The sequence below is a fragment of the Triturus cristatus genome, chromosome 11 (assembly GCF_964204655.1).
Source record: "Triturus cristatus chromosome 11, aTriCri1.1, whole genome shotgun sequence".
NCBI lineage: Eukaryota > Metazoa > Chordata > Amphibia > Caudata > Salamandridae > Triturus > Triturus cristatus.
Genome location: NC_140594.1, coordinates 631,112,092 through 631,184,180, shown reverse-complemented (window position 1 = coordinate 631,184,180; position 72,089 = coordinate 631,112,092).

Below are 72,089 nucleotides of genomic sequence, written 5' to 3'. Positions count from 1 at the left end.
ATAGTTTTTCTCATTACTAATAACTGTAGCATAAACCTTCCTCCATAAACCTATCAGATCACTTAATGGTTATTGGTGTACCATAAGCTCAAAGAATTGCAGTGAGCAGGGTACGCTGTTACTTGGCTAGCAATGAGATATTTTTATATACATTCTAATATAGGTGCTAGAGTTGTGTAGAGATTGGTAGCAAAGGAGGCTTCGGATTGAGAGAAGTATGCAAGGTTGAAAATAAAATTGAGATTTAAATTCTTTTTGAGCTGTGGATTTTCACAATATCACAGACGTCAAAGTACTGATTATTAACCCTTTATCAAAATCTGTTTGTTGTTGTGTTGCATTAGTTTGGAATAGACTAACAGTGAACTTTTCCATTTGCAGAATATATTCAATGACCAGCAGGGGCAGTGCTGCAGACGAAAACTTCTCGGAGTTGCTGAGAACAAAAAAAAAAAAATTCAGCAGCCGTCTGCTTGATTTACCAATTTACATGGTGAGTCAAACTCTCAATTTATCATTTTGCTTGTCCATAAAAGAAGTTAATAGCATCTGACTGCTCTCAGCACCTTTTATTGGGGTCTTTTGCATGAATTTTATTTGTCAAGACTGAAGCGATCAGGATGACGCTATGAGCATCATGAAAGCTTCTCAAAGATGCTGACTGTCTACAAGGCTGACAATCCTACTTTAGATACTTGTGCTAGCAATATAACATCAGAGGAAGTTTGTGTCTTTGAGGCTGGAATGAGGTGTCTCATGTTAGAGCAAATGACTTACTTTCACATGGAGAGAAGCTAATTTAACCTTCCTCCCTTCACTCTGAACGTGGGACTCTTATACTCAAGAAGGATTGCTCTTTAGGATAACCTTGTTCTTGTACCTCCTGCCCCCTTTCAAAAGGGGAGCACAATGCCTTCAATGTTGCAGAGTCCTTTCCCACTACACCTTCTACTTGCCATGCAGATATAATTACAGATTGTTACCTAGTGCTGAATTTCTAATGCCCCATTCTTCTGTGTAATTGTCACCCATGGCAATTGGTCACGTGGTGCCCTGACATCATAAAGCTACAGCAGGATGTCATCTGACATGAGTGCAAGCAATAGGATACATTTATCGTGGTATTGAAATGGGTAGCAGGCTAGACAAGACTCCCAGCTGATGGCAAAGATAGTGAGATAAAAGAAACAAGGGCATTATTTGAGACTTATTCATTTGTTTAAAGGTGTTGGTGATCATAATATTCTCAGGTTCTCTATAGGTTAACTGATAGTGATGTGCAAGAATGAAGATGTCAGAATCTGTTGTTCATAGTTTTTCTCATTACCAATAACTGTAGCATAAACCTTCCTCCATAAACCTATCAGATCACTTAATGGTTATTGGTGTACCACAAGCTCAAAGAATTGCAGTGAGCAGGGTACGCTGTTACTTGGCTAGCAATGAGATCTTTTTATATACATTCTAGTATAGGTGCTAGAGTTGTGTAGAGATTGGTAGCAAAGGAGGCTTCGGATTGAGAGAAGTATGCAAGGTTGAAAATAAAATTGAGATTTAAATTCTTTTTGAGCTGTGGATTTTCACAATATCACAGACGTCAAAGTACTGATTATTAACCCTTTATCAAAATCTGTTTGTTGTTGTGTTGCATTAGTTTGGAATAGACTAACAGTGGACTTTTCCATTTGCAGAAAATATTCAATGACCAGCAGGGGCAGTGCTGCAGACGAAAACTTCTCGGAGTTGCTGAGAACAAAAAAAACAAATTCAGCAGCCGTCGGCTTGATTTACCAATTTACATGGTGAGTCAAACTCTCAATTTATCATTTTGCTTGTCCATAAAAGAAGTTAATAGCATCTGACTGCTCTCAGCACCTTTTATTGGGGTCTTTCGCATGAATTTTATTTGTCAAGACTGAAGCGATCAGGATGACGCTATGAGCATCATGAAAGCTTCTCAAAGATGCTGACTGTCTACAAGGCTGACAATCCTACTTTAGATACTTGTGCTAGCAATATAACATCAGAGGAAGTTTGTGTCTTTGAGGCTGGAATGAGGTGTCTCATGTTAGAGCAAATTACTTACTTTCACATGGAGAGAAGCTAATTTAACCTTCCTCCCTTCACTCTGAACGTGGGACTCTTATACTCGAGAAGGATTGCTCTTTAGGATAACCTTGTTCTTGTACCTCCTGCCCCCTTTCAAAAGGGGAGCACAATGCCTTCAATGTTGCAGAGTCCTTTCCCACTACACCTTCTACTTGCCATGCAGATATAATTACAGATTGTTACCTAGTGCGGAATTTCTAATGCCTCATTCTTCTGTGTAATTGTCACCCATGGCAATTGGTCAAGTGGTGCCCTGACATCATAAAGCTACAGCAGGATGTCATCTGACATGAGTGCAAGCAATAGGATACATTTATCGTGGTATTGAAATGGGTAGCAGGCTAGACAAGACTCCCAGCTGATGGCAAAGATAGTGAGATAAAAGAAACAAGGGCATTATTTGAGACTTATTCATTTGTTTAAAGGTGTTGGTGATCATAATATTCTCAGGTTCTCTATAGGTTAACTGATAGTGATGTGCAAGAATGAAGATGTCAGAATCTGTTGTTCATAGTTTTTCTCATTACCAATAACTGTAGCATAAACCTTCCTCCATAAACCTATCAGATCACTTAATGGTTATTGGTGTACCATAAGCTCAAAGAATTGCAGTGAGCAGGGTACGCTGTTACTTGGCTAGCAATGAGATATTTTTATATACATTCTAATATAGGTGCTAGAGTTGTGTAGAGATTGGTAGCAAAGGAGGCTTCGGATTGAGAGAAGTATGCAAGGTTGAAAATAAAATTGAGATTTAAATTCTTTTTGAGCTGTGGATTTTCAAAATATCACAGACGTCAAAGTACTGATTATTAACCCTTTATCAAAATCTGTTTGTTGTTGTGTTGCATTAGTTTGGAATAGACTAACAGTGGACTTTTCCATTTGCAGAATATATTCAATGACCAGCAGGGGCAGTGCTGCAGACGAAAACTTCTCGGAGTTGCTGAGAACAAAAAAAAAAAGTTCAGCAGCCGTCGGCTTGATTTACCAATTTACATGGTGAGTCAAACTCTCAATTGATCATTTTGCTTGTCCATAAACGAAGTTAATAGCATCTGACTGCTCTCAGCACCTTTTATTGGGGTCTTTCGCATGAATTTTATTTGTAAAGACTGAAGCGATCAGGATGACGCTATGAGCATCATGAAAGCTTCTCAAAGATTCTGACTGTCTACAAGGCTGACAATCCTACTTTAGATACTTGTGCTAGCAATATAACATCAGAGGAAGTTTGTGTCTTTAAGGCTGGAATGAGGTGCCTCATGTTAGAGCAAATGACTTACTTTCACATGGAGGGAAGCTAATTTAACCTTCCTCCCTTCACTCTGAACGTGGGACTCTTATAGTCAAGAAGGATTGCTCTTTAGGATAACCTTGTTCTTGTACCTCCTGCCCCCTTTCAAAAGGGGAGCACAATGCCTTCAATGTTGCAGAGTCCTTTCCCACTACACCTTCTACTTGCCATGCAGATATAATTACAGATTGTTACCTAGTGCGGAATTTCTAATGCCTCATTCTTCTGTGTAATTGTCACCCATGGCAATTGGTCAAGTGGTGCCCTGACATCATAAAGCTACAGCAGGATGTCATCTGACAAGAGTGCAAGCAATACGATACATTTATCGTGGTATTGAAATGGATAGCAGGCTAGACAAGACTCCCAGCTGATGGCAAAGATAGTGAGATAAAAGAAACGAGGGCATTATTTGAGACTTATTCATTTGTTTAAAGGTGTTGGTGATCATAATATTCTCAGGTTCTCTATAGGTTAACTGATAGGGATGTGCAAGAATGAAGATGTCAGAATCTGTTGTTCATAGTTTTTCTCATTACTAATAACTGTAGCATAAACCTTCCTCCATAAACCTATCAGATCACTTAATGGTTATTGGTGTACCATAAGCTCAAAGAATTGCAGTGAGTAGGGTACGCTGTTACTTGGCTAGCAATGAGATATTTTTATATACATTCTAATATAGGTGCTAGAGTTGTGTAGAGATTGGTAGCAAAGGAGGCTTCGGATTGAGAGAAGTATGCAAGGTTGAAAATAAAATTGAGATTTAAATTCTTTTTGAGCTGTGGATTTTCACAATATCACAGACGTCAAAGTACTGATTATTAACCCTTTATCAAAATCTGTTTGTTGTGTTGCATTAGTTTGGAATAGACTAACAGTGGACTTTTCCATTTGCAGAAAATATTCAATGACCAGCAGGGGCAGTGCTGCAGACGAAAACTTCTCGGAGTTGCTGAGAACAAAAAAAAAAAAATTCAGCAGCCGTCGGCTTGATTTACCAATTTACATGGTGAGTCAAACTCTCAATTTATCATTTTGCTTGTCCATAAAAGAAGTTAATAGCATCTGACTGCTCTCAGCACCTTTTATCTGAAAGAAACACGTTAGTTAGATTCCTCACCTTAGAATATCCCCAGGCGTCAGACTGGATCCGGAAGATTTTTCGTCAGCAATACCCCTTGCGCGTCGCTAGGCGTCGTCTGCCGCTCCGCGTCCGTCGTCGGCGTCGTGCGCCGGGATGACGTCGTCGGAGTACTTAGACGCCGCCCTCGCGCGCTGACGTCAGTTCTTCTTTTTTCCGCGCCAGTAAGCGCAGATCCGGGAGAGCTACCCCTTTTAGTCTTTTTTGACTAAATCTTTTTGATCATTTTTGATCCTTGTCTGTCGACATCTGGTGCCGGTAGGATGCCTGGGTTCAAGGCTTGTGAAGATTGTCATCGACTGATGTCGGTGACCGATCACCACCGCCGGTGCCTCTACTGCTTAGGCCTCGACCACGACGCGGAGTCGTGCAACGACTGTCAGGCCCTGACTTCAAAGGCTAGGCGGGAGCGGTCCCGCAAGCTTCTCGAGCTTCGCCACTCGGCTCCGCGTCGTGCGCGATCCCGGTCCAGGAGGAGGTCCAAGGATCGCTCGCGGAGCCCTAGCCGACGCCACCATCGCTCGTCGGGCTCCTAGTCGTCGGGTAAGTCCAAACACTCTAAGAAGTCCAAGCGGCGACATCGCTCTTCGGACTCCCCTCGCCGGTCGCGCGACTCGGCCGAGGGTCCAAGTGGTTCCACCCCCGCGGCTCCGGCGGAGCCGCAGGTGCCGCGTCCGCCCCCATACCTTCCGGTCCCTGGGGCTGACGCGGCGCCGGCGGAGATCAGTGCCTTCCTCTCGGCCATGAGGAGCCTGGCCCCGCCGTCGACGCCCGCTGGCGCGCCTTCGGGCCCCGCGGACTCGACTGGGCGACCTCGCGTGCCGGCGGCTCCGGCCCCGGCGCCGTCGACGACTCCGGTCTCGACGCCGCAGGTCCCCGCGGGGCCCTTGCCTGGGCCCCAGTCGACGCCGGTTGACCTTGTCACTCCTCCACCGGCGCCGACGCCTGAACCACCGACGCCGTCACCGGCGCCACCGACGCCGACGCCTGTGACGCCGACGCCCCGGTTTAGCCCTCATCCGGACCCGACGCCGGCACGGCGTCCGCCGACGCCGCATCCGACGCCGCTTGAGTCCTACCATCTCTACAGTCCGGTTCCGATCATTCCTCCTGTTTATCAGGAATCGGAAGAAGGGGGCGACTGGGAGGGGTTCGAGGACCCTCTGGCTGTTCAGTCACAGCTTTCTCAGGACTGGGCAGATGACCTGGGGGAGGCCAGCGGGCTGGACACCTCGCCAGATGCTGGATTCCCTTCTCCTCCGACCGTGGCTTCGGAGGAGGGTGCAGCATTTTCTGTGGTGCTGCGCAAGGCGGCTGAGGCCCTTGGGCTCGAGTTGCCTGCCGTGGCTGTGAGGACCAACATCCTCACTGAGGTGCTTCAAACCTCAGCAAGCTCCACTGAGCCTCTGCTGCCGTTCAACGAGGCCCTCACTGACGTTCTGCAGGGCACCTGGTCCAAGCCCTCCACAGTTCCTCCTGTGGATAGGAACGTTGCCAGGCGCCACCGCCCTGCTCCGGGCGACCCCAGTTTCCTGTCCCAACACCCCACCCCCGAGAGTCTGGTTATCCAGGCCTCTACTTCCCAATCCTCCTTCCCGACCGCTCCGCCGGACCGGGATTCCAAGAGACTCGAGCAGTTTGGCAAGAAACTGTTCTCGTCCCTTAGTTTGGGCCTGCGGTCCTTAAATACCGCCTGTCTCTTGGACCGTTATTCCCATTCCCTGTGGGATACGGTGGAGGACGTGCTGCCCCTGTTTCCGGAGGAGGTCCGGACGCGTCTTACCCAGGCTTTGGCCGATGGGAGGGATGCAGCACGGCACGCCATAAGATGTGGGCTTGACACCACGGACTCGCTAGGTCGGGCGATTTCCACCACGGTGGCGCTCCGCCGCCACGCCTGGATGCGGTCCACGTCATTTTCCGGGGATGTCCAGAACACCCTCATGGACATGCCCTTTGATGGCACTCGCCTGTTTGGTGAGAAGGCGGACAGTGTGCTGAACCGTTTTAAGGACTCCCGGGCTACGGCCAAGTCCTTGGGCCTCTCGGCTCCGCGGGCGCACACCTCCGCTTTTCGCCCCTTTCGTGGCCAAGGAAGGGGCGCCTCCTCACGTCCGCAAAGCCACCAGCCGCAGAACCAACCTGCGCGCGGTCGCGGACGTGGCTTCCGCCGTGGCGGAAATGGAGGCCGACGTGGTCAGCCCACATCCACCCCGGCAGCATCCGCCTCAAAGCCTTCCTAGTCCGAGCTTTCAGGCCCATACCACGCCAGTGGGCGGCAGAGTTCGCCATCACCTGCTCCACTGGCGGTCCATAACATCGGACAGGTGGGTGCTGCAAATCGTCCGAAGGGGCTACTCCCTCCCCTTCGAGACGACCCCTCCAGCCATGCCACCGCAGCACCACCGTATCTCGGGGGATCATTTGGATCTTCTCCGCGAGGAAGTTTCGGCTCTCTTGGCCAAGGGGGCCGTCGAGCGCGTTCCGAGTCCAGAAGTAGGTCGTGGTTGTTATTCCCACTACTTTCTGGTTCCCAAGAAGGGCAAGGGGGGCCTGCGCCCTATCTTGGACCTCCGGAACGTCAATGCCTTCCTCCGAAAGGAAAGGTTCAAGATGCTAACGTTGGCTCAGGTTTTAGCTGCCCTAGACCCTGGAGACTGGATGGTAGCGTTGGACTTGCAGGACGCATATTTCCATATCCCCGTCCTGCCGGCCCACCGGCGTTACCTGCGGTTCACGGTGGGCCAAGAGCACTTTCAGTTTACCGTGCTCCCCTTCGGCCTCACCAGTGCCCCTCGGGTGTTCACGAAAGTGATGGCGGTGGTCGCAGCTCATCTGCGCAGATCAGGGGTTCCAGTCTTCCCCTATCTCGACGACTGGTTGTTGAAGGCGGGCTCGCCCCAGGCAGTCGTCTCCCACCTCCAGACTACGGCGGATCTCCTGCATTTGCTGGGGTTTTCCATCAACGTGCCGAAGTCACACTTGAGTCCCTCTCAGAAGCTCCTCTTCATCGGAGCGGTTCTCGATTCGGCGCAGTTCCGGGTCCATCCTCCGGAACAGCGGGTCCGGGATATACAGGCCCCGATTCCCATCTTTCGGCCTCTATCCCGGGTTTCGGTCAGGCTAATGTTGCGGCTTCTGGGGCTGATGGCCTCCTGCATCCTACTAGTGCATCACGCCAGGCGGCGCATGCGGGCTCTGCAGTGGGACCTGAAGTTTCAGTGGGCCCAGCATCACGGCAACCTGTCCGACCATGTCTTGATCTCGGAGGGTACTGCACAGCAGTTGCAGTGGTGGCTCACGGACCGCGAGTGGGTCAAGGGCAAGAGCCTCTCCCTTCCCCAACCGGAGCATGTCGTAGTGACGGATGCGTCCCTCCTGGGATGGGGTGGCCATATGGGAGAGGCGGAGATCAGAGGCCTCTGGTCTCCGGCGGAGTCTCGTCTCCACATCAACCTGTTGGAGTTGAGAGCGATCCGGCTTGCACTGAAAGCCTTCCTTCCCTCTGTCAGGGGAAGTGTCGTGCAGGTGTTCACGGACAACACCACCGCCATGTGGTACTGCAACAAACAGGGCGGGGTGGGGTCGTGGACCCTTTGTCAGGAGGCTCTGCGCCTCTGGACGTGGCTGGAACACCAGGGCGTCACCCTGGTGGTTCAACATCTGGCGGGCTCTCTGAACGCCAGAGCAGACGAACTCAGCCGCCGGTGCATGATGGATCACGAATGGCGTCTGAACTCCGAAGTGGTGCAAGGCCTCTTTCAGCAGTGGGGAGAGCCTTGGTTAGATCTATTCGCCACCGAAGAGAACGCGCAATGTCAGCAGTTCTGCGCGTTGGAATTTCCAAGGCGGCACTCGCTCGGCGACGCTTTTCGTCACGAGTGGAGTTGCAGTCTGTTGTACGCCTTTCCGCCTATACCACTTCTGCCCAGAGTGCTGAAGAAGATCAGGCGCGACCGGGCCCAAGTCATCTTGGTGGCTCCGGATTGGGCACGAAGATACTGGTATCCCGAGCTACTCAGTCTGTTGACCGATCCCCCGATACGTCTGCCCCTTCGGGAGGATCTTCTGTCGCAGCAGCAGGGGACGGTCCTCCACCCGAACCTGTCCAGCCTCCACCTCCATGCGTGGAGATTGAGCGGCGGCAGTTGATGCCATTTGACTTGCCTCCTGAAGTCTGTGATATCATTCTGGCAGCCAGGCGTCCCTCCACAAAGTCGGTATACGCCTGCCGGTGGAACAAATTTGTGGCATGGTGCACAGCAAAGGCTGTGGATCCCCTTTCCGCCCCTCTTTCTGAGGTTCTCCTCTTCCTTCTTTCTCTGGCCCGGCAGGGCTCTGCCCTGGGCACCCTGAAAGGTTATCTTGCTGCCATCTCCGCCTTCTTGCGGCTTCCTGATCAGCCTTCTCTTTTCAAGTCCCCTGTGGTTACACGCTTTCTCAAAGGCATTACACACACGTTCCCTCCTGTCCCTTTTGTAATGCCTCAGTGGGACTTGAATCTGGTTTTGACATTCCTGATGTGCGCTCCCTTCGAGCCTCTTCACAATTGCCCTCTTCGTCTTCTAACTCTAAAGACTGCTTTTCTGGTAGCCATCACCTCGGCTAGACGGGTGAGTGAGCTCCAGGCTTTATCTTCAAAGCCTCCTTTTCTATCTGTTCATCCGGACAAGGTTGTCCTTCGGCCTCGTCCCTCCTTTCTTCCTAAAGTGGTGACTCCATTTCACCTTGGGCAGTCTGTCACCTTGCCCACCTTCTTTCCGCCTCCGCATCCTTCCAAAGAGGAAGAGAGGCTCCACCGTCTGGACCCAAAACGTGCGCTCTCCTTTTATCTGGCCCGCACAAAACAGTTCCGGGTGGACGACCAGCTTTTTGTTGGGTACGTGGGCGCTAAGAAGGGGAAAGCTGTGCACAAACGAACCATCTCTCGGTGGGTCGTTTTGTGTATAAAAATCTGCTATTCCTTGGCTAAAAAGGACCCTCCTGTTGGGCTGCGCGCCCATTCTACTCGGGCCACGGCGGCTACTACTGCCTTGGGACGGGGAGTCCCTTTGCAGGACATCTGTCAGGCGGCGACGTGGGCTTCGCTACACACGTTTGCCAGGCATTATTGCCTTGACAGCCAAGTCCGGAGGGATGGCTTCTTTGGCCGTTCTGTCCTCCAGGACTTTCTGGTGTGATCTTGGTTCGCAGACCCACCACCGGGGATAGTATTGCTTGGGTATCTATTCTAAGGTGAGGAATCTAACTAACGTGTTTCTTTCAGATGAACAAGTTACTAACCTTCGGTAACGATGTATCTGTAAGAAACATTAGTTAGTTAGATTCCTCACCGACCCACCCATCCTCCCCGTTCTGCGAACTGACATCTAGGGTTAAGAATGTCCTTTCAGGCCCCTAGATTTTATTTTTGGCACCAGTGTCGGTCTTTGCATGGCTCTGCGTTCCTGGCGCGGAAGGCTATGTACAAGAACTGACGTCAGCGCGCGAGGGCGGCGTCTAAGTACTCCGACGACGTCATCCCGGCGCACGACGCCGACGACGGACGCGGAGCCGCAGACGACGCCTAGCGACGCGCAAGGGGTATTGCTGACGAAAAATCTTCCGGATCCAGTCTGACGCCTGGGGATATTCTAAGGTGAGGAATCTAACTAACTAATGTTTCTTACAGATACATCGTTACCGAAGGTTAGTAACTTGTTCATTGGGGTCTTTCGCATGAATTTTATTTGTCAAGACTGAAGCGATCAGGATGACGCTATGAGCATCATGAAAGCTTCTCAAAGATGCTGACTGTCTACAAGGCTGACAATCCTACTTTAGATACTTGTGCTAGCAATATAACATCAGAGGAAGTTTGTGTCTTTGAGGCTGGAATGAGGTGTCTCATGTTAGAGCAAATTACTTACTTTCACATGGAGAGAAGCTAATTTAACCTTCCTCCCTTCACTCTGAACGTGGGACTCTTATACTCAAGAAGGATTGCTCTTTAGGATAACCTTGTTCTTGTACCTCCTGCCCCCTTTCAAAAGGGGAGCACAATGCCTTCAATGTTGCAGAGTCCTTTCCCACTACACCTTCTACTTGCCATGCAGATATAATTACAGATTGTTACCTAGTGCGGAATTTCTAATGCCTCATTCTTCTGTGTAATTGTCACCCATGGCAATTGGTCAAGTGGTGCCCTGACATCATAAAGCTACAGCAGGATGTCATCTGACATGAGTGCAAGCAATAGGATACATTTATCGTGGTATTGAAATGGGTAGCAGGCTAGACAAGACTCCCAGCTGATGGCAAAGATAGTGAGATAAAAGAAACAAGGGCATTATTTGAGACTTATTCATTTGTTTAAAGGTGTTGGTGATCATAATATTCTCAGGTTCTCTATAGGTTAACTGATAGTGATGTGCAAGAATGAAGATCTCAGAATCTGTTGTTCATAGTTTTTCTCATTACCAATAACTGTAGCATAAACCTTCCTCCATAAACCTATCAGATCACTTAATGGTTATTGGTGTACCATAAGCTCAAAGAATTGCAGTGAGCAGGGTACGCTGTTACTTGGCTAGCAATGAGATATTTTTATATACATTCTAATATAGGTGCTAGAGTTGTGTAGAGATTGGTAGCAAAGGAGGCTTCGGATTGAGAGAAGTATGCAAGGTTGAAAATAAAATTGAGATTTAAATTCTTTTTGAGCTGTGGATTTTCAAAATATCACAGACGTCAAAGTACTGATTATTAACCCTTTATCAAAATCTGTTTGTTGTTGTGTTGCATTAGTTTGGAATAGACTAACAGTGGACTTTTCCATTTGCAGAATATATTCAATGACCAGCAGGGGCAGTGCTGCAGACGAAAACTTCTCGGAGTTGCTGAGAACAAAAAAAAAAAGTTCAGCAGCCGTCGGCTTGATTTACCAATTTACATGGTGAGTCAAACTCTCAATTGATCATTTTGCTTGTCCATAAACGAAGTTAATAGCATCTGACTGCTCTCAGCACCTTTTATTGGGGTCTTTCGCATGAATTTTATTTGTCAAGACTGAAGCGATCAGGATGACGCTATGAGCATCATGAAAGCTTCTCAAAGATTCTGACTGTCCACAAGGCTGACAATCCTACTTTAGATACTTGTGCTAGCAATATAACATCAGAGGAAGTTTGTGTCTTTAAGGCTGGAATGAGGTGCCTCATGTTAGAGCAAATGACTTACTTTCACATGGAGGGAAGCTAATTTAACCTTCCTCCCTTCACTCTGAACGTGGGACTCTTATAGTCAAGAAGGATTGCTCTTTAGGATAACCTTGTTCTTGTACCTCCTGCCCCCTTTCAAAAGGGGAGCACAATGCCTTCAATGTTGCAGAGTCCTTTCCCACTACACCTTCTACTTGCCATGCAGATATAATTACAGATTGTTACCTAGTGCGGAATTTCTAATGCCTCATTCTTCTGTGTAATTGTCACCCATGGCAATTGGTCAAGTGGTGCCCTGACATCATAAAGCTACAGCAGGATGTCATCTGACATGAGTGCAAGCAATAGGATACATTTATCGTGGTATTGAAATGGATAGCAGGCTAGACAAGACTCCCAGCTGATGGCAAAGATAGTGAGATAAAAGAAACGAGGGCATTATTTGAGACTTATTCATTTGTTTAAAGGTGTTGGTGATCATAATATTCTCAGGTTCTCTATAGGTTAACTGATAGGGATGTGCAAGAATGAAGATGTCAGAATCTGTTGTTCATAGTTTTTCTCATTACTAATAACTGTAGCATAAACCTTCCTCCATAAACCTATCAGATCACTTAATGGTTATTGGTGTACCATAAGCTCAAAGAATTGCAGTGAGCAGGGTACGCTGTTACTTGGCTAGCAATGAGATATTTTTATATACATTCTAATATAGGTGCTAGAGTTGTGTAGAGATTGGTAGCAAAGGAGGCTTCGGATTGAGAGAAGTATGCAAGGTTGAAAATAAAATTGAGATTTAAATTCTTTTTGAGCTGTGGATTTTCACAATATCACAGACGTCAAAGTACTGATTAATAACCCTTATCAAAATCTGTTTGTTGTTGTGTTGCATTAGTTTGCAATAGACTAACAGTGGACTTTTCCATTTGCAGAATATATTCAATGACCAGCAGGGGCAGTGCTGCAGACGAAAACTTCTCGGAGTTGCTGAGAACAAAAAAAAAAAAGTTCAGCAGCCGTCGGCTTGATTTACCAATTTACATGGTGAGTCAAACTCTCAATTTATCATTTTGCTTGTCCTTAAAAGAAGTTAATAGCATCTGACTGCTCTCTGCACCTTTTATTGGGGTCTTTCGCATGAATATTATTTGTCAAGACTGAAGCGATCAGGATGACGCTATGAGCATCATGAAAGCTTCTCAAAGATTCTGACTGTCTACAAGGCTGACAATCCTACTTTAGATACTTGTGCTAGCAATATAACAGAGGAAGTTTGTGTCTTTAAGGCTGGAATGAGGTGCCTCATGTTAGAGCAAATGCCTTACTTTCACATGGAGGGAAGGTAATTTAACCTTCCTCCCTTCACTCTGAACGTGGGACTCTTATACTCAAGAAGGATTGCTCTTTAGGATAACCTTGTTCTTGTACCTCCTGCCCCCTTTCAAAAGGGGAGCACAATGCCTTCAATGTTGCAGAGTCCTTTCCCACTACACCTTCTACTTGCCATGCAGATATAATTACAGATTGTTACCTAGTGCGGAATTTCTAATGCCTCATTCTTCTGTGTAATTGTCACCCATGGCAATTGGTCAAGTGGTGCCCTGACATCATAAAGCTACAGCAGGATGTCATCTGACATGAGTGCAAGCAATAGGATACATTTATTGTGGTATTGAAATGGATAGCAGGCTAGACAAGACTCCCAGCTGATGGCAAAGATAGTGAGATAAAAGAAACGAGGGCATTATTTGAGACTTATTCATTTGTTCAAAGGTGTTGGTGATCATAATATTCTCAGGTTCTCTATAGGTTAACTGATAAGGATGTGCAAGAATGAAGATGTCAGAATCTGTTGTTCATAGTTTTTCTCATTACCAATAACTGTAGCATAAACCTTCCTCCATAAACCTATCAGATCACTTAATGGTTATTGGTGTACCATAAGCTCAAAGAATTGCAGTGAGCAGGGTACGCTGTTACTTGGCTAGCAATGAGATATTTTTATATACATTCTAATATAGGTGCTAGAGTTGTGTAGAGATTGGTAGCAAAGGAGGCTTCGGATTGAGAGAAGTATGCAAGGTTGAAAATAAAATTGAGATTTAAATTCTTTTTGAGCTGTGGATTTTCACAATATCACAGACGTCAAAGTACTGATTATTAACCCTTTATCAAAATCTGTTTGTTGTTGTGTTGCATTAGTTTGGAATAGACTAACAGTGGACTTTTCCATTTGCAGAATATATTCAATGACCAGCAGGGGCAGTGCTGCAGACGAAAACTTCTCGGAGTTGCTGAGAACAAAAAAAAAAAAGTTCAGCAGCCGTCGGCTTGATTTACCAATTTACATGGTGAGTCAAACTCTCAATTTATCATTTTGCTTGTCCTTAAAAGAAGTTAATAGCATCTGACTGCTCTCTGCACCTTTTATTGGGGTCTTACGCATGAATATTATTTGTCAAGACTGAAGCGATCAGGATGACGCTATGAGCATCATGAAAGCTTCTCAAAGATGCTGACTGTCTACAAGGCTGACAATCCTACTTTAGATACTTGTGCTAGCAATATAACATCAGAGGAAGTTTGTGTCTTTGAGGCTGGAATGAGGTGTCTCATGTTAGAGCAAATGACTTACTTTCACATGGAGGGAAGCTAATTTAACCTTCCTCCCTTCACTCTGAACGTGGGACTCTTATAGTCAAGAAGGATTGCTCTTTAGGATAACCTTGTTCTTGTACCTCCTGCCCCCTTTCAAAAGGGGAGCACAATGCCTTCAATGTTGCAGAGTCCTTTCCCACTACACCTTCTACTTGCCATGCAGATATAATTACAGATTGTTACCTAGTGCGGAATTTCTAATGCCTCATTCTTCTGTGTAATTGTCACCCATGGCAATTGGTCAAGTGGTGCCCTGACATCATAAAGCTACAGCAGGATGTCATCTGACATGAGTGCAAGCAATAGGATACATTTATTGTGGTATTGAAATGGATAGCAGGCTAGACAAGACTCCCAGCTGATGGCAAAGATAGTGAGATAAAAGAAACGAGGGCATTATTTGAGACTTATTCATTTGTTCAAAGGTGTTGGTGATCATAATATTCTCAGGTTCTCTATAGGTTAACTGATAAGGATGTGCAAGAATGAAGATGTCAGAATCTGTTGTTCATAGTTTTTCTCATTACCAATAACTGTAGCATAAACCTTCCTCCATAAACCTATCAGATCACTTAATGGTTATTGGTGTACCATAAGCTCAAAGAATTGCAGTGAGCAGGGTACGCTGTTACTTGGCTAGCAATGAGATATTTTTATATACATTCTAATATAGGTGCTAGAGTTGTGTAGAGATTGGTAGCAAAGGAGGCTTCGGATTGAGAGAAGTATGCAAGGTTGAAAATAAAATTGAGATTTAAATTCTTTTTGAGCTGTGGATTTTCACAATATCACAGACGTCAAAGTACTGATTATTAACCCTTTATCAAAATCTGTTTGTTGTTGTGTTGCATTAGTTTGCAATAGACTAACAGTGGACTTTTCCATTTGCAGGTTATATTCAATGACCAGCAGGGGCAGTGCTGCAGACGAAAACTTCTCGGAGTTGCTGAGAACAAAAAAAAAAAAGTTCAGCAGCCGTCGGCTTGATTTACCAATTTACATGGTGAGTCAAACTCTCAATTTATCATTTTGCTTGTCCTTAAAAGAAGTTAATAGCATCTGACTGCTCTCTGCACCTTTTATTGGGGTCTTTCGCATGAATATTGTTTGTCAAGACTGAAGCGATCAGGATGACGCTATGAGCATCATGAAAGCTTCTCAAAGATTCTGACTGTCTACAAGGCTGACAATCCTACTTTAGATACTTGTGCTAGCAATATAACATCAGAGGAAGTTTGTGTCTTTGAGGCTGGAATGAGGTGTCTCATGTTAGAGCAAATGACTTACTTTCACATGGAGGGAAGCTAATTTAACCTTCCTCCCTTCACTCTGAACGTGGGACTCTTATAGTCAAGAAGGATTGCTCTTTAGGATAACCTTGTTCTTGTACCTCCTGCCCCCTTTCAAAAGGGGAGCACAATGCCTTCAATGTTGCAGAGTCCTTTCCCACTACACCTTCTACTTGCCATGCAGATATAATTACAGATTGTTACCTAGTGCGGAATTTCTAATGCCTCATTCTTCTGTGTAATTGTCACCCATGGCAATTGGTCAAGTGGTGCCCTGACATCATAAAGCTACAGCAGGATGTCATCTGACATGAGTGCAAGCAATAGGATACATTTATCATGGTATTGAAATGGATAGCAGGCTAGACAAGACTCCCAGCTGATGGCAAAGATAGTGAGATAAAAGAAACGAGGCGATTATTTGAGACTTACTCATTTGCTTAAAGGTGTTGGTGATCATAATATTCTCAGGTTCTCTATAGGTTAACTGATAGGGATGTGCAAGAATAATGATGTCAGAATCTGTTTTTCATAGTTTTTCTCATTACCAATAACTGTAGCATAAACCTTCCTCCATACACCTATCAGATCACTTAATGGTTATTGGTGTACCATAAGCTAAAATTATTGCAGTGAGCAGGGTATGCTGTTACTTGGCTAGCAATGGGATCTTTTTATATACATTCTAATATAGGTGCTAGAGTTGTGTAGAGATTGGTAGCAAAGGAGGCTTCGGATTGAGAGAAGTATGCAAGGTTGAAAATAAAATTGAGATTTAAATTCTTTTTGAGCTGTGGATTTTCACAATATCACAGACGTCAAAGTACTGAATATTAACCCTTTATCAAAATCTGTTTGTTGTTGTGTTGCATTAGTTTGGAATAGACTAACAGTGGACTTTTCCATTTGCAGAATATATTCAATGACCAGCAGGGGCAGTGCTGCAGACGAAAACTTCTCGGAGTTGCTGAGAACAAAAAAAAAAAAGTTCAGCAGCCGTCGGCTTGATTTACCAATTTACATGGTGAGTCAAACTCTCAATTTATCATTTTGCTTGTCCTTAAAAGAAGTTAATAGCATCTGACTGCTCTCTGCACCTTTTATTGGGGTCTTTCGCATGAATATTATTTGTCAAGACTGAAGCGATCAGGATGACGCTATGAGCATCATGAAAGCTTCTCAAAGATTCTGACTGTCTACAAGGCTGACAATCCTACTTTAGATACTTGTGCTAGCAATATAACATCAGAGGAAGTTTGTGTCTTTAAGGCTGGAATGAGGTGCCTCATGTTAGAGTAAATGCCTTACTTTCACATGGAGAGAAGCTAATTTAACCTTCCTCCCTTCACTCTGAACGTGGGACTCTTATACTCAAGAAGGATTGCTCTTTAGGATAACCTTGTTCTTGTACCTCCTGCCCCCTTTCAAAAGGGGAGCACAATGCCTTCAATGTTGCAGAGTCCTTTCCCACTACACCTTCTACTTGCCATGCAGATATAATTCCAGATTGTTACCTAGTGCTGAATTCTAATGCGCCATTCTTCTGTGTAATTGTCACCCATGGCAATTGGTCACGTGGTGCCCTGACATCATAAAGCTACAGCAGGATGTCATCTGACATGAGTGCAAGCAATAGGATACATTTATCGTGGTATTGAAATGGGTAGCAGGCTAGACAAGACTCCCAGCTGATGGCAAAGATAGTGAGATAAAAGAAACGAGGGCATTATTTGAGACTTATTCATTTGTTTAAAGGTGTTGGTGATCATAATATTCTCAGGTTCTCTATAGGTTAACTGATAGGGATGTGCAAGAATGAAGATGTCAGAATCTGTTGTTCATAGTTTTTCTCATTACCAATAACTGTAGCATAAACCTTCCTCCATAAACCTATCAGATCACTTAATGGTTATTGGTGTACCATAAGCTAAAAGAATTGGACTGAGCAGGGTATGCTGTTACTTGGCTAGCAATGAGATCTTTTTATATACATTCTAATATAGGTGCTAGAGTTGTGTAGAGATTGGTAGCAAAGGAGGCTTCGGATTGAGAGAAGTATGCAAGGTTGAAAATAAAATTGAGATTTAAATTCTTTTTGAGCTGTGGATTTTCACAATATCACAGACGTCAAAGTACTGATTATTAACCCTTTATCAAAATCTGTTTGTTGTTGTGTTGCATTAGTTTGCAATAGACTAACAGTGGACTTTTCCATTTGCAGGTTATATTCAATGACCAGCAGGGGCACTGCTGCAGACGAAAATTTCTCGGAGTTGCTGAGAACAAAAAAAAAAAGTTCAGCAGCAGTCGGCTTGATTTACCAATTTACATGGTGAGTCAAACTCTCAATTTATCATTTTGCTTGTCCTTAAAAGAAGTTAATAGCATCTGACTGCTCTCTGCACCTTTTATTGGGGTCTTACGCATGAATATTATTTGTCAAGACTGAAGCGATCAGGATGACGCTATGAGCATCATGAAAGCTTCTCAAAGATGCTGACTGTCTACAAGGCTGACAATCCTACTTTAGATACTTGTGCTAGCAATATAACATCAGAGGAAGTTTGTGTCTTTGAGGCTGGAATGAGGTGTCTCATGTTAGAGCAAATGACTTACTTTCACATGGAGGGAAGCTAATTTACCTTCCTCCCTTCACTCTGAACGTGGGACTCTTATAGTCAAGAAGGATTGCTCTTTAGGATAACCTTGTTCTTGTACCTCCTGCCCCCTTTCAAAAGGGGAGCACAATGCCTTCAATGTTGCAGAGTCCTTTCCCACTACACCTTCTACTTGCCATGCAGATATAATTACAGATTGTTACCTAGTGCGGAATTTCTAATGCCTCATTCTTCTGTGTAATTGTCACCCATGGCAATTGGTCAAGTGGTGCCCTGACATCATAAAGCTACAGCAGGATGTCATCTGACATGAGTGCAAGCAATAGGATACATTTATCGTGGTATTGAAATGGGTAGCAGGCTAGACAAGACTCCCAGCTGATGGCAAAGATAGTGAGATAAAAGAAACGAGGGCATTATTTGAGACTTATTCATTTGTTTAAAGGTGTTGGTGATCATAATATTCTCAGGTTCTCTATAGGTTAACTGATAGGGATGTGCAAGAATGAAGATGTCAGAATCTGTTGTTCATAGTTTTTCTCATTACCAATAACTGTAGCATAAACCTTCCTCCATAAACCTATCAGATCACTTAATGGTTATTGGTGTACCATAAGCTAAAAGAATTGGACTGAGCAGGGTATGCTGTTACTTGGCTAGCAATGAGATCTTTTTATATACATTCTAATATAGGTGCTAGAGTTGTGTAGAGATTGGTAGCAAAGGAGGCTTCGGATTGAGAGAAGTATGCAAGGTTGAAAATAAAATTGAGATTTAAATTCTTTTTGAGCTGTGGATTTTCACAATATCACAGACGTCAAAGTACTGATTATTAACCCTTTATCAAAATCTGTTTGTTGTTGTGTTGCATTAGTTTGCAATAGACTAACAGTGGACTTTTCCATTTGCAGGTTATATTCAATGACCAGCAGGGGCACTGCTGCAGACGAAAATTTCTCGGAGTTGCTGAGAACAAAAAAAAAAAAGTTCAGCAGCAGTCGGCTTGATTTACCAATTTACATGGTGAGTCAAACTCTCAATTTATCATTTTGCTTGTCCTTAAAAGAAGTTAATAGCATCTGACTGCTCTCTGCACCTTTTATTGGGGTCTTACGCATGAATATTATTTGTCAAGACTGAAGCGATCAGGATGACGCTATGAGCATCATGAAAGCTTCTCAAAGATGCTGACTGTCTACAAGGCTGACAATCCTACTTTAGATACTTGTGCTAGCAATATAACATCAGAGGAAGTTTGTGTCTTTGAGGCTGGAATGAGGTGTCTCATGTTAGAGCAAATGACTTACTTTCACATGGAGGGAAGCTAATTTACCTTCCTCCCTTCACTCTGAACGTGGGACTCTTATACTCAAGAAGGATTGCTCTTTAGGATAACCTTGTTCTTGTACCTCCTGCCCCCTTTCAAAAGGGGAGCACAATGCCTTCAATGTTGCAGAGTCCTTTCCCACTACACCTTCTACTTGCCATGCAGATATAATTACAGATTGTTACCTAGTGCGGAATTTCTAATGCCTCATTCTTCTGTGTAATTGTCACCCATGGCAATTGGTCAAGTGGTGCCCTGACATCATAAAGCTACAGCAGGATGTCATCTGACATGAGTGCAAGCAATAGGATACATTTATCATGGTATTGAAATGGATAGCAGGCTAGACAAGACTCCCAGCTGATGGCAAAGATAGTGAGATAAAAGAAACGAGGCGATTATTTGAGACTTACTCATTTGCTTAAAGGTGTTGGTGATCATAATATTCTCAGGTTCTCTATAGGTTAACTGATAGGGATGTGCAAGAATAATGATGTCAGAATCAGTTGTTCATAGTTTTTCTCATTACCAATAACTGTAGCATAAACCTTCCTCCATAAACCTATCAGATCACTTAATGGTTATTGGTGTACCATAAGCTAAAAGAATTGGAGTGAGCAGGGTATGCTGTTACTTGGCTAGCAATGAGATCTTTTTATATACATTCTAATATAGGTGCTAGAGTTGTGTAGAGATTGGTAGCAAAGGAGGCTTCGGATTGAGAGAAGTATGCAAGGTTGAAAATAAAATTGAGATTTAAATTCTTTTTGAGCTGTGGATTTTCACAATATCACAGACGTCAAAGTACTGATTATTAACCCTTTATCAAAATCTGTTTGTTGTTGTGTTGCATTAGTTTGCAATAGACTAACAGTGGACTTTTCCATTTGCAGGTTATATTCAATGACCAGCAGGGGCACTGCTGCAGACGAAAATTTCTCGGAGTTGCTGAGAACAAAAAAAAAAGAAATTTCAGCAGCAGTCGGCTTGATTTACCAATTTACATGGTGAGTCAAACTCTCAATTTATCATTTTGCTTGTCCATAAACGAAGTTAATAGCATCTGACTGCTCTCAGCACCTTTTATTGGGGTCTTTCGCATGAATATTATTGGTCAAGACTGAAGCGATCAGGATGACGCTATGAGCATCATGAAAGCTTCTCAAAGATGCTGACTGTCTACAAGGCTGACAATCCTACTTTAGATACTTGTGCTAGCAATATAACATCAGAGGAAGTTTGTGTCTTTAAGGCTGGAATGAGGTGCCTCATGTTAGAGCAAATGACTTACTTTCACATGGAGGGAAGCTAATTTAACCTTCCTCCCTTCACTCTGAACGTGGGACTCTTATACTCAAGAAGGATTGCTCTTTAGGATAACCTTGTTCTTGTACCTCCTGCCCCCTTTCAAAAGGGGAGCACAATGCCTTCAATGTTGCAGAGTCCTTTCCCACTACACCTTCTACTTGCCATGCAGATATAATTACAGATTGTTACCTAGTGCGGAATTTCTAATGCCTCATTCTTCTGTGTAATTGTCACCCATGGCAATTGGTCAAGTGGTGCCCCGACATCATAAAGCTACAGCAGGATGTCATCTGACATGAGTGCAAGCAATAGGATACATTTATCATGGTATTGAAATGGATAGCAGGCTAGACAAGACTCCCAGCTGATGGCAAAGATAGTGAGATAAAAGAAACGAGGGCATTATTTGAGACTTATTCATTTGTTCAAAGGTGTTGGTGATCATAATATTCTCAGGTTCTCTATAGGTTAACTGATAGGGATGTGCAAGAATGAAGATGTCAGAATCTGTTGTTCATAGTTTTTCTCATTACCAATAACTGTAGCATAAACCTTCCTCCATAAACCTATCAGATCACTTAATGGTTATTGGTGTACCATAAGCTCAAAGAATTGCAGTGAGCAGGGTACGCTGTTACTTGGCTAGCAATGAGATCTTTTTATATACATTCTAATATAGGTGCTAGAGTTGTGTAGAGATTGGTAGCAAAGGAGGCTTCGGATTGAGAGAAGTATGCAAGGTTGAAAATAAAATTGAGATTCAAATTCTTTTTGAGCTGTGGATTTTCACAATATCACAGACGTCAAAGTACTGGTTATTAACCCTTTATCAAAATCTGTCTAACAGTGAACTTTTCCATTTGCAGAATATATTCAATGACCAGCAGGGGCAGTGCTGCAGACGAAAACTTCTCGGAGTTGCTGAGAACAACAAAAAAAAAGTTCAGCAGCCGTCGGCTTGATTTACCAATTTACATGGTGAGTCAAACTCTCAATTTATCATTTTGCTTGTCCTTAAAAGAAGTTAATAGCATCTGACTGCTCTCTGCACCTTTTATTGGGGTCTTTCGCATGAATATTATTTGTCAAGACTGAAGCGATCAGGATGACGCTATGAGCATCATGAAAGCTTCTCAAAGATTCTGACTGTCTACAAGGCTGACAATCCTACTTTAGATACTTGTGCTAGCAATATAACATCAGAGGAAGTTTGTGTCTTTAAGGCTGGAATGAGGTGCCTCATGTTAGAGCAAATGCCTTACTTTCACATGGAGGGAAGCTAATTTAACCTTCCTCCCTTCACTCTGAACGTGGGACTCTTATACTCAAGAAGGATTGCTCTTTAGGATAACCTTGTTCTTGTACCTCCTGCCCCCTTTCAAAAGGGGAGCACAATGCCTTCAATGTTGCAGAGTCCTTTCCCACTACACCTTCTACTTGCCATGCAGATATAATTACAGATTGTTACCTAGTGCGGAATTTCTAATGCCTCATTCTTCTGTGTAATTGTCACCCATGGCAATTGGTCAAGTGGTGCCCTGACATCATAAAGCTACAGCAGGATGTCATCTGACATGAGTGCAAGCAATAGGATACATTTATCATGGTATTGAAATGGATAGCACGCTAGACAAGACTCCCAGCTGATGGCAAAGATAGTGAGATAAAAGAAACGAGGGCATTATTTGAGACTTATTCATTTGTTCAAAGGTGTTGGTGATCATAATATTCTCAGGTTCTCTATAGGTTAACTGATAGGGATGTGCAAGAATGAAGATGTCAGAATCTGTTGTTCATAGTTTTTCTCATTACCAATAACTGTAGCATAAACCTTCCTCCATAAACCTATCAGATCACTTAATGGTTATTGGTGTACCATAAGCTCAAAGAATTGCAGTGAGCAGGGTACGCTGTTACTTGGCTAGCAATGAGATCTTTTTATATACATTCTAATATAGGTGCTAGAGTTGTGTAGAGATTGGTAGCAAAGGAGGCTTCGGATTGAGAGAAGTATGCAAGGTTGAAAATAAAATTGAGATTCAAATTCTTTTTGAGCTGTGGATTTTCACAATATCACAGACGTCAAAGTACTGGTTATTAACCCTTTATCAAAATCTGTCTAACAGTGAACTTTTCCATTTGCAGAATATATTCAATGACCAGCAGGGGCAGTGCTGCAGACGAAAACTTCTCGGAGTTGCTGAGAACAAAAAAAAAAAAATTCAGCAGCCGTCTGCTTGATTTACCAATTTACATGGTGAGTCAAACTCTCAATTTATCATTTTGCTTGTCCATAAAAGAAGTTAATAGCATCTGACTGCTCTCAGCACCTTTTATTGGGGTCTTTTGCATGAATTTTATTTGTCAAGACTGAAGCGATCAGGATGACGCTATGAGCATCATGAAAGCTTCTCAAAGATGCTGACTGTCTACAAGGCTGACAATCCTACTTTAGATACTTGTGCTAGCAATATAACATCAGAGGAAGTTTGTGTCTTTGAGGCTGGAATGAGGTGTCTCATGTTAGAGCAAATGACTTACTTTCACATGGAGAGAAGCTAATTTAACCTTCCTCCCTTCACTCTGAACGTGGGACTCTTATACTCAAGAAGGATTGCTCTTTAGGATAACCTTGTTCTTGTACCTCCTGCCCCCTTTCAAAAGGGGAGCACAATGCCTTCAATGTTGCAGAGTCCTTTCCCACTACACCTTCTACTTGCCATGCAGATATAATTACAGATTGTTACCTAGTGCTGAATTTCTAATGCCCCATTCTTCTGTGTAATTGTCACCCATGGCAATTGGTCACGTGGTGCCCTGACATCATAAAGCTACAGCAGGATGTCATCTGACATGAGTGCAAGCAATAGGATACATTTATCGTGGTATTGAAATGGGTAGCAGGCTAGACAAGACTCCCAGCTGATGGCAAAGATAGTGAGATAAAAGAAACAAGGGCATTATTTGAGACTTATTCATTTGTTTAAAGGTGTTGGTGATCATAATATTCTCAGGTTCTCTATAGGTTAACTGATAGTGATGTGCAAGAATGAAGATGTCAGAATCTGTTGTTCATAGTTTTTCTCATTACCAATAACTGTAGCATAAACCTTCCTCCATAAACCTATCAGATCACTTAATGGTTATTGGTGTACCACAAGCTCAAAGAATTGCAGTGAGCAGGGTACGCTGTTACTTGGCTAGCAATGAGATCTTTTTATATACATTCTAGTATAGGTGCTAGAGTTGTGTAGAGATTGGTAGCAAAGGAGGCTTCGGATTGAGAGAAGTATGCAAGGTTGAAAATAAAATTGAGATTTAAATTCTTTTTGAGCTGTGGATTTTCACAATATCACAGACGTCAAAGTACTGATTATTAACCCTTTATCAAAATCTGTTTGTTGTTGTGTTGCATTAGTTTGGAATAGACTAACAGTGGACTTTTCCATTTGCAGAAAATATTCAATGACCAGCAGGGGCAGTGCTGCAGACGAAAACTTCTCGGAGTTGCTGAGAACAAAAAAAACAAATTCAGCAGCCGTCGGCTTGATTTACCAATTTACATGGTGAGTCAAACTCTCAATTTATCATTTTGCTTGTCCATAAAAGAAGTTAATAGCATCTGACTGCTCTCAGCACCTTTTATTGGGGTCTTTCGCATGAATTTTATTTGTCAAGACTGAAGCGATCAGGATGACGCTATGAGCATCATGAAAGCTTCTCAAAGATGCTGACTGTCTACAAGGCTGACAATCCTACTTTAGATACTTGTGCTAGCAATATAACATCAGAGGAAGTTTGTGTCTTTGAGGCTGGAATGAGGTGTCTCATGTTAGAGCAAATTACTTACTTTCACATGGAGAGAAGCTAATTTAACCTTCCTCCCTTCACTCTGAACGTGGGACTCTTATACTCGAGAAGGATTGCTCTTTAGGATAACCTTGTTCTTGTACCTCCTGCCCCCTTTCAAAAGGGGAGCACAATGCCTTCAATGTTGCAGAGTCCTTTCCCACTACACCTTCTACTTGCCATGCAGATATAATTACAGATTGTTACCTAGTGCGGAATTTCTAATGCCTCATTCTTCTGTGTAATTGTCACCCATGGCAATTGGTCAAGTGGTGCCCTGACATCATAAAGCTACAGCAGGATGTCATCTGACATGAGTGCAAGCAATAGGATACATTTATCGTGGTATTGAAATGGGTAGCAGGCTAGACAAGACTCCCAGCTGATGGCAAAGATAGTGAGATAAAAGAAACAAGGGCATTATTTGAGACTTATTCATTTGTTTAAAGGTGTTGGTGATCATAATATTCTCAGGTTCTCTATAGGTTAACTGATAGTGATGTGCAAGAATGAAGATGTCAGAATCTGTTGTTCATAGTTTTTCTCATTACCAATAACTGTAGCATAAACCTTCCTCCATAAACCTATCAGATCACTTAATGGTTATTGGTGTACCATAAGCTCAAAGAATTGCAGTGAGCAGGGTACGCTGTTACTTGGCTAGCAATGAGATATTTTTATATACATTCTAATATAGGTGCTAGAGTTGTGTAGAGATTGGTAGCAAAGGAGGCTTCGGATTGAGAGAAGTATGCAAGGTTGAAAATAAAATTGAGATTTAAATTCTTTTTGAGCTGTGGATTTTCAAAATATCACAGACGTCAAAGTACTGATTATTAACCCTTTATCAAAATCTGTTTGTTGTTGTGTTGCATTAGTTTGGAATAGACTAACAGTGGACTTTTCCATTTGCAGAATATATTCAATGACCAGCAGGGGCAGTGCTGCAGACGAAAACTTCTCGGAGTTGCTGAGAACAAAAAAAAAAAGTTCAGCAGCCGTCGGCTTGATTTACCAATTTACATGGTGAGTCAAACTCTCAATTGATCATTTTGCTTGTCCATAAACGAAGTTAATAGCATCTGACTGCTCTCAGCACCTTTTATTGGGGTCTTTCGCATGAATTTTATTTGTAAAGACTGAAGCGATCAGGATGACGCTATGAGCATCATGAAAGCTTCTCAAAGATTCTGACTGTCTACAAGGCTGACAATCCTACTTTAGATACTTGTGCTAGCAATATAACATCAGAGGAAGTTTGTGTCTTTAAGGCTGGAATGAGGTGCCTCATGTTAGAGCAAATGACTTACTTTCACATGGAGGGAAGCTAATTTAACCTTCCTCCCTTCACTCTGAACGTGGGACTCTTATAGTCAAGAAGGATTGCTCTTTAGGATAACCTTGTTCTTGTACCTCCTGCCCCCTTTCAAAAGGGGAGCACAATGCCTTCAATGTTGCAGAGTCCTTTCCCACTACACCTTCTACTTGCCATGCAGATATAATTACAGATTGTTACCTAGTGCGGAATTTCTAATGCCTCATTCTTCTGTGTAATTGTCACCCATGGCAATTGGTCAAGTGGTGCCCTGACATCATAAAGCTACAGCAGGATGTCATCTGACAAGAGTGCAAGCAATACGATACATTTATCGTGGTATTGAAATGGATAGCAGGCTAGACAAGACTCCCAGCTGATGGCAAAGATAGTGAGATAAAAGAAACGAGGGCATTATTTGAGACTTATTCATTTGTTTAAAGGTGTTGGTGATCATAATATTCTCAGGTTCTCTATAGGTTAACTGATAGGGATGTGCAAGAATGAAGATGTCAGAATCTGTTGTTCATAGTTTTTCTCATTACTAATAACTGTAGCATAAACCTTCCTCCATAAACCTATCAGATCACTTAATGGTTATTGGTGTACCATAAGCTCAAAGAATTGCAGTGAGTAGGGTACGCTGTTACTTGGCTAGCAATGAGATATTTTTATATACATTCTAATATAGGTGCTAGAGTTGTGTAGAGATTGGTAGCAAAGGAGGCTTCGGATTGAGAGAAGTATGCAAGGTTGAAAATAAAATTGAGATTTAAATTCTTTTTGAGCTGTGGATTTTCACAATATCACAGACGTCAAAGTACTGATTATTAACCCTTTATCAAAATCTGTTTGTTGTGTTGCATTAGTTTGGAATAGACTAACAGTGGACTTTTCCATTTGCAGAAAATATTCAATGACCAGCAGGGGCAGTGCTGCAGACGAAAACTTCTCGGAGTTGCTGAGAACAAAAAAAAAAAAATTCAGCAGCCGTCGGCTTGATTTACCAATTTACATGGTGAGTCAAACTCTCAATTTATCATTTTGCTTGTCCATAAAAGAAGTTAATAGCATCTGACTGCTCTCAGCACCTTTTATCTGAAAGAAACACGTTAGTTAGATTCCTCACCTTAGAATATCCCCAGGCGTCAGACTGGATCCGGAAGATTTTTCGTCAGCAATACCCCTTGCGCGTCGCTAGGCGTCGTCTGCCGCTCCGCGTCCGTCGTCGGCGTCGTGCGCCGGGATGACGTCGTCGGAGTACTTAGACGCCGCCCTCGCGCGCTGACGTCAGTTCTTCTTTTTTCCGCGCCAGTAAGCGCAGATCCGGGAGAGCTACCCCTTTTAGTCTTTTTTGACTAAATCTTTTTGATCATTTTTGATCCTTGTCTGTCGACATCTGGTGCCGGTAGGATGCCTGGGTTCAAGGCTTGTGAAGATTGTCATCGACTGATGTCGGTGACCGATCACCACCGCCGGTGCCTCTACTGCTTAGGCCTCGACCACGACGCGGAGTCGTGCAACGACTGTCAGGCCCTGACTTCAAAGGCTAGGCGGGAGCGGTCCCGCAAGCTTCTCGAGCTTCGCCACTCGGCTCCGCGTCGTGCGCGATCCCGGTCCAGGAGGAGGTCCAAGGATCGCTCGCGGAGCCCTAGCCGACGCCACCATCGCTCGTCGGGCTCCTAGTCGTCGGGTAAGTCCAAACACTCTAAGAAGTCCAAGCGGCGACATCGCTCTTCGGACTCCCCTCGCCGGTCGCGCGACTCGGCCGAGGGTCCAAGTGGTTCCACCCCCGCGGCTCCGGCGGAGCCGCAGGTGCCGCGTCCGCCCCCATACCTTCCGGTCCCTGGGGCTGACGCGGCGCCGGCGGAGATCAGTGCCTTCCTCTCGGCCATGAGGAGCCTGGCCCCGCCGTCGACGCCCGCTGGCGCGCCTTCGGGCCCCGCGGACTCGACTGGGCGACCTCGCGTGCCGGCGGCTCCGGCCCCGGCGCCGTCGACGACTCCGGTCTCGACGCCGCAGGTCCCCGCGGGGCCCTTGCCTGGGCCCCAGTCGACGCCGGTTGACCTTGTCACTCCTCCACCGGCGCCGACGCCTGAACCACCGACGCCGTCACCGGCGCCACCGACGCCGACGCCTGTGACGCCGACGCCCCGGTTTAGCCCTCATCCGGACCCGACGCCGGCACGGCGTCCGCCGACGCCGCATCCGACGCCGCTTGAGTCCTACCATCTCTACAGTCCGGTTCCGATCATTCCTCCTGTTTATCAGGAATCGGAAGAAGGGGGCGACTGGGAGGGGTTCGAGGACCCTCTGGCTGTTCAGTCACAGCTTTCTCAGGACTGGGCAGATGACCTGGGGGAGGCCAGCGGGCTGGACACCTCGCCAGATGCTGGATTCCCTTCTCCTCCGACCGTGGCTTCGGAGGAGGGTGCAGCATTTTCTGTGGTGCTGCGCAAGGCGGCTGAGGCCCTTGGGCTCGAGTTGCCTGCCGTGGCTGTGAGGACCAACATCCTCACTGAGGTGCTTCAAACCTCAGCAAGCTCCACTGAGCCTCTGCTGCCGTTCAACGAGGCCCTCACTGACGTTCTGCAGGGCACCTGGTCCAAGCCCTCCACAGTTCCTCCTGTGGATAGGAACGTTGCCAGGCGCCACCGCCCTGCTCCGGGCGACCCCAGTTTCCTGTCCCAACACCCCACCCCCGAGAGTCTGGTTATCCAGGCCTCTACTTCCCAATCCTCCTTCCCGACCGCTCCGCCGGACCGGGATTCCAAGAGACTCGAGCAGTTTGGCAAGAAACTGTTCTCGTCCCTTAGTTTGGGCCTGCGGTCCTTAAATACCGCCTGTCTCTTGGACCGTTATTCCCATTCCCTGTGGGATACGGTGGAGGACGTGCTGCCCCTGTTTCCGGAGGAGGTCCGGACGCGTCTTACCCAGGCTTTGGCCGATGGGAGGGATGCAGCACGGCACGCCATAAGATGTGGGCTTGACACCACGGACTCGCTAGGTCGGGCGATTTCCACCACGGTGGCGCTCCGCCGCCACGCCTGGATGCGGTCCACGTCATTTTCCGGGGATGTCCAGAACACCCTCATGGACATGCCCTTTGATGGCACTCGCCTGTTTGGTGAGAAGGCGGACAGTGTGCTGAACCGTTTTAAGGACTCCCGGGCTACGGCCAAGTCCTTGGGCCTCTCGGCTCCGCGGGCGCACACCTCCGCTTTTCGCCCCTTTCGTGGCCAAGGAAGGGGCGCCTCCTCACGTCCGCAAAGCCACCAGCCGCAGAACCAACCTGCGCGCGGTCGCGGACGTGGCTTCCGCCGTGGCGGAAATGGAGGCCGACGTGGTCAGCCCACATCCACCCCGGCAGCATCCGCCTCAAAGCCTTCCTAGTCCGAGCTTTCAGGCCCATACCACGCCAGTGGGCGGCAGAGTTCGCCATCACCTGCTCCACTGGCGGTCCATAACATCGGACAGGTGGGTGCTGCAAATCGTCCGAAGGGGCTACTCCCTCCCCTTCGAGACGACCCCTCCAGCCATGCCACCGCAGCACCACCGTATCTCGGGGGATCATTTGGATCTTCTCCGCGAGGAAGTTTCGGCTCTCTTGGCCAAGGGGGCCGTCGAGCGCGTTCCGAGTCCAGAAGTAGGTCGTGGTTGTTATTCCCACTACTTTCTGGTTCCCAAGAAGGGCAAGGGGGGCCTGCGCCCTATCTTGGACCTCCGGAACGTCAATGCCTTCCTCCGAAAGGAAAGGTTCAAGATGCTAACGTTGGCTCAGGTTTTAGCTGCCCTAGACCCTGGAGACTGGATGGTAGCGTTGGACTTGCAGGACGCATATTTCCATATCCCCGTCCTGCCGGCCCACCGGCGTTACCTGCGGTTCACGGTGGGCCAAGAGCACTTTCAGTTTACCGTGCTCCCCTTCGGCCTCACCAGTGCCCCTCGGGTGTTCACGAAAGTGATGGCGGTGGTCGCAGCTCATCTGCGCAGATCAGGGGTTCCAGTCTTCCCCTATCTCGACGACTGGTTGTTGAAGGCGGGCTCGCCCCAGGCAGTCGTCTCCCACCTCCAGACTACGGCGGATCTCCTGCATTTGCTGGGGTTTTCCATCAACGTGCCGAAGTCACACTTGAGTCCCTCTCAGAAGCTCCTCTTCATCGGAGCGGTTCTCGATTCGGCGCAGTTCCGGGTCCATCCTCCGGAACAGCGGGTCCGGGATATACAGGCCCCGATTCCCATCTTTCGGCCTCTATCCCGGGTTTCGGTCAGGCTAATGTTGCGGCTTCTGGGGCTGATGGCCTCCTGCATCCTACTAGTGCATCACGCCAGGCGGCGCATGCGGGCTCTGCAGTGGGACCTGAAGTTTCAGTGGGCCCAGCATCACGGCAACCTGTCCGACCATGTCTTGATCTCGGAGGGTACTGCACAGCAGTTGCAGTGGTGGCTCACGGACCGCGAGTGGGTCAAGGGCAAGAGCCTCTCCCTTCCCCAACCGGAGCATGTCGTAGTGACGGATGCGTCCCTCCTGGGATGGGGTGGCCATATGGGAGAGGCGGAGATCAGAGGCCTCTGGTCTCCGGCGGAGTCTCGTCTCCACATCAACCTGTTGGAGTTGAGAGCGATCCGGCTTGCACTGAAAGCCTTCCTTCCCTCTGTCAGGGGAAGTGTCGTGCAGGTGTTCACGGACAACACCACCGCCATGTGGTACTGCAACAAACAGGGCGGGGTGGGGTCGTGGACCCTTTGTCAGGAGGCTCTGCGCCTCTGGACGTGGCTGGAACACCAGGGCGTCACCCTGGTGGTTCAACATCTGGCGGGCTCTCTGAACGCCAGAGCAGACGAACTCAGCCGCCGGTGCATGATGGATCACGAATGGCGTCTGAACTCCGAAGTGGTGCAAGGCCTCTTTCAGCAGTGGGGAGAGCCTTGGTTAGATCTATTCGCCACCGAAGAGAACGCGCAATGTCAGCAGTTCTGCGCGTTGGAATTTCCAAGGCGGCACTCGCTCGGCGACGCTTTTCGTCACGAGTGGAGTTGCAGTCTGTTGTACGCCTTTCCGCCTATACCACTTCTGCCCAGAGTGCTGAAGAAGATCAGGCGCGACCGGGCCCAAGTCATCTTGGTGGCTCCGGATTGGGCACGAAGATACTGGTATCCCGAGCTACTCAGTCTGTTGACCGATCCCCCGATACGTCTGCCCCTTCGGGAGGATCTTCTGTCGCAGCAGCAGGGGACGGTCCTCCACCCGAACCTGTCCAGCCTCCACCTCCATGCGTGGAGATTGAGCGGCGGCAGTTGATGCCATTTGACTTGCCTCCTGAAGTCTGTGATATCATTCTGGCAGCCAGGCGTCCCTCCACAAAGTCGGTATACGCCTGCCGGTGGAACAAATTTGTGGCATGGTGCACAGCAAAGGCTGTGGATCCCCTTTCCGCCCCTCTTTCTGAGGTTCTCCTCTTCCTTCTTTCTCTGGCCCGGCAGGGCTCTGCCCTGGGCACCCTGAAAGGTTATCTTGCTGCCATCTCCGCCTTCTTGCGGCTTCCTGATCAGCCTTCTCTTTTCAAGTCCCCTGTGGTTACACGCTTTCTCAAAGGCATTACACACACGTTCCCTCCTGTCCCTTTTGTAATGCCTCAGTGGGACTTGAATCTGGTTTTGACATTCCTGATGTGCGCTCCCTTCGAGCCTCTTCACAATTGCCCTCTTCGTCTTCTAACTCTAAAGACTGCTTTTCTGGTAGCCATCACCTCGGCTAGACGGGTGAGTGAGCTCCAGGCTTTATCTTCAAAGCCTCCTTTTCTATCTGTTCATCCGGACAAGGTTGTCCTTCGGCCTCGTCCCTCCTTTCTTCCTAAAGTGGTGACTCCATTTCACCTTGGGCAGTCTGTCACCTTGCCCACCTTCTTTCCGCCTCCGCATCCTTCCAAAGAGGAAGAGAGGCTCCACCGTCTGGACCCAAAACGTGCGCTCTCCTTTTATCTGGCCCGCACAAAACAGTTCCGGGTGGACGACCAGCTTTTTGTTGGGTACGTGGGCGCTAAGAAGGGGAAAGCTGTGCACAAACGAACCATCTCTCGGTGGGTCGTTTTGTGTATAAAAATCTGCTATTCCTTGGCTAAAAAGGACCCTCCTGTTGGGCTGCGCGCCCATTCTACTCGGGCCACGGCGGCTACTACTGCCTTGGGACGGGGAGTCCCTTTGCAGGACATCTGTCAGGCGGCGACGTGGGCTTCGCTACACACGTTTGCCAGGCATTATTGCCTTGACAGCCAAGTCCGGAGGGATGGCTTCTTTGGCCGTTCTGTCCTCCAGGACTTTCTGGTGTGATCTTGGTTCGCAGACCCACCACCGGGGATAGTATTGCTTGGGTATCTATTCTAAGGTGAGGAATCTAACTAACGTGTTTCTTTCAGATGAACAAGTTACTAACCTTCGGTAACGATGTATCTGTAAGAAACATTAGTTAGTTAGATTCCTCACCGACCCACCCATCCTCCCCGTTCTGCGAACTGACATCTAGGGTTAAGAATGTCCTTTCAGGCCCCTAGATTTTATTTTTGGCACCAGTGTCGGTCTTTGCATGGCTCTGCGTTCCTGGCGCGGAAGGCTATGTACAAGAACTGACGTCAGCGCGCGAGGGCGGCGTCTAAGTACTCCGACGACGTCATCCCGGCGCACGACGCCGACGACGGACGCGGAGCCGCAGACGACGCCTAGCGACGCGCAAGGGGTATTGCTGACGAAAAATCTTCCGGATCCAGTCTGACGCCTGGGGATATTCTAAGGTGAGGAATCTAACTAACTAATGTTTCTTACAGATACATCGTTACCGAAGGTTAGTAACTTGTTCATTGGGGTCTTTCGCATGAATTTTATTTGTCAAGACTGAAGCGATCAGGATGACGCTATGAGCATCATGAAAGCTTCTCAAAGATGCTGACTGTCTACAAGGCTGACAATCCTACTTTAGATACTTGTGCTAGCAATATAACATCAGAGGAAGTTTGTGTCTTTGAGGCTGGAATGAGGTGTCTCATGTTAGAGCAAATTACTTACTTTCACATGGAGAGAAGCTAATTTAACCTTCCTCCCTTCACTCTGAACGTGGGACTCTTATACTCAAGAAGGATTGCTCTTTAGGATAACCTTGTTCTTGTACCTCCTGCCCCCTTTCAAAAGGGGAGCACAATGCCTTCAATGTTGCAGAGTCCTTTCCCACTACACCTTCTACTTGCCATGCAGATATAATTACAGATTGTTACCTAGTGCGGAATTTCTAATGCCTCATTCTTCTGTGTAATTGTCACCCATGGCAATTGGTCAAGTGGTGCCCTGACATCATAAAGCTACAGCAGGATGTCATCTGACATGAGTGCAAGCAATAGGATACATTTATCGTGGTATTGAAATGGGTAGCAGGCTAGACAAGACTCCCAGCTGATGGCAAAGATAGTGAGATAAAAGAAACAAGGGCATTATTTGAGACTTATTCATTTGTTTAAAGGTGTTGGTGATCATAATATTCTCAGGTTCTCTATAGGTTAACTGATAGTGATGTGCAAGAATGAAGATCTCAGAATCTGTTGTTCATAGTTTTTCTCATTACCAATAACTGTAGCATAAACCTTCCTCCATAAACCTATCAGATCACTTAATGGTTATTGGTGTACCATAAGCTCAAAGAATTGCAGTGAGCAGGGTACGCTGTTACTTGGCTAGCAATGAGATATTTTTATATACATTCTAATATAGGTGCTAGAGTTGTGTAGAGATTGGTAGCAAAGGAGGCTTCGGATTGAGAGAAGTATGCAAGGTTGAAAATAAAATTGAGATTTAAATTCTTTTTGAGCTGTGGATTTTCAAAATATCACAGACGTCAAAGTACTGATTATTAACCCTTTATCAAAATCTGTTTGTTGTTGTGTTGCATTAGTTTGGAATAGACTAACAGTGGACTTTTCCATTTGCAGAATATATTCAATGACCAGCAGGGGCAGTGCTGCAGACGAAAACTTCTCGGAGTTGCTGAGAACAAAAAAAAAAAGTTCAGCAGCCGTCGGCTTGATTTACCAATTTACATGGTGAGTCAAACTCTCAATTGATCATTTTGCTTGTCCATAAACGAAGTTAATAGCATCTGACTGCTCTCAGCACCTTTTATTGGGGTCTTTCGCATGAATTTTATTTGTCAAGACTGAAGCGATCAGGATGACGCTATGAGCATCATGAAAGCTTCTCAAAGATTCTGACTGTCCACAAGGCTGACAATCCTACTTTAGATACTTGTGCTAGCAATATAACATCAGAGGAAGTTTGTGTCTTTAAGGCTGGAATGAGGTGCCTCATGTTAGAGCAAATGACTTACTTTCACATGGAGGGAAGCTAATTTAACCTTCCTCCCTTCACTCTGAACGTGGGACTCTTATAGTCAAGAAGGATTGCTCTTTAGGATAACCTTGTTCTTGTACCTCCTGCCCCCTTTCAAAAGGGGAGCACAATGCCTTCAATGTTGCAGAGTCCTTTCCCACTACACCTTCTACTTGCCATGCAGATATAATTACAGATTGTTACCTAGTGCGGAATTTCTAATGCCTCATTCTTCTGTGTAATTGTCACCCATGGCAATTGGTCAAGTGGTGCCCTGACATCATAAAGCTACAGCAGGATGTCATCTGACATGAGTGCAAGCAATAGGATACATTTATCGTGGTATTGAAATGGATAGCAGGCTAGACAAGACTCCCAGCTGATGGCAAAGATAGTGAGATAAAAGAAACGAGGGCATTATTTGAGACTTATTCATTTGTTTAAAGGTGTTGGTGATCATAATATTCTCAGGTTCTCTATAGGTTAACTGATAGGGATGTGCAAGAATGAAGATGTCAGAATCTGTTGTTCATAGTTTTTCTCATTACTAATAACTGTAGCATAAACCTTCCTCCATAAACCTATCAGATCACTTAATGGTTATTGGTGTACCATAAGCTCAAAGAATTGCAGTGAGCAGGGTACGCTGTTACTTGGCTAGCAATGAGATATTTTTATATACATTCTAATATAGGTGCTAGAGTTGTGTAGAGATTGGTAGCAAAGGAGGCTTCGGATTGAGAGAAGTATGCAAGGTTGAAAATAAAATTGAGATTTAAATTCTTTTTGAGCTGTGGATTTTCACAATATCACAGACGTCAAAGTACTGATTAATAACCCTTATCAAAATCTGTTTGTTGTTGTGTTGCATTAGTTTGCAATAGACTAACAGTGGACTTTTCCATTTGCAGAATATATTCAATGACCAGCAGGGGCAGTGCTGCAGACGAAAACTTCTCGGAGTTGCTGAGAACAAAAAAAAAAAAGTTCAGCAGCCGTCGGCTTGATTTACCAATTTACATGGTGAGTCAAACTCTCAATTTATCATTTTGCTTGTCCTTAAAAGAAGTTAATAGCATCTGACTGCTCTCTGCACCTTTTATTGGGGTCTTTCGCATGAATATTATTTGTCAAGACTGAAGCGATCAGGATGACGCTATGAGCATCATGAAAGCTTCTCAAAGATTCTGACTGTCTACAAGGCTGACAATCCTACTTTAGATACTTGTGCTAGCAATATAACAGAGGAAGTTTGTGTCTTTAAGGCTGGAATGAGGTGCCTCATGTTAGAGCAAATGCCTTACTTTCACATGGAGGGAAGGTAATTTAACCTTCCTCCCTTCACTCTGAACGTGGGACTCTTATACTCAAGAAGGATTGCTCTTTAGGATAACCTTGTTCTTGTACCTCCTGCCCCCTTTCAAAAGGGGAGCACAATGCCTTCAATGTTGCAGAGTCCTTTCCCACTACACCTTCTACTTGCCATGCAGATATAATTACAGATTGTTACCTAGTGCGGAATTTCTAATGCCTCATTCTTCTGTGTAATTGTCACCCATGGCAATTGGTCAAGTGGTGCCCTGACATCATAAAGCTACAGCAGGATGTCATCTGACATGAGTGCAAGCAATAGGATACATTTATTGTGGTATTGAAATGGATAGCAGGCTAGACAAGACTCCCAGCTGATGGCAAAGATAGTGAGATAAAAGAAACGAGGGCATTATTTGAGACTTATTCATTTGTTCAAAGGTGTTGGTGATCATAATATTCTCAGGTTCTCTATAGGTTAACTGATAAGGATGTGCAAGAATGAAGATGTCAGAATCTGTTGTTCATAGTTTTTCTCATTACCAATAACTGTAGCATAAACCTTCCTCCATAAACCTATCAGATCACTTAATGGTTATTGGTGTACCATAAGCTCAAAGAATTGCAGTGAGCAGGGTATGCTGTTACTTGGCTAGCAATGGGATCTTTTTATATACATTCTAATATAGGTGCTAGAGTTGTGTAGAGATTGGTAGCAAAGGAGGCTTCGGATTGAGAGAAGTATGCAAGGTTGAAAATAAAATTGAGATTTAAATTCTTTTTGAGCTGTGGATTTTCACAATATCACAGACGTCAAAGTACTGAATATTAACCCTTTATCAAAATCTGTTTGTTGTTGTGTTGCATTAGTTTGGAATAGACTAACAGTGGACTTTTCCATTTGCAGAATATATTCAATGACCAGCAGGGGCAGTGCTGCAGACGAAAACTTCTCGGAGTTGCTGAGAACAAAAAAAAAAAAGTTCAGCAGCCGTCGGCTTGATTTACCAATTTACATGGTGAGTCAAACTCTCAATTTATCATTTTGCTTGTCCTTAAAAGAAGTTAATAGCATCTGACTGCTCTCTGCACCTTTTATTGGGGTCTTTCGCATGAATATTATTTGTCAAGACTGAAGCGATCAGGATGACGCTATGAGCATCATGAAAGCTTCTCAAAGATTCTGACTGTCTACAAGGCTGACAATCCTACTTTAGATACTTGTGCTAGCAATATAACATCAGAGGAAGTTTGTGTCTTTAAGGCTGGAATGAGGTGCCTCATGTTAGAGTAAATGCCTTACTTTCACATGGAGAGAAGCTAATTTAACCTTCCTCCCTTCACTCTGAACGTGGGACTCTTATACTCAAGAAGGATTGCTCTTTAGGATAACCTTGTTCTTGTACCTCCTGCCCCCTTTCAAAAGGGGAGCACAATGCCTTCAATGTTGCAGAGTCCTTTCCCACTACACCTTCTACTTGCCATGCAGATATAATTCCAGATTGTTACCTAGTGCTGAATTCTAATGCGCCATTCTTCTGTGTAATTGTCACCCATGGCAATTGGTCACGTGGTGCCCTGACATCATAAAGCTACAGCAGGATGTCATCTGACATGAGTGCAAGCAATAGGATACATTTATCGTGGTATTGAAATGGGTAGCAGGCTAGACAAGACTCCCAGCTGATGGCAAAGATAGTGAGATAAAAGAAACGAGGGCATTATTTGAGACTTATTCATTTGTTTAAAGGTGTTGGTGATCATAATATTCTCAGGTTCTCTATAGGTTAACTGATAGGGATGTGCAAGAATGAAGATGTCAGAATCTGTTGTTCATAGTTTTTCTCATTACCAATAACTGTAGCATAAACCTTCCTCCATAAACCTATCAGATCACTTAATGGTTATTGGTGTACCATAAGCTAAAAGAATTGGACTGAGCAGGGTATGCTGTTACTTGGCTAGCAATGAGATCTTTTTATATACATTCTAATATAGGTGCTAGAGTTGTGTAGAGATTGGTAGCAAAGGAGGCTTCGGATTGAGAGAAGTATGCAAGGTTGAAAATAAAATTGAGATTTAAATTCTTTTTGAGCTGTGGATTTTCACAATATCACAGACGTCAAAGTACTGATTATTAACCCTTTATCAAAATCTGTTTGTTGTTGTGTTGCATTAGTTTGCAATAGACTAACAGTGGACTTTTCCATTTGCAGGTTATATTCAATGACCAGCAGGGGCACTGCTGCAGACGAAAATTTCTCGGAGTTGCTGAGAACAAAAAAAAAAAGTTCAGCAGCAGTCGGCTTGATTTACCAATTTACATGGTGAGTCAAACTCTCAATTTATCATTTTGCTTGTCCTTAAAAGAAGTTAATAGCATCTGACTGCTCTCTGCACCTTTTATTGGGGTCTTACGCATGAATATTATTTGTCAAGACTGAAGCGATCAGGATGACGCTATGAGCATCATGAAAGCTTCTCAAAGATGCTGACTGTCTACAAGGCTGACAATCCTACTTTAGATACTTGTGCTAGCAATATAACATCAGAGGAAGTTTGTGTCTTTGAGGCTGGAATGAGGTGTCTCATGTTAGAGCAAATGACTTACTTTCACATGGAGGGAAGCTAATTTACCTTCCTCCCTTCACTCTGAACGTGGGACTCTTATAGTCAAGAAGGATTGCTCTTTAGGATAACCTTGTTCTTGTACCTCCTGCCCCCTTTCAAAAGGGGAGCACAATGCCTTCAATGTTGCAGAGTCCTTTCCCACTACACCTTCTACTTGCCATGCAGATATAATTACAGATTGTTACCTAGTGCGGAATTTCTAATGCCTCATTCTTCTGTGTAATTGTCACCCATGGCAATTGGTCAAGTGGTGCCCTGACATCATAAAGCTACAGCAGGATGTCATCTGACATGAGTGCAAGCAATAGGATACATTTATCATGGTATTGAAATGGATAGCAGGCTAGACAAGACTCCCAGCTGATGGCAAAGATAGTGAGATAAAAGAAACGAGGCGATTATTTGAGACTTACTCATTTGCTTAAAGGTGTTGGTGATCATAATATTCTCAGGTTCTCTATAGGTTAACTGATAGGGATGTGCAAGAATAATGATGTCAGAATCTGTTTTTCATAGTTTTTCTCATTACCAATAACTGTAGCATAAACCTTCCTCCATACACCTATCAGATCACTTAATGGTTATTGGTGTACCATAAGCTAAAATTATTGCAGTGAGCAGGGTATGCTGTTACTTGGCTAGCAATGAGATCTTTTTATATACATTCTAATATAGGTGCTAGAGTTGTGTAGAGATTGGTAGCAAAGGAGGCTTCGGATTGAGAGAAGTATGCAAGGTTGAAAATAAAATTGAGATTTAAATTCTTTTTGAGCTGTGGATTTTCACAATATCACAGACGTCAAAGTACTGAATATTAACCCTTTATCAAAATCTGTTTGTTGTTGTGTTGCATTAGTTTGGAATAGACTAACAGTGGACTTTTCCATTTGCAGAATATATTCAATGACCAGCAGGGGCAGTGCTGCAGACGAAAACTTCTCGGAGTTGCTGAGAACAACAAAAAAAAAAGTTCAGCAGCCGTCGGCTTGATTTACCAATTTACATGGTGAGTCAAACTCTCAATTTATCATTTTGCTTGTCCTTAAAAGAAGTTAATAGCATCTGACTGCTCTCTGCACCTTTTATTGGGGTCTTTCGCATGAATATTATTTGTCAAGACTGAAGCGATCAGGATGACGCTATGAGCATCATGAAAGCTTCTCAAAGATTCTGACTGTCTACAAGGCTGACAATCCTACTTTAGATACTTGTGCTAGCAATATAACATCAGAGGAAGTTTGTGTCTTTAAGGCTGGAATGAGGTGCCTCATGTTAGAGCAAATGCCTTACTTTCACATGGAGGGAAGCTAATTTAACCTTCCTCCCTTCACTCTGAACGTGGGACTCTTATACTCAAGAAGGATTGCTCTTTAGGATAACCTTGTTCTTGTACCTCCTGCCCCCTTTCAAAAGGGGAGCACAATGCCTTCAATGTTGCAGAGTCCTTTCCCACTACACCTTCTACTTGCCATGCAGATATAATTACAGATTGTTACCTAGTGCGGAATTTCTAATGCCTCATTCTTCTGTGTAATTGTCACCCATGGCAATTGGTCAAGTGGTGCCCTGACATCATAAAGCTACAGCAGGATGTCATCTGACATGAGTGCAAGCAATAGGATACATTTATCGTGGTATTGAAATGGGTAGCAGGCTAGACAAGACTCCCAGCTGATGGCAAAGATAGTGAGATAAAAGAAACAAGGGCATTATTTGAGACTTATTCATTTGTTTAAAGGTGTTGGTGATCATAATATTCTCAGGTTCTCTATAGGTTAACTGATAGGGATGTGCAAGAAAGAAGATGTCAGAATCTGTTGTTCATAGTTTTTCTCATTACCAATAACTGTAGCATAAACCTTCCTCCATAAACCTATCAGATCACTTAATGGTTATTGGTGTACCATAAGCTATAAGAATTGGAGTGAGCAGGGTATGCTGTTACTTGGCTAGCAATGAGATCTTTTTATATACATTCTAATATAGGTGCTAGAGTTGTGTAGAGATTGGTAGCAAAGGAGGCTTCGGATTGAGAGAAGTATGCAAGGTTGAAAATAAAATTGAGATTTAAATTCTTTTTGAGCTGTGGATTTTCACAATATCACAGACGTCAAAGTACTGATTATTAACCCTTTATCAAAATCTGTTTGTTGTTGTGTTGCATTAGTTTGCAATAGACTAACAGTGGACTTTTCCATTTGCAGGTTATATTCAATGACCAGCAGGGGCACTGCTGCAGACGAAAATTTCTCGGAGTTGCTGAGAACAAAAAAAAAAGAAATTTCAGCAGCAGTCGGCTTGATTTACCAATTTACATGGTGAGTCAAACTCTCAATTTATCATTTTGCTTGTCCATAAACGAAGTTAATAGCATCTGACTGCTCTCAGCACCTTTTATTGGGGTCTTTCGCATGAATATTTTTGGTCAAGACTGAAGCGATCAGGATGACGCTATGAGCATCATGAAAGCTTCTCAAAGATGCTGACTGTCTACAAGGCTGACAATCCTACTTTAGATACTTGTGCTAGCAATATAACATCAGAGGAAGTTTGTGTCTTTAAGGCTGGAATGAGGTGCCTCATGTTAGAGCAAATGACTTACTTTCACATGGAGGGAAGCTAATTTAACCTTCCTCCCTTCACTCTGAACGTGGGACTCTTATACTCAAGAAGGATTGCTCTTTAGGATAACCTTGTTCTTGTACCTCCTGCCCCCTTTCAAAAGGGGAGCACAATGCCTTCAATGTTGCAGAGTCCTTTCCCACTACACCTTCTACTTGCCATGCAGATATAATTACAGATTGTTACCTAGTGCGGAATTTCTAATGCCTCATTCTTCTGTGTAATTGTCACCCATGGCAATTGGTCAAGTGGTGCCCTGACATCATAAAGCTACAGCAGGATGTCATCTGACATGAGTGCAAGCAATAGGATACATTTATCATGGTATTGAAATGGATAGCAGGCTAGACAAGACTCCCAGCTGATGGCAAAGATAGTGAGATAAAAGAAACGAGGGCATTATTTGAGACTTATTCATTTGTTTAAAGGTGTTGGTGATCATAATATTCTCAGGTTCTCTATAGGTTAACTGATAGGGATGTGCAAGAATGAAGATGTCAGAATCTGTTGTTCATAGTTTTTCTCATTACCAATAACTGTAGCATAAACCTTCCTCCATAAACCTATCAGATCACTTAATGGTTATTGGTGTACCATAAGCTCAAAGAATTGCAGTGAGCAGGGTACGCTGTTACTTGGCTAGCAATGAGATCTTTTTATATACATTCTAATATAGGTGCTAGAGTTGTGTAGAGATTGGTAGCAAAGGAGGCTTCGGATTGAGAGAAGTATGCAAGGTTGAAAATAAAATTGAGATTCAAATTCTTTTTGAGCTGTGGATTTTCACAATATCACAGACGTCAAAGTACTGGTTATTAACCCTTTATCAAAATCTGTCTAACAGTGAACTTTTCCATTTGCAGAATATATTCAATGACCAGCAGGGGCAGTGCTGCAGACGAAAACTTCTCGGAGTTGCTGAGAACAAAAAAAAAAAAGTTCAGCAGCCGTCGGCTTGATTTACCAATTTACATGGTGAGTCAAACTCTCAATTTATCATTTTGCTTGTCCTTAAAAGAAGTTAATAGCATCTGACTGCTCTCTGCACCTTTTATTGGGGTCTTTCGCATGAATATTATTTGTCAAGACTGAAGCGATCAGGATGACGCTATGAGCATCATGAAAGCTTCTCAAAGATTCTGACTGTCTACAAGGCTGACAATCCTACTTTAGATACTTGTGCTAGCAATATAACAGAGGAAGTTTGTGTCTTTAAGGCTGGAATGAGGTGCCTCATGTTAGAGCAAATGCCTTACTTTCACATGGAGGGAAGCTAATTTAACCTTCCTCCCTTCACTCTGAACGTGGGACTCTTATACTCAAGAAGGATTGCTCTTTAGGATAACCTTGTTCTTGTACCTCCTGCCCCCTTTCAAAAGGGGAGCACAATGCCTTCAATGTTGCAGAGTCCTTTCCCACTACACCTTCTACTTGCCATGCAGATATAATTACAGATTGTTACCTAGTGCGGAATTTCTAATGCCTCATTCTTCTGTGTAATTGTCACCCATGGCAATTGGTCTAGTGGTGCCCTGACATCATAAAGCTACAGCAGGATGTCATCTGACATGAGTGCAAGCAATAGGATACATTTATCGTGGTATTGAAATGGGTAGCAGGCTAGACAAGACTCCCAGCTGATGGCAAAGATAGTGAGATAAAAGAAACAAGGGCATTATTTGAGACTTATTCATTTGTTTAAAGGTGTTGGTGATCATAATATTCTCAGGTTCTCTATAGGTTAACTGATAGGGATGTGCAAGAAAGAAGATGTCAGAATCTGTTGTTCATAGTTTTTCTCATTACCAATAACTGTAGCATAAACCTTCCTCCATAAACCTATCAGATCACTTAATGGTTATTGGTGTACCATAAGCTATAAGAATTGGAGTGAGCAGGGTATGCTGTTACTTGGCTAGCAATGAGATCTTTTTATATACATTCTAATATAGGTGCTAGAGTTGTGTAGAGATTGGTAGCAAAGGAGGCTTCGGATTGAGAGAAGTATGCAAGGTTGAAAATAAAATTGAGATTTAAATTCTTTTTGAGCTGTGGATTTTCACAATATCACAGACGTCAAAGTACTGATTATTAACCCTTTATCAAAATCTGTTTGTTGTTGTGTTGCATTAGTTTGCAATAGACTAACCGTGGACTTTTCCATTTGCAGGTTATATTCAATGACCAGCAGGGGCACTGCTGCAGACGAAAATTTCTCGGAGTTGCTGAGAACAAAAAAAAAAGAAATTTCAGCAGCAGTCGGCTTGATTTACCAATTTACATGGTGAGTCAAACTCTCAATTTATCATTTTGCTTGTCCATAAACGAAGTTAATAGCATCTGACTGCTCTCAGCACCTTTTATTGGGGTCTTTCGCATGAATATTTTTGGTCAAGACTGAAGCGATCAGGATGACGCTATGAGCATCATGAAAGCTTCTCAAAGATGCTGACTGTCTACAAGGCTGACAATCCTACTTTAGATACTTGTGCTAGCAATATAACATCAGAGGAAGTTTGTGTCTTTAAGGCTGGAATGAGGTGCCTCATGTTAGAGCAAATGACTTACTTTCACATGGAGGGAAGCTAATTTAACCTTCCTCCCTTCACTCTGAACGTGGGACTCTTATACTCAAGAAGGATTGCTCTTTAGGATAACCTTGTTCTTGTACCTCCTGCCCCCTTTCAAAAGGGGAGCACAATGCCTTCAATGTTGCAGAGTCCTTTCCCACTACACCTTCTACTTGCCATGCAGATATAATTACAGATTGTTACCTAGTGCGGAATTTCTAATGCCTCATTCTTCTGTGTAATTGTCACCCATGGCAATTGGTCAAGTGGTGCCCTGACATCATAAAGCTACAGCAGGATGTCATCTGACATGAGTGCAAGCAATAGGATACATTTATCATGGTATTGAAATGGATAGCAGGCTAGACAAGACTCCCAGCTGATGGCAAAGATAGTGAGATAAAAGAAACGAGGGCATTATTTGAGACTTATTCATTTGTTCAAAGGTGTTGGTGATCATAATATTCTCAGGTTCTCTATAGGTTAACTGATAGGGATGTGCAAGAATGAAGATGTCAGAATCTGTTGTTCATAGTTTTTCTCATTACCAATAACTGTAGCATAAACCTTCCTCCATAAACCTATCAGATCACTTAATGGTTATTGGTGTACCATAAGCTCAAAGAATTGCAGTGAGCAGGGTACGCTGTTACTTGGCTAGCAATGAGATCTTTTTATATACATTCTAATATAGGTGCTAGAGTTGTGTAGAGATTGGTAGCAAAGGAGGCTTCGGATTGAGAGAAGTATGCAAGGTTGAAAATAAAATTGAGATTCAAATTCTTTTTGAGCTGTGGATTTTCACAATATCACAGACGTCAAAGTACTGGTTATTAACCCTTTATCAAAATCTGTCTAACAGTGAACTTTTCCATTTGCAGAATATATTCAATGACCAGCAGGGGCAGTGCTGCAGACGAAAACTTCTCGGAGTTGCTGAGAACAAAAAAAAAAAAGTTCAGCAGCCGTCGGCTTGATTTACCAATTTACATGGTGAGTCAAACTCTCAATTTATCATTTTGCTTGTCCTTAAAAGAAGTTAATAGCATCTGACTGCTCTCTGCACCTTTTATTGGGGTCTTTCGCATGAATATTATTTGTCAAGACTGAAGCGATCAGGATGACGCTATGAGCATCATGAAAGCTTCTCAAAGATTCTGACTGTCTACAAGGCTGACAATCCTACTTTAGATACTTGTGCTAGCAATATAACAGAGGAAGTTTGTGTCTTTAAGGCTGGAATGAGGTGCCTCATGTTAGAGCAAATGCCTTACTTTCACATGGAGGGAAGCTAATTTAACCTTCCTCCCTTCACTCTGAACGTGGGACTCTTATACTCAAGAAGGATTGCTCTTTAGGATAACCTTGTTCTTGTACCTCCTGCCCCCTTTCAAAAGGGGAGCACAATGCCTTCAATGTTGCAGAGTCCTTTCCCACTACACCTTCTACTTGCCATGCAGATATAATTACAGATTGTTACCTAGTGCGGAATTTCTAATGCCTCATTCTTCTGTGTAATTGTCACCCATGGCAATTGGTCAAGTGGTGCCCTGACATCATAAAGCTACAGCAGGATGTCATCTGACATGAGTGCAAGCAATAGGATACATTTATCGTGGTATTGAAATGGGTAGCAGGCTAGACAAGACTCCCAGCTGATGGCAAAGATAGTGAGATAAAAGAAACAAGGGCATTATTTGAGACTTATTCATTTGTTTAAAGGTGTTGGTGATCATAATATTCTCAGGTTCTCTATAGGTTAACTGATAGGGATGTGCAAGAAAGAAGATGTCAGAATCTGTTGTTCATAGTTTTTCTCATTACCAATAACTGTAGCATAAACCTTCCTCCATAAACCTATCAGATCACTTAATGGTTATTGGTGTACCATAAGCTATAAGAATTGGAGTGAGCAGGGTATGCTGTTACTTGGCTAGCAATGAGATCTTTTTATATACATTCTAATATAGGTGCTAGAGTTGTGTAGAGATTGGTAGCAAAGGAGGCTTCGGATTGAGAGAAGTATGCAAGGTTGAAAATAAAATTGAGATTTAAATTCTTTTTGAGCTGTGGATTTTCACAATATCACAGACGTCAAAGTACTGATTATTAACCCTTTATCAAAATCTGTTTGTTGTTGTGTTGCATTAGTTTGCAATAGACTAACAGTGGACTTTTCCATTTGCAGGTTATATTCAATGACCAGCAGGGGCACTGCTGCAGACGAAAATTTCTCGGAGTTGCTGAGAACAAAAAAAAAAAGAAATTTCAGCAGCAGTCGGCTTGATTTACCAATTTACATGGTGAGTCAAACTCTCAATTTATCATTTTGCTTGTCCATAAACGAAGTTAATAGCATCTGACTGCTCTCAGCACCTTTTATTGGGGTCTTTCGCATGAATATTTTTGGTCAAGACTGAAGCGATCAGGATGACGCTATGAGCATCATGAAAGCTTCTCAAAGATGCTGACTGTCTACAAGGCTGACAATCCTACTTTAGATACTTGTGCTAGCAATATAACATCAGAGGAAGTTTGTGTCTTTAAGGCTGGAATGAGGTGCCTCATGTTAGAGCAAATGACTTACTTTCACATGGAGGGAAGCTAATTTAACCTTCCTCCCTTCACTCTGAACGTGGGACTCTTATACTCAAGAAGGATTGCTCTTTAGGATAACCTTGTTCTTGTACCTCCTGTCCCCTTTCAAAAGGGGAGCACAATGCCTTCAATGTTGCAGAGTCCTTTCCCACTACACCTTCTACTTGCCATGCAGATATAATTACAGATTGTTACCTAGTGCGGAATTTCTAATGCCTCATTCTTCTGTGTAATTGTCACCCATGGCAATTGGTCAAGTGGTGCCCTGACATCATAAAGCTACAGCAGGATGTCATCTGACATGAGTGCAAGCAATAGGATACATTTATCATGGTATTGAAATGGATAGCAGGCTAGACAAGACTCCCAGCTGATGGCAAAGATAGTGAGATAAAAGAAACGAGGGCATTATTTGAGACTTATTCATTTGTTCAAAGGTGTTGGTGATCATAATATTCTCAGGTTCTCTATAGGTTAACTGATAGGGATGTGCAAGAAAGAAGATGTCAGAATCTGTTGTTCATAGTTTTTCTCATTACCAATAACTGTAGCATAAACCTTCCTCCATAAACCTATCAGATCACTTAATGGTTATTGGTGTACCATAAGCTATAAGAATTGGAGTGAGCAGGGTATGCTGTTACTTGGCTAGCAATGAGATCTTTTTATATACATTCTAATATAGGTGCTAGAGTTGTGTAGAGATTGGTAGCAAAGGAGGCTTCGGATTGAGAGAAGTATGCAAGGTTGAAAATAAAATTGAGATTTAAATTCTTTTTGAGCTGTGGATTTTCACAATATCACAGACGTCAAAGTACTGATTATTAACCCTTTATCAAAATCTGTTTGTTGTTGTGTTGCATTAGTTTGCAATAGACTAACAGTGGACTTTTCCATTTGCAGGTTATATTCAATGACCAGCAGGGGCACTGCTGCAGACGAAAATTTCTCGGAGTTGCTGAGAACAAAAAAAAAAGAAATTTCAGCAGCAGTCGGCTTGATTTACCAATTTACATGGTGAGTCAAACTCTCAATTTATCATTTTGCTTGTCCATAAACGAAGTTAATAGCATCTGACTGCTCTCAGCACCTTTTATTGGGGTCTTTCGCATGAATATTTTTGGTCAAGACTGAAGCGATCAGGATGACGCTATGAGCATCATGAAAGCTTCTCAAAGATGCTGACTGTCTACAAGGCTGACAATCCTACTTTAGATACTTGTGCTAGCAATATAACATCAGAGGAAGTTTGTGTCTTTAAGGCTGGAATGAGGTGCCTCATGTTAGAGCAAATGACTTACTTTCACATGGAGGGAAGCTAATTTAACCTTCCTCCCTTCACTCTGAACGTGGGACTCTTATACTCAAGAAGGATTGCTCTTTAGGATAACCTTGTTCTTGTACCTCCTGCCCCCTTTCAAAAGGGGAGCACAATGCCTTCAATGTTGCAGAGTCCTTTCCCACTACACCTTCTACTTGCCATGCAGATATAATTACAGATTGTTACCTAGTGCGGAATTTCTAATGCCTCATTCTTCTGTGTAATTGTCACCCATGGCAATTGGTCAAGTGGTGCCCTGACATCATAAAGCTACAGCAGGATGTCATCTGACATGAGTGCAAGCAATAGGATACATTTATCGTGGTATTGAAATGGGTAGCAGGCTAGACAAGACTCCCAGCTGATGGCAAAGATAGTGAGATAAAAGAAACAAGGGCATTATTTGAGACTTATTCATTTGTTTAAAGGTGTTGGTGATCATAATATTCTCAGGTTCTCTATAGGTTAACTGATAGGGATGTGCAAGAAAGAAGATGTCAGAATCTGTTGTTCATAGTTTTTCTCATTACCAATAACTGTAGCATAAACCTTCCTCCATAAACCTATCAGATCACTTAATGGTTATTGGTGTACCATAAGCTAAAAGAATTGGAGTGAGCAGGGTATGCTGTTACTTGGCTAGCAATGAGATCTTTTTATATACATTCTAATATAGGTGCTAGAGTTGTGTAGAGATTGGTAGCAAAGGAGGCTTCGGATTGAGAGAAGTATGCAAGGTTGAAAATAAAATTGAGATTTAAATTCTTTTTGAGCTGTGGATTTTCACAATATCACAGACGTCAAAGTACTGATTATTAACCCTTTATCAAAATCTGTTTGTTGTTGTGTTGCATTAGTTTGCAATAGACTAACAGTGGACTTTTCCATTTGCAGGTTATATTCAATGACCAGCAGGGGCACTGCTGCAGACCAAAATTTCTCGGAGTTGCTGAGAACAAAAAAAAATGAAATTTCAGCAGCAGTCGGCTTGATTTACCAATTTACATGGTTAGTCAAACTCTCAATTTATCATTTTGCTTGTCCTTAAAAGAAGTTAATAGCATCTGACTGCTCTCTGCACCTTTTATTGGGGTCTTTCGCATGAATATTATTTGTCAAGACTGAAGCGATCAGGATGACGCTATGAGCATCATGAAAGCTTCTCAAAGATTCTGACTGTCTACAAGGCTGACAATCCTACTTTAGATACTTGTGCTAGCAATATAACATCAGAGGATGTTTGTGTCTTTAAGGCTGGAATGAGGTGCCTCATGTTAGAGCAAATGACTTACTTTCACATGGAGGGAAGCTAATTTAACCTTCCTCCCTTCACTCTGAACATGGGACTCGTATACTCAAGAAGGATTGCTCTTTAGGATAACCTTGTTCTTGTACCTCCTGTCCCCTTTCAAAAGGGGAGCACAATGCCTTCAATGTTGCAGAGTCCTTTCCCACTACACCTTCTACTTGCCATGCAGATATAATTACAGATTGTTACCTAGTGCGGAATTTCTAATGCCTCATTCTTCTGTGTAATTGTCACCCATGGCAATTGGTCAAGTGGTGCCCTGACATCATAAAGCTACAGCAGGATGTCATCTGACATGAGTGCAAGCAATAGGATACATTTATCATGGTATTGAAATGGATAGCAGGCTAGACAAGACTCCCAGCTGATGGCAAAGATAGTGAGATAAAAGAAACGAGGGCATTATTTGAGACTTATTCATTTGTTCAAAGGTGTTGGTGATCATAATATTCTCAGGTTCTCTATAGGTTAACTGATAGGGATGTGCAAGAAAGAAGATGTCAGAATCTGTTGTTCATAGTTTTTCTCATTACCAATAACTGTAGCATAAACCTTCCTCCATAAACCTATCAGATCACTTAATGGTTATTGGTGTACCATAAGCTATAAGAATTGGAGTGAGCAGGGTATGCTGTTACTTGGCTAGCAATGAGATCTTTTTATATACATTCTAATATAGGTGCTAGAGTTGTGTAGAGATTGGTAGCAAAGGAGGCTTCGGATTGAGAGAAGTATGCAAGGTTGAAAATAAAATTGAGATTTAAATTCTTTTTGAGCTGTGGATTTTCACAATATCACAGACGTCAAAGTACTGATTATTAACCCTTTATCAAAATCTGTTTGTTGTTGTGTTGCATTAGTTTGCAATAGACTAACAGTGGACTTTTCCATTTGCAGGTTATATTCAATGACCAGCAGGGGCACTGCTGCAGACGAAAATTTCTCGGAGTTGCTGAGAACAAAAAAAAAAGAAATTTCGGCAGCAGTCGGCTTGATTTACCAATTTACATGGTGAGTCAAACTCTCAATTTATCATTTTGCTTGTCCATAAACGAAGTTAATAGCATCTGACTGCTCTCAGCACCTTTTATTGGGGTCTTTCGCATGAATATCATTGGTCAAGACTGAAGCGATCAGGATGACGCTATGAGCATCATGAAAGCTTCTCAAAGATGCTGACTGTCTACAAGGCTGACAATCCTACTTTAGATACTTGTGCTAGCAATATAACATCAGAGGAAGTTTGTGTCTTTAAGGCTGGAATGAGGTGCCTCATGTTAGAGCAAATGACTTACTTTCACATGGAGGGAAGCTAATTTAACCTTCCTCCCTTCACTCTGAACGTGGGACTCTTATAGTCAAGAAGGATTGCTCTTTAGGATAACCTTGTTCTTGTACCTCCTGCCCCCTTTCAAAAGGGGAGCACAATGCCTTCAATGTTGCAGAGTCCTTTCCCACTACACCTTCTACTTGCCATGCAGATATAATTACAGATTGTTACCTAGTGCGGAATTTCTAATGCCTCATTCTTCTGTGTAATTGTCACCCATGGCAATTGGTCAAGTGGTGCCCTGACATCATAAAGCTACAGCAGGATGTCATCTGACATGAGTGCAAGCAATAGGATACATTTATCGTGGTATTGAAATGGATAGCAGGCTAGACAAGACTCCCAGCTGATGGCAAAGATAGTGAGATAAAAGAAACGAGGGCATTATTTGAGACTTATTCATTTGTTTAAAGGTGTTGGTGATCATAATATTCTCAGGTTCTCTATAGGTTAACTGATAGGGATGTGCAAGAAAGAAGATGTCAGAATCTGTTGTTCATAGTTTTTCTCATTACCAATAACTGTAGCATAAACCTTCCTCCATAAACCTATCAGATCACTTAATGGTTATTGGTGTACCATAAGCTAAAAGAATTGGAGTGAGCAGGGTATGCTGTTACTTGGCTAGCAATGAGATCTTTTTATATACATTCTAATATAGGTGCTAGAGTTGTGTAGAGATTGGTAGCAAAGGAGGCTTCGGATTGAGAGAAGTATGCAAGGTTGAAAATAAAATTGAGATTTAAATTCTTTTTGAGCTGTGGATTTTCACAATATCACAGACGTCAAAGTACTGACTATTAACCCTTTATCAAAATCTGTTTGTTGTTGTGTTGCATTAGTTTGGAACAGACTAACAGTGGACTTTTCCATTTGCAGAATATATTCAATGACCATCAGGGGCAGTGCTGCAGACGAAAATTTCTCGGAGTTGCTGAGAACAAAAAAAAAAAAAAAATTCAGCAGCCGTCGGCTTGATTTACCAATTTACATGGTGAGTCAAACTCTCAATTTATCATTTTGCTTGTCCATAAACGAAGTTAATAGCATCTGACTGCTCTCAGCACCTTTTATTGGGGTCTTTCGCATGAATTTTATTTGTAAAGACTGAAGCGATCAGGATGACGCTATGAGCATCATGAAAGCTTCTCAAAGATTCTGACTGTCTACAAGGCTGACAATCCTACTTTAGATACTTGTGCTAGCAATATAACATCAGAGGAAGTTTGTGTCTTTAAGGCTGGAATGAGGTGCCTCATGTTAGAGCAAATGACTTACTTTCACATGGAGGGAAGCTAATTTAACCTTCCTCCCTTCACTCTGAACGTGGGACTCTTATAGTCAAGAAGGATTGCTCTTTAGGATAACCTTGTTCTTGTACCTCCTGCCCCCTTTCAAAAGGGGAGCACAATGCCTTCAATGTTGCAGAGTCCTTTCCCACTACACCTTCTACTTGCCATGCAGATATAATTACAGATTGTTACCTAGTGCGGAATTTCTAATGCCTCATTCTTCTGTGTAATTGTCACCCATGGCAATTGGTCAAGTGGTGCCCTGACATCATAAAGCTACAGCAGGATGTCATCTGACATGAGTGCAAGCAATAGGATACATTTATTGTGGTATTGAAATGGATAGCAGGCTAGACAAGACTCCCAGCTGATGGCAAAGATAGTGAGATAAAAGAAACAAGGGCATTATTTGAGACTTATTCATTTGTTTAAAGGTGTTGGTGATCATAATATTCTCAGGTTCTCTATAGGTTAACTGATAGGGATGTGCAAGAATGAAGATGTCAGAATCTGTTGTTCATAGTTTTTCTCATTACCAATAACTGTAGCATAAACCTTCCTCCATAAACCTATCAGATCACTTAATGGTTATTGGTGTACCATAAGCTCAAAGAATTGCAGTGAGCAGGGTACGCTGTTACTTGGCTAGCAATGAGATATTTTTATATACATTCTAATATAGGTGCTAGAGTTGTGTAGAGATTGGTAGCAAAGGAGGCTTCGGATTGAGAGAAGTATGCAAGGTTGAAAATAAAATTGAGATTTAAATTCTTTTTGAGCTGTGGATTTTCACAATATCACAGACGTCAAAGTACTGACTATTAACCCTTTATCAAAATCTGTTTGTTGTTGTGTTGCATTAGTTTGGAATAGACTAACAGTGGACTTTTCCATTTGCAGAATATATTCAATGACCATCAGGGGCAGTGCTGCAGACGAAAATTTCTCGGAGTTGCTGAGAACAAAAAAAAAAAAAAAATTCAGCAGCCGTCGGCTTGATTTACCAATTTACATGGTGAGTCAAACTCTCAATTTATCATTTTGCTTGTCCATAAACGAAGTTAATAGCATCTGACTGCTCTCAGCACCTTTTATTGGGGTCTTTCGCATGAATTTTATTTGTAAAGACTGAAGCGATCAGGATGACGCTATGAGCATCATGAAAGCTTCTCAAAGATTCTGACTGTCTACAAGGCTGACAATCCTACTTTAGATACTTGTGCTAGCAATATAACATCAGAGGAAGTTTGTGTCTTTAAGGCTGGAATGAGGTGCCTCATGTTAGAGCAAATGACTTACTTTCACATGGAGGGAAGCTAATTTAACCTTCCTCCCTTCACTCTGAACGTGGGACTCTTATAGTCAAGAAGGATTGCTCTTTAGGATAACCTTGTTCTTGTACCTCCTGCCCCCTTTCAAAAGGGGAGCACAATGCCTTCAATGTTGCAGAGTCCTTTCCCACTACACCTTCTACTTGCCATGCAGATATAATTACAGATTGTTACCTAGTGCGGAATTTCTAATGCCTCATTCTTCTGTGTAATTGTCACCCATGGCAATTGGTCAAGTGGTGCCCTGACATCATAAAGCTACAGCAGGATGTCATCTGACATGAGTGCAAGCAATAGGATACATTTATTGTGGTATTGAAATGGATAGCAGGCTAGACAAGACTCCCAGCTGATGGCAAAGATAGTGAGATAAAAGAAACGAGGGCATTATTTGAGACTTATTCATTTGTTCAAAGGTGTTGGTGATCATAATATTCTCAGGTTCTCTATAGGTTAACTGATAGGGATGTGCAAGAATGAAGATGTCAGAATCTGTTGTTCATAGTTTTTCTCATTACCAATAACTGTAGCATAAACCTTCCTCCATAAACCTATCAGATCACTTAATGGTTATTGGTGTACCATAAGCTCAAAGAATTGCAGTGAGCAGGGTACGCTGTTACTTGGCTAGCAATGAGATATTTTTATATACATTCTAATATAGGTGCTAGAGTTGTGTAGAGATTGGTAGCAAAGGAGGCTTCGGATTGAGAGAAGTATGCAAGGTTGAAAATAAAATTGAGATTTAAATTCTTTTTGAGCTGTGGATTTTCACAATATCACAGACGTCAAAGTACTGATTATTAACCCTTTATCAAAATCTGTTTGTTGTTGTGTTGCATTAGTTTGGAATAGACTAACAGTAGACTTTTCCATTTGCAGAATATATTCAATGAACAGCAGGGGCAGTGCTGCAGACGAAAACTTCTCGGAGTTGCTGAGAACAAAAAAAAAAAAGTTCAGCAGCCGTCGGCTTGATTTACCAATTTACATGGTGAGTCAAACTCTCAATTTATCATTTTGCTTGTCCTTAAAAGAAGTTAATAGCATCTGACTGCTCACTGCACCTTTTATTGGGGTCTTTCGCATGAATATTATTTGTCAAGACTGAAGCGATCAGGATGACGCTATGAGCATCATGAAAGCTTCTCAAAGATTCTGACTGTCTACAAGGCTGACAATCCTACTTTAGATACTTGTGCTAGCAATATAACAGAGGAAGTTTGTGTCTTTAAGGCTGGAATGAGGTGCCTCATGTTAGAGCAAATGCCTTACTTTCACATGGAGGGAAGCTAATTTAACCTTCCTCCCTTCACTCTGAACGTGGGACTCTTATACTCAAGAAGGATTGCTCTTTAGGATAACCTTGTTCTTGTACCTCCTGCCCCCTTTCAAAAGGGGCGCACAATGCCTTCAATGTTGCAGAGTCCTTTCCCACTACACCTTCTACTTGCCATGCAGATATAATTACAGATTGTTACCAAGTGCTGAATTTCTAATGCCCCATTCTTTTGTGTAATTGTCACCCATGGCAAATGGTCACGTGGTGCCCTGACATCATAAAGCTACAGCAGGATGTCATCTGACATGAGTGCAAGCAATAGGATACATTTATCGTGGTATTGAAATGGGTAGCAGGCTAGACAAGACTCCCAGCTGATGGCAAAGATAGTGAGATAAAAGAAACGAGGGCATTATTTGAGACTTATTCATTTGTTTAAAGGTGTTGGTGATCATAATATTCTCAGGTTCTCTATAGGTTAACTGATAGGGATGTGCAAGAATGAAGATGTCAGAATCTGTTGTTCATAGTTTTTCTCATTACCAATAACTGTAGCATAAACCTTCCTCCATAAACCTATCAGATCACTTAATGGTTATTGGTGTACCATAAGCTCAAAGAATTGCAGTGAGCAGGGTACGCTGTTACTTGGCTAGCAATGAGATATTTTTATATACATTCTAATATAGGTGCTAGAGTTGTGTAGAGATTGGTAGCAAAGGAGGCTTCGGATTGAGAGAAGTATGCAAGGTTGAAAATAAAATTGAGATTTAAATTCTTTTTGAGCTGTGGATTTTCACAATATCACAGACGTCAAAGTACTGAATATTAACCCTTTATCAAAATCTGTTTGTTGTTGTGTTGCATTAGTTTGGAATAGACTAACAGTGGACTTTTCCATTTGCAGAATATATTCAATGACCAGCAGGGGCAGTGCTGCAGACGAAAACTTCTCGGAGTTGCTGAGAACAAAAAAAAAAAAGTTCAGCAGCCGTCGGCTTGATTTACCAATTTACATGGTGAGTCAAACTCTCAATTTATCATTTTGCTTGTCCTTAAAAGAAGTTAATAGCATCTGACTGCTCTCTGCACCTTTTATTGGGGTCTTTCGCATGAATATTATTTGTCAAGACTGAAGCGATCAGGATGACGCTATGAGCATCATGAAAGCTTCTCAAAGATTCTGACTGTCTACAAGGCTGACAATCCTACTTTAGATACTTGTGCTATCAATATAACATCAGAGGAAGTTTGTGTCTTTAAGGCTGGAATGAGGTGCCTCATGTTAGAGCAAATGACTTACTTTCACATGGAGGGAAGCTAATTTAACCTTCCTCCCTTCACTCTGAACGTGGGACTCTTATACTCAAGAAGGATTGCTCTTTAGGATTACCTTGTTCTTGTACCTCCTGCCCCCTTTCAAAAGGGGAGCACAATGCCTTCAATGTTGCAGAGTCCTTTCCCACTACACCTTCTACTTGCCATGCAGATATAATTACAGATTGTTACCTAGTGCGGAATTTCTAATGCCTCATTCTTCTGTGTAATTGTCACCCATGGCAATTGGTGCCCTGACATCATAAAGCTACAGCAGGATGTCATCTGACATGAGTGCAAGCAATAGGATACATTTATCGTGGTATTGAAATGGGTAGCAGGCTAGACAAGACTCCCAGCTGATGGCAAAGATAGTGAGATAAAAGAAACAAGGGCATTATTTGAGACTTATTCATTTGTTTAAAGGTGTTGGTGATCATAATATTCTCAGGTTCTCTATAGGTTAACTGATAGGGATGTGCAAGAATGAAGATGTCAGAATCTGTTGTTCATAGTTTTTCTCATTACCAATAACTGTAGCATAAACCTTCCTCCATAAACCTATCAGATCACTTAATGGTTATTGGTGTACCATAAGCTCAAAGAATTGCAGTGAGCAGGGTACGCTGTTACTTGGCTAGCAATGAGATCTTTTTATATACATTCTAAAATAGGTGCTAGAGTTGTGTAGAGATTGGTAGCAAAGGAGGCTTCGGATTGAGAGAAGTATGCAAGGTTGAAAATAAAATTGAGATTTAAATTCTTTTTGAGCTGTGGATTTTCACAATATCACAGACGTCAAAGTACTGACTATTAACCCTTTATCAAAATCTGTTTGTTGTTGTGTTGCATTAGTTTGGAATAGACTAACAGTGGACTTTTCCATTTGCAGGTTATATTCAATGACCAGCAGGGGCACTGCTGCAGACGAAAATTTCTCGGAGTTGCTGAGAACAAAAAAAAAAGAAATTTCAGCAGCAGTCTGCTTGATTTACCAATTTACATGGTTAGTCAAACTCTCAATTTATCATTTTGCTTGTCCTTAAAAGAAGTTAATAGCATCTGACTGCTCTCTGCACCTTTTATTGGGGTCTTTCGCATGAATATTATTTGTCAAGACTGAAGCGATCAGGATGACGCTATGAGCATCATGAAAGCTTCTCAAAGATTCTGACTGTCTACAAGGCTGACAATCCTACTTTAGATACTTGTGCTAGCAATATAACATCAGAGGATGTTTGTGTCTTTAAGGCTGGAATGAGGTGCCTCATGTTAGAGCAAATGACTTACTTTCACATGGAGGGAAGCTAATTTAACCTTCCTCCCTTCACTCTGAACGTGGGACTCGTATACTCAAGAAGGATTGCTCTTTAGGATAACCTTGTTCTTGTACCTCCTGCCCCCTTTCAAAAGGGGAGCACAATGCCTTCAATGTTGCAGAGTCCTTTCCCACTACACCTTCTACTTGCCATGCAGATATAATTACAGATTGTTACCTAGTGCGGAATTTCTAATGCCTCATTCTTCTGTGTAATTGTCACCCATGGCAATTGGTCAAGTGGTGCCCTGACATCATAAAGCTACAGCAGGATGTCATCTGACATGAGTGCAAGCAATAGGATACATTTATCGTGGTATTGAAATGGATAGCAGGCTAGAGAAGACTCCCAGCTGATGGCAAAGATAGTGAGATAAAAGAAACGAGGGCATTATTTGAGACTTATTAATTTGTTTAAAGGTGTTGGTGATCATAATATTCTCAGGTTCTCTATAGGTTAACTGATAGGGATGTGCAAGAATGAAGATGTCAGAATCTGTTTTTCATAGTTTTTCTCATTACTAATAACTGTAGCATAAACCTTCCTCCATAAACCTATCAGATCACTTAATGGTTATTGGTGTACCATAAGTTCAAAGAATTGCAGTGAGCAGGGTACGCTGTTACTTGGCTAGCAATGAGATATTTTTATATACATTCTAAAATAGGTGCTAGAGTTGTGTAGAGATTGGTAGCAAAGGAGGCTTCGGATTGAGAGAAGTATGCAAGGTTGAAAATAAAATTGAAATTTAAATTCTTTTTGAGCTGTGGATTTTCACAATATCACAGACGTCAAAGTACTGATTATTAACCCTTTATCAAAATCTGTTTGTTGTTGTGTTGCATTAGTTTGCAATAGACTAACAGTGGACTTTTCCATTTGCAGGTTATATTCAATGACCAGCAGGGGCACTGCTGCAGACGAAAATTTCTCGGAGTTGCTGAGAACAAAAAAAAAAGAAATTTCAGCAGCCGTCGGCTTGATTTACCAATTTACATGGTGAGTCAAACTCTCAATTTATCATGTTGCTTGTCCATAAACGAAGTTAATAGCATCTGACTGCTCTCAGCACCTTTTATTGGGGTCTTTCGCATGAATATTATTTGTCAAGACTGAAGCGATCAGGATGACGCTATGAGCATCATGAAAGCTTCTCAAAGATGCTGACTGTCTACAAGGCTGACAATCCTACTTTAGATACTTGTGCTAGCAATATAACATCAGAGGAAGTTTGTGTCTTTGAGGATGGAATGAGGTGTCTCATGTTAGAGCAAATGACTTACTTTCACATGGAGGGAAGCTAATTTAACCTTCCTCCCTTCACTCTGAACGTGGGACTCGTATACTCAAGAAGGATTGCTCTTTAGGATAACCTTGTTCTTGTACCTCCTGCCCCCTTTCAAAAGGGGAGCACAATGCCTTCAATGTTGCAGAGTCCTTTCCAACTACACCTTCTACTTGCCATGCAGATATAATTGCAGATTGTTACCTAGTGCGGAATTTCTAATGCCTCATTCTTCTGTGTAATTGTCACCCATGGCAATTGGTCAAGTGGTGCCCTGACATCATAAAGCTACAGCAGGATGTCATCTGACATGAGTGCAAGCAATAGGATACATTTATCGTGGTATTGAAATGGATAGCAGGCTAGACAAGACTCCCAGCTGATGGCAAAGATAGTGAGATAAAAGAAACGAGGGCATTATTTGAGACTTATTCATTTGTTTAAAGGTGTTGGTGATCATAATATTCTCAGGTTCTCTATAGGTTAACTGATAGGGATGTGCAAGAATGAAGATGTCAGAATCTGTTTTTCATAGTTTTTCTCATTACTAATAACTGTAGCATAAACCTTCCTCCATAAACCTATCAGATCACTTAATGGTTATTGGTGTACCATAAGCTCAAAGAATTGCAGTGAGCAGGGTACGCTGTTACTTGGCTAGCAATGAGATATTTTTATATACATTCTAATATAGGTGCTAGAGTTGTGTAGAGATTGGTAGCAAAGGAGGCTTCGGATTGAGAGAAGTATGCAAGGTTGAAAATAAAATTGAAATTTAAATTCTTTTTGAGCTGTGGATTTTCACAATATCACAGACGTCAAAGTACTGATTATTAACCCTTTATCAAAATCTGTTTGTTGTTGTGTTGCATTAGTTTGCAATAGACTAACAGTGGACTTTTCCATTTGCAGGTTATATTCAATGACCAGCAGGGGCACTGCTGCAGACGAAAATTTCTCGGAGTTGCTGAGAACAAAAAAAAAAGAAATTTCAGCAGCAGTCGGCTTGATTTACCAATTTACATGGTTAGTCAAACTCTCAATTTATCATTTTGCTTGTCCTTAAAAGAAGTTAATAGCATCTGACTGCTCTCTGCACCTTTTATTGGGGTCTTTCGCATGAATATTATTTGTCAAGACTGAAGCGATCAGGATGACGCTATGAGCATCATGAAAGCTTCTCAAAGATTCTGACTGTCTACAAGGCTGACAATCCTACTTTAGATACTTGTGCTAGCAATATAACATCAGAGGATGTTTGTGTCTTTAAGGCTGGAATGAGGTGCCTCATGTTAGAGCAAATGACTTACTTTCACATGGAGGGAAGCTAATTTAACCTTCCTCCCTTCACTCTGAACGTGGGACTCGTATACTCAAGAAGGATTGCTCTTTAGGATAACCTTGTTCTTGTACCTCCTGCCCCCTTTCAAAAGGGGAGCACAATGCCTTCAATGTTGCAGAGTCCTTTCCCACTACACCTTCTACTTGCCATGCAGATATAATTACAGATTGTTACCTAGTGCGGAATTTCTAATGCCTCATTCTTCTGTGTAATTGTCACCCATGGCAATTGGTCAAGTGGTGCCCTGACATCATAAAGCTACAGCAGGATGTCATCTGACATGAGTGCAAGCAATAGGATACATTTATCGTGGTATTGAAATGGATAGCAGGCTAGACAAGACTCCCAGCTGATGGCAAAGATAGTGAGATAAAAGAAACGAGGGCATTATTTGAGACTTATTCATTTGTTTAAAGGTGTTGGTGATCATAATATTCTCAGGTTCTCTATAGGTTAACTGATAGGGATGTGCAAGAATGAAGATGTCAGAATCTGTTTTTCATAGTTTTTCTCATTACTAATAACTGTAGCATAAACCTTCCTCCATAAACCTATCAGATCACTTAATGGTTATTGGTGTACCATAAGTTCAAAGAATTGCAGTGAGCAGGGTACGCTGTTACTTGGCTAGCAATGAGATCTTTTTATATACATTCTAATATAGGTGCTAGAGTTGTGTAGAGATTGGTAGCAAAGGAGGCTTCGGATTGAGAGAAGTATGCAAGGTTGAAAATAAAATTGAGATTTAAATTCTTTTTGAGCTGTGGATTTTCACAATATCACAGACGTCAAAGTACTGATTATTAACCCTTTATCAAAATCTGTTTGTTGTTGTGTTGCATTAGTTTGCAATAGACTAACAGTGGACTTTTCCATTTGCAGAATATATTCAATGACCAGCAGGGGCAGTGCTGCAGACGAAAATTTCTCGGAGTTGCTGAGAACAAAAAAAAAAAAAAAGTTCAGCAGCCGTCGGCTTGATTTACCAATTTACATGGTGAGTCAAACTCTCAATTTATCATTTTGCTTGTCCTTAAAAGAAGTTAATAGCATCTGACTGCTCTCAGCACCTTTTATTGGGGTCTTTCGCATGAATATTATTTGTCAAGACTGAAGCGATCAGGATGACGCTATGAGCATCATGAAAGCTTCTCAAAGATTCTGACTGTCTACAAGGCTGACAATCCTACTTTAGATACTTGTGCTAGCAATATAACATCAGAGGAAGTTTGTGTCTTTAAGGCTGGAATGAGGTGCCTCATGTTAGAGTAAATGCCTTACTTTCACATGGAGGGAAGCTAATTTAACCTTCCTCCCTTCACTCTGAACGTGGGACTCTTATACTCAAGAAGGATTGCTCTTTAGGATAACCTTGTTCTTGTACCTCCTGCCCCCTTTCAAAAGGGGAGCACAATGCCTTCAATGTTGCAGAGTCCTTTCCCACTACACCTTCTACTTGCCATGCAGATATAATTACAGATTGTTACCTAGTGCTGAATTTCTAATGCCCCATTCTTCTGTGTAATTGTCACCCATGGCAATTGGTCACGTGGTGCCCTGACATCATAAAGCTACAGCAGGATGTCATCTGACATGAGTGCAAGCAATAGGATACATTTATCGTGGTATTGAAATGGGTAGCAGGCTAGACAAGACTCCCAGCTGATGGCAAAGATAGTGAGATAAAAGAAACAAGGGCATTATTTGAGACTTATTCATTTGTTTAAAGGTGTTGGGGATCATAATATTCTCAGGTTCTCTATAGGTTAACTGATAGGGATGTGCAAGAATGAAGATGTCAGAATCTGTTTTTCATAGTTTTTCTCATTACTAATAACTGTAGCATAAACCTTCCTCCATAAACCTATCAGATCACTTAATGGTTATTGGTGTACCATAAGCTCAAAGAATTGCAGTGAGCAGGGTACGCTGTTACTTGGCTAGCAATGAGATATTTTTATATACATTCTAATATAGGTGCTAGAGTTGTGTAGAGATTGGTAGCAAAGGAGGCTTCGGATTGAGAGAAGTATGCAAGGTTGAAAATAAAATTGAGATTTAAATTCTTTTTGAGCTGTGGATTTTCACAATATCACAGACGTCAAAGTACTGATTATTAACCCTTTATCAAAATCTGTTTGTTGTTGTGTTGCATTAGTTTGCAATAGACTAACAGTGGACTTTTCCATTTGCAGAATATATTCAATGACCAGCAGGGGCAGTGCTGCAGACGAAAATTTCTCGGAGTTGCTGAGAACAAAAAAAAAAAAAAAGTTCAGCAGCCGTCGGCTTGATTTACCAATTTACATGGTGAGTCAAACTCTCAATTTATCATTTTGCTTGTCCTTAAAAGAAGTTAATAGCATCTGACTGCTCTCAGCACCTTTTATTGGGGTCTTTCGCATGAATATTATTTGTCAAGACTGAAGCGATCAGGATGACGCTATGAGCATCATGAAAGCTTCTCAAAGATTCTGACTGTCTACAAGGCTGACAATCCTAGTTTAGATACTTGTGCTAGCAATATAACATCAGAGGAAGTTTGTGTCTTTAAGGCTGGAATGAGGTGCCTCATGTTAGAGTAAATGCCTTACTTTCACATGGAGAGAAGCTAATTTAACCTTCCTCCCTTCACTCTGAACGTGGGACTCTTATACTCAAGAAGGATTGCTCTTTAGGATAACCTTGTTCTTGTACCTCCTGCCCCCTTTCAAAAGGGGAGCACAATGCCTTCAATGTTGCAGAGTCCTTTCCCACTACACCTTCTACTTGCCATGCAGATATAATTACAGATTGTTACCTAGTGCTGAATTTCTAATGCCCCATTCTTCTGTGTAATTGTCACCCATGGCAATTGGTCACGTGGTGCCCTGACATCATAAAGCTACAGCAGGATGTCATCTGACATGAGTGCAAGCAATAGGATACATTTATCGTGGTATTGAAATGGGTAGCAGGCTAGACAAGACTCCCAGCTGATGGCAAAGATAGTGAGATAAAAGAAACGAGGGCATTATTTGAGACTTATTCATTTGTTTAAAGGTGTTGGTGATCATAATATTCTCAGGTTCTCTATAGGTTAACTGATAGGGATGTGCAAGAATGAAGATGTCAGAATCTGTTTTTCATAGTTTTTCTCATTACTAATAACTGTAGCATAAACCTTCCTCCATAAACCTATCAGATCACTTAATGGTTATTGGTGTACCATAAGCTCAAAGAATTGCAGTGAGCAGGGTACGCTGTTACTTGGCTAGCAATGAGATATTTTTATATACATTCTAATATAGGTGCTAGAGTTGTGTAGAGATTGGTAGCAAAGGAGGCTTCGGATTGAGAGAAGTATGCAAGGTTGAAAATAAAATTGAGATTTAAATTCTTTTTGAGCTGTGGATTTTCACAATATCACAGACGTCAAAGTACTGATTATTAACCCTTTATCAAAATCTGTTTGTTGTTGTGTTGCATTAGTTTGCAATAGACTAACAGTGGACTTTTCCATTTGCAGAATATATTCAATGACCAGCAGGGGCAGTGCTGCAGACGAAAATTTCTCGGAGTTGCTGAGAACAAAAAAAAAAAAAAAGTTCAGCAGCCGTCGGCTTGATTTACCAATTTACATGGTGAGTCAAACTCTCAATTTATCATTTTGCTTGTCCTTAAAAGAAGTTAATAGCATCTGACTGCTCTCAGCACCTTTTATTGGGGTCTTTCGCATGAATATTATTTGTCAAGACTGAAGCGATCAGGATGACGCTATGAGCATCATGAAAGCTTCTCAAAGATTCTGACTGTCTACAAGGCTGACAATCCTACTTTAGATACTTGTGCTAGCAATATAACATCAGAGGAAGTTTGTGTCTTTAAGGCTGGAATGAGGTGCCTCATGTTAGAGTAAATGCCTTACTTTCACATGGAGAGAAGCTAATTTAACCTTCCTCCCTTCACTCTGAACGTGGGACTCTTATACTCAAGAAGGATTGCTCTTTAGGATAACCTTGTTCTTGTACCTCCTGCCCCCTTTCAAAAGGGGAGCACAATGCCTTCAATGTTGCAGAGTCCTTTCCCACTACACCTTCTACTTGCCATGCAGATATAATTACAGATTGTTACCTAGTGCGGAATTTCTAATGCCTCATTCTTCTGTGTAATTGTCACCCATGGCAATTGGTCACGTGGTGCCCTGACATCATAAAGCTACAGCAGGATGTCATCTGACATGAGTGCAAGCAATAGGATACATTTATCGTGGTATTGAAATGGGTAGCAGGCTAGACAAGACTCCCAGCTGATGGCAAAGATAGTGAGATAAAAGAAACGAGGGCATTATTTGAGACTTATTCATTTGTTTAAAGGTGTTGGTGATCATAATATTCTCAGGTTCTCTATAGGTTAACTGATAGGGATGTGCAAGAATGAAGATGTCAGAATCTGTTTTTCATAGTTTTTCTCTTTACTAATAACTGTAGCATAAACCTTCCTCCATAAACCTATCAGATCACTTAATGGTTATTGGTGTACCATAAGCTCAAAGAATTGCAGTGAGCAGGGTACGCTGTTACTTGGCTACCAATGAGATATTTTTATATACATTCTAATATAGGTGCTAGAGTTGTGTAGAGATTGGTAGCAAAGGAGGCTTCGGGTTGAGAGAAGTATGCAAGGTTGAAAATAAAATTGAAATTTAAATTCTTTTTGAGCTGTGGATTTTCACAATATCACAGACGTCAAAGTACTGACTATTAACCCTTTATCAAAATCTGTTTGTTGTTGTGTTGCATTAGTTTGCAATAGACTAACAGTGGACTTTTCCATTTGCAGGTTATATTCAATGACCAGCAGGGGCACTGCTGCAGACGAAAATTTCTCGGAGTTGCTGAGAACAAAAAAAAAAAAGTTCAGCAGCAGTCGGCTTGATTTACCAATTTACATGGTGAGTCAAACTCTCAATTTATCATTTTGCTTGTCCTTAAAAGAAGTTAATAGCATCTGACTGCTCTCTGCACCTTTTATTGGGGTCTTTCGCATGAATATTATTTGTCAAGACTGAAGCGATCAGGATGACGCTATGAGCATCATGAAAGCTTCTCAAAAATGCTGACTGTCTACAAGGCTGACAATCCTACTTTAGATACTTGTGCTATCAATATAACATCAGAGGAAGTTTGTGTCTTTAAGGCTGGAATGAGGTGCCTCATGTTAGAGTAAATGCCTTACTTTCACATGGAGAGAAGCTAATTTAACCTTCCTCCCTTCACTCTGAACGTGGGACTCTTATACTCAAGAAGGATTGCTCTTTAGGATAACCTTGTTCTTGTACCTCCTGCCCCCTTTCAAAAGGGGAGCACAATGCCTTCAATGTTGCAGAGTCCTTTCCCACTACACCTTCTACTTGCCATGCAGATATAATTACAGATTGTTACCTAGTGCGGAATTTCTAATGCCTCATTCTTCTGTGTAATTGTCACCCATGGCAATTGGTCAAGTGGTGCCCTGACATCATAAAGCTACAGCAGGATGTCATCTGACATGAGTGCAAGCAATAGGATACATTTATCGTGGTATTGAAATGGATAGCAGGCTAGACAAGACTCCCAGCTGATGGCAAAGATAGTGAGATAAAAGAAACGAGGGCATTATTTGAGACTTATTCATTTGTTTAAAGGTGTTGGTGATCATAATATTCTCAGGTTCTCTATAGGTTAACTGATAGGGATGTGCAAGAATGAAGATGTCCGAATCTGTTTTTCATAGTTTTTCTCATTACTAATAACTGTAGCATAAACCTTCCTCCATAAACCTATCAGATCACTTAATGGTTATTGGTGTACCATAAGCTCAAAGAATTGCAGTGAGCAGGGTACGCTGTTACTTGGCTAGCAATGAGATCTTTTTATATACATTCTAATATAGGTGCTAGAGTTGTGTAGAGATTGGTAGCAAAGGAGGCTTCGGATTGAGAGAAGTATGCAAGGTTGAAAATAAAATTGAAATTTAAATTCTTTTTGAGCTGTGGATTTTCACAATATCACAGACGTCAAAGTACTGATTATTAACCCTTTATCAAAATCTGTTTGTTGTTGTGTTGCATTAGTTTGCAATAGACTAACAGTGGACTTTTCCATTTGCAGGTTATATTCAATGACCAGCAGGGGCACTGCTGCAGACGAAAATTTCTCGGAGTTGCTGAGAACAAAAAAAAAAGAAATTTCAGCAGCCGTCGGCTTGATTTACCAATTTACATGGTGAGTCAAACTCTCAATTTATCATGTTGCTTGTCCATAAACGAAGTTAATAGCATCTGACTGCTCTCAGCACCTTTTATTGGGGTCTTTCGCATGAATATTATTTGTCAAGACTGAAGCGATCAGGATGACGCTATGAGCATCATGAAAGCTTCTCAAAGATGCTGACTATCTACAAGGCTGACAATCCTACTTTAGATACTTGTGCTAGCAATATAACATCAGAGGAAGTTTGTGTCTTTAAGGCTGGAATGAGGTGCCTCATGTTAGAGCAAATGACTTACTTTCACATGGAGGGAAGCTAATTTAACCTTCCTCCCTTCACTCTGAACGTGGGACTCTTATAGTCAAGAAGGATTGCTCTTTAGGATAACCTTGTTCTTGTACCTCCTGCCCCCTTTCAAAAGGGGAGCACAATGCCTTCAATGTTGCAGAGTCCTTTCCCACTACACCTTCTACTTGCCATGCAGATATAATTACAGATTGTTACCTAGTGCGGAATTTCTAATGCCTCATTCTTCTGTGTAATTGTCACCCATGGCAATTGGTCAAGTGGTGCCCTGACATCATAAAGCTACAGCAGGATGTCATCTGACATGAGTGCAAGCAATAGGATACATTTATCGTGGTATTGAAATGGATAGCAGGCTAGACAAGACTCCCAGCTGATGGCAAAGATAGTGAGATAAAAGAAACGAGGGCATTATTTGAGACTTATTCATTTGTTTAAAGGTGTTGGTGATCATAATATTCTCAGGTTCTCTATAGGTTAACTGATAGGGATGTGCAAGAATGAAGATGTCAGAATCTGTTTTTCATAGTTTTTCTCATTACTAATAACTGTAGCATAAACCTTCCTCCATAAACCTATCAGATCACTTAATGGTTATTGGTGTACCATAAGCTCAAAGAATTGCAGTGAGCAGGGTACGCTGTTACTTGGCTAGCAATGAGATATTTTTATATACATTCTAATATAGGTGCTAGAGTTGTGTAGAGATTGGTAGCAAAGGAGGCTTCGGATTGAGAGAAGTATGCAAGGTTGAAAATAAAATTGAAATTTAAATTCTTTTTGAGCTGTGGATTTTCACAATATCACAGACGTCAAAGTACTGATTATTAACCCTTTATCAAAATCTGTTTGTTGTTGTGTTGCATTAGTTTGCAATAGACTAACAGTGGACTTTTCCATTTGCAGGTTATATTCAATGACCAGCAGGGGCACTGCTGCAGACGAAAATTTCTCGGAGTTGCTGAGAACAAAAAAAAAAGAAATTTCAGCAGCCGTCGGCTTGATTTACCAATTTACATGGTGAGTCAAACTCTCAATTTATCATGTTGCTTGTCCATAAACGAAGTTAATAGCATCTGACTGCTCTCAGCACCTTTTATTGGGGTCTTTCGCATGAATATTATTTGTCAAGACTGAAGCGATCAGGATGACGCTATGAGCATCATGAAAGCTTCTCAAAGATGCTGACTGTCTACAAGGCTGACAATCCTACTTTAGATACTTGTGCTAGCAATATAACATCAGAGGAAGTTTGTGTCTTTAAGGCTGGAATGAGGTGCCTCATGTTAGAGCAAATGACTTACTTTCACATGGAGGGAAGCTAATTTAACCTTCCTCCCTTCACTCTGAACGTGGGACTCTTATAGTCAAGAAGGATTGCTCTTTAGGATAACCTTGTTCTTGTACCTCCTGCCCCCTTTCAAAAGGGGAGCACAATGCCTTCAATGTTGCAGAGTCCTTTCCCACTACACCTTCTACTTGCCATGCAGATATAATTACAGATTGTTACCTAGTGCGGAATTTCTAATGCCTCATTCTTCTGTGTAATTGTCACCCATGGCAATTGGTCAAGTGGTGCCCTGACATCATAAAGCTACAGCAGGATGTCATCTGACATGAGTGCAAGCAATAGGATACATTTATCGTGGTATTGAAATGGATAGCAGGCTAGACAAGACTCCCAGCTGGTGGCAAAGATAGTGAGATAAAAGAAACGAGGGCATTATTTGAGACTTATTAATTTGTTTAAAGGTGTTGGTGATCATAATATTCTCAGGTTCTCTATAGGTTAACTGATAGGGATGTGCAAGAATGAAGATGTCAGAATCTGTTTTTCATAGTTTTTCTCATTACTAATAACTGTAGCATAAACCTTCCTCCATAAACCTATCAGATCACTTAATGGTTATTGGTGTACCATAAGCTCAAAGAATTGCAGTGAGCAGGGTACGCTGTTACTTGGCTAGCAATGAGATATTTTTATATACATTCTAATATAGGTGCTAGAGTTGTGTAGAGATTGGTAGCAAAGGAGGCTTCGGATTGAGAGAAGTATGCAAGGTTGAAAATAAAATTGAGATTTAAATTCTTTTTGAGCTGTGGATTTTCACAATATCACAGACGTCAAAGTACTGATTATTAACCCTTTATCAAAATCTGTTTGTTGTTGTGTTGCATTAGTTTGCAATAGACTAACAGTGGACTTTTCCATTTGCAGAATATATTCAATGACCAGCAGGGGCAGTGCTGCAGACGAAAATTTCTCGGAGTTGCTGAGAACAAAAAAAAAAAAAAAGTTCAGCAGCCGTCGGCTTGATTTACCAATTTACATGGTGAGTCAAACTCTCAATTTATCATTTTGCTTGTCCTTAAAAGAAGTTAATAGCATCTGACTGCTCTCAGCACCTTTTATTGGGGTCTTTCGCATGAATATTATTTGTCAAGACTGAAGCGATCAGGATGACGCTATGAGCATCATGAAAGCTTCTCAAAGATTCTGACTGTCTACAAGGCTGACAATCCTACTTTAGATACTTGTGCTAGCAATATAACATCAGAGGAAGTTTGTGTCTTTAAGGCTGGAATGAGGTGCCTCATGTTAGAGTAAATGCCTTACTTTCACATGGAGAGAAGCTAATTTAACCTTCCTCCCTTCACTCTGAACGTGGGACTCTTATACTCAAGAAGGATTGCTCTTTAGGATAACCTTGTTCTTGTACCTCCTGCCCCCTTTCAAAAGGGGAGCACAATGCCTTCAATGTTGCAGAGTCCTTTACCACTACACCTTCTACTTGCCATGCAGATATAATTACAGATTGTTACCTAGTGCGGAATTTCTAATGCCTCATTCTTCTGTGTAATTGTCACCCATGGCAATTGGTCACGTGGTGCCCTGACATCATAAAGCTACAGCAGGATGTCATCTGACATGAGTGCAAGCAATAGGATACATTTATCGTGGTATTGAAATGGGTAGCAGGCTAGACAAGACTCCCAGCTGATGGCAAAGATAGTGAGATAAAAGAAACGAGGGCATTATTTGAGACTTATTCATTTGTTTAAAGGTGTTGGTGATCATAATATTCTCAGGTTCTCTATAGGTTAACTGATAGGGATGTGCAAGAATGAAGATGTCAGAATCTGTTTTTCATAGTTTTTCTCATTACTAATAACTGTAGCATAAACCTTCCTCCATAAACCTATCAGATCACTTAATGGTTATTGGTGTACCATAAGCTCAAAGAATTGCAGTGAGCAGGGTACGCTGTTACTTGGCTACCAATGAGATATTTTTATATACATTCTAATATAGGTGCTAGAGTTGTGTAGAGATTGGTAGCAAAGGAGGCTTCGGGTTGAGAGAAGTATGCAAGGTTGAAAATAAAATTGAAATTTAAATTCTTTTTGAGCTGTGGATTTTCACAATATCACAGACGTCAAAGTACTGACTATTAACCCTTTATCAAAATCTGTTTGTTGTTGTGTTGCATTAGTTTGCAATAGACTAACAGTGGACTTTTCCATTTGCAGGTTATATTCAATGACCAGCAGGGGCACTGCTGCAGACGAAAATTTCTCGGAGTTGCTGAGAACAAAAAAAAAAAAGTTCAGCAGCAGTCGGCTTGATTTACCAATTTACATGGTGAGTCAAACTCTCAATTTATCATTTTGCTTGTCCTTAAAAGAAGTTAATAGCATCTGACTGCTCTCTGCACCTTTTATTGGGGTCTTTCGCATGAATATTATTTGTCAAGACTGAAGCGATCAGGATGACGCTATGAGCATCATGAAAGCTTCTCAAAAATGCTGACTGTCTACAAGGCTGACAATCCTACTTTAGATACTTGTGCTATCAATATAACATCAGAGGAAGTTTGTGTCTTTAAGGCTGGAATGAGGTGCCTCATGTTAGAGTAAATGCCTTACTTTCACATGGAGAGAAGCTAATTTAACCTTCCTCCCTTCACTCTGAACGTGGGACTCTTATACTCAAGAAGGATTGCTCTTTAGGATAACCTTGTTCTTGTACCTCCTGCCCCCTTTCAAAAGGGGAGCACAATGCCTTCAATGTTGCAGAGTCCTTTCCCACTACACCTTCTACTTGCCATGCAGATATAATTACAGATTGTTACCTAGTGCGGAATTTCTAATGCCTCATTCTTCTGTGTAATTGTCACCCATGGCAATTGGTCAAGTGGTGCCCTGACATCATAAAGCTACAGCAGGATGTCATCTGACATGAGTGCAAGCAATAGGATACATTTATCGTGGTATTGAAATGGATAGCAGGCTAGACAAGACTCCCAGCTGATGGCAAAGATAGTGAGATAAAAGAAACGAGGGCATTATTTGAGACTTATTCATTTGTTTAAAGGTGTTGGTGATCATAATATTCTCAGGTTCTCTATAGGTTAACTGATAGGGATGTGCAAGAATGAAGATGTCAGAATCTGTTTTTCATAGTTTTTCTCATTACTAATAACTGTAGCATAAACCTTCCTCCATAAACCTATCAGATCACTTAATGGTTATTGGTGTACCATAAGCTCAAAGAATTGCAGTGAGCAGGGTACGCTGTTACTTGGCTAGCAATGAGATCTTTTTATATACATTCTAATATAGGTGCTAGAGTTGTGTAGAGATTGGTAGCAAAGGAGGCTTCGGATTGAGAGAAGTATGCAAGGTTGAAAATAAAATTGAAATTTAAATTCTTTTTGAGCTGTGGATTTTCACAATATCACAGACGTCAAAGTACTGATTATTAACCCTTTATCAAAATCTGTTTGTTGTTGTGTTGCATTAGTTTGCAATAGACTAACAGTGGACTTTTCCATTTGCAGGTTATATTCAATGACCAGCAGGGGCACTGCTGCAGACGAAAATTTCTCGGAGTTGCTGAGAACAAAAAAAAAAGAAATTTCAGCAGCCGTCGGCTTGATTTACCAATTTACATGGTGAGTCAAACTCTCAATTTATCATTTTGCCTTTCCATAAACGAAGTTAATAGCATCTGACTGCTCTCAGCACCTTTTATTGGGGTCTTTCGCATGAATATTATTTGTCAAGACTGAAGCGATCAGGATGACGCTATGAGCATCATGAAAGCTTCTCAAAGATTCTGACTGTCTACAAGGCTGACAATCCTACTTTAGATACTTGTGCTAGCAATATAACATCAGAGGATGTTTGTGTCTTTAAGGCTGGAATGAGGTGCCTCATGTTAGAGCAAATGACTTACTTTCACATGGAGGGAAGCTAATTTAACCTTCCTCCCTTCACTCTGAACATGGGACTCGTATACTCAAGAAGGATTGCTCTTTAGGATAACCTTGTTCTTGTACCTCCTGCCCCCTTTCAAAAGGGGAGCACAATGCCTTCAATGTTGCAGAGTCCTTTCCCACTACACCTTCTACTTGCCATGCAGATATAATTACAGATTGTTACCTAGTGCGGAATTTCTAATGCCTCATTCTTCTGTGTAATTGTCACCCATGGCAATTGGTCAAGTGGTGCCCTGACATCATAAAGCTACAGCAGGATGTCATCTGACATGAGTGCAAGCAATAGGATACATTTATCGTGGTATTGAAATGGATAGCAGGCTAGACAAGACTCCCAGCTGATGGCAAAGATAGTGAGATAAAAGAAACGAGGGCATTATTTGAGACTTATTCATTTGTTTAAAGGTGTTGGTGATCATAATATTCTCAGGTTCTCTATAGGTTAACTGATAGGGATGTGCAAGAATGAAGATGTCAGAATCTGTTTTTCATAGTTTTTCTCATTACTAATAACTGTAGCATAAACCTTCCTCCATAAACCTATCAGATCACTTAATGGTTATTGGTGTACCATAAGCTCAAAGAATTGCAGTGAGCAGGGTACGCTGTTACTTGGCTAGCAATGAGATATTTTTATATACATTCTAATATAGGTGCTAGAGTTGTGTAGAGATTGGTAGCAAAGGAGGCTTCGGATTGAGAGAAGTATGCAAGGTTGAAAATAAAATTGAAATTTAAATTCTTTTTGAGCTGTGGATTTTCACAATATCACAGACGTCAAAGTACTGATTATTAACCCTTTATCAAAATCTGTTTGTTGTTGTGTTGCATTAGTTTGCAATAGACTAACAGTGGACTTTTCCATTTGCAGGTTATATTCAATGACCAGCAGGGGCACTGCTGCAGACGAAAATTTCTCGGAGTTGC